Source organism: Choloepus didactylus, chromosome 1 (assembly GCF_015220235.1).
Source record: "Choloepus didactylus isolate mChoDid1 chromosome 1, mChoDid1.pri, whole genome shotgun sequence".
In the NCBI taxonomy this organism is placed as follows: domain Eukaryota; kingdom Metazoa; phylum Chordata; class Mammalia; order Pilosa; family Megalonychidae; genus Choloepus; species Choloepus didactylus.
Genome location: NC_051307.1, coordinates 149,130,922 through 149,203,010, shown reverse-complemented (window position 1 = coordinate 149,203,010; position 72,089 = coordinate 149,130,922). Strand labels below are relative to the sequence as shown.

General features: G+C 36.9%; 1 protein-coding gene across 1 annotated transcript; it reads right to left on the bottom strand.

Moving 5' to 3' along the window:
• Positions 1 to 19,427: 19,427 nt before the first annotated feature.
• LOC119526102 (phospholipid scramblase 1-like) lies at positions 19,428 to 55,179 on the bottom strand. The gene is made up of 6 exons (XM_037824967.1): positions 55,084 to 55,179; positions 53,352 to 53,394; positions 50,533 to 50,753; positions 30,025 to 30,186; positions 26,554 to 26,715; positions 19,428 to 19,519 (listed from the first exon to the last, which is right to left on the bottom strand). Exons 1-6 carry the CDS (start codon positions 55,177 to 55,179, stop codon positions 19,490 to 19,492), a joined length of 714 nt encoding a protein of 237 aa, XP_037680895.1. The 3' UTR covers positions 19,428 to 19,489.
• Positions 55,180 to 72,089: the final 16,910 nt, after the last annotated feature.

The window sequence follows — 72,089 nt, the reverse complement described above, 5'->3', positions numbered from 1 at the left end:
TTTTTGTTGTTCTAAAGGATACTGCAGCCAAATTGTATTGGTTCTACTTCCCCTTTTAATTGAAGTTTAAACATCTGAGGGGGATAGGTTTGGAGGAAATTCAGTTTTGCAGCTACTGAAAAGTGACTGTATATTACCTATGATTATTTAAGAAATTTGAGAGGCTTGTGGTTTGTTAGGGAACTTTGTTCATCAGAGGCTTACGGAGATCACCCGTGGAGAGACCCCACAGTTCCCTGCTCCTTTACAGGCTTACAGAAGCCAACCAAAACGTTGCTCAATTGAGACTAATGGCCCAGACCCATACGACCCATCACAACAACAAAGCAGGCATCACCAGTTTGCCACTGGGGTTCAGGAAATGCATGCAGTCTTTCACTCAAGGCATCCCCTGGGTTACTCTGACTGCTGCAATGGGGAAAGATGCTCATGGAATGTCAGAGAATTTTTAATGAGCGCTCAGGTTTTCCTAGGCTTACAAAGCCGGGCGCCACATTAAAGCAGGCTGAGTCGCCACACGTGGGTGGGCAGGGGTGTCCACAGGACACCGACCAAAACTCCCAAGGGGGAATCTGGGCAGAAAGATATCACTTACTTACCTAGGGCTGAATTAGTTGTAGATATTTGAGAGCCGTGAGGGTAAGCTGGCATTGGATGAAGGTGGTCTGAGTTGATGGACTCAAGCCGCTGAATGCATGGAAACCTGAATGGCTGTAGTTCAGGGAACAGAGTCGACTGGAAGGCTGCCCCATTGCCCCAAGGGGCCGGGAAGCTGAAACCTCAGTAGGTCCTCTGTCCCGGGTCTTCAGCACCAAATGTTAGGTCGGAGTCGTTCAGGAATCCACACAATGCAGCAAGTCATGCTTTAAGTAGAGAGTTTAAGGTTTATTAGAGGAAGAAAGCAGGTGGGAGCCAGCAAAAAGAAAGAAAGAAAAATGGCTCCAGCTCTCTATCTGAGAGCAGCATTTTTTAAAGGAAAAACCCACGTTGGGATGGAAGGGTGTTGGGCGAGGGGAAGAGTGCCTGCAGAGTGTGTTCTGTGTCTCGACTGGGTGAGTGTCTATTAATTTCTGGGCTGATTGGTTGCTAGGGTTCTGAGCATTATTCTTCTTTGAAATGTAGCTGTGTTATCTATCTAGGGAGAGCAGGCCTTTCTGGTTCTTCATCTTATGGACATATCTGACCTTGCCTTTCCCGCCTTTGAGGTGCCACTGTGGCTGGAGCAGCCTTGAACAACCTTCATTCTTTAGTTTATGAGGCACCTATTTTCTGTGAAATAAGCAGCAGGGCCCCTGGATCAGACATTCCTTCTATATGTTAGACTCTTTTTTCTGGGGTCGGACAGTAGTCTCAGTGTTTTTGCCTATACAATGGAGAAACATTATCTTCCTTATCCATAACATACTACTGTAAGATTCCAATAAGATCATGCTTGTGAAAATTTTATTAATGCTGCATATTCTAAAATCCAGTGTTATACTTTTCATGAGTAAAACTTCAGGAGTACTAGTGAGTTTTCAATGAATGCAATATGAATGAAGCTTTGGATCCAAAAGTCAGGGAGTATTGGATACAGAAGAAGAAACACCAATGGGACTTTTTGGGTCTTTCTAATTAGAAGGCTAATGTTAACCCTGAGCAAGCAAACCTGGCTAAGTGTTGCAGCCCAAGAGGGCCATGCCAGTCCAAAGGCCAAAGAGGACAATGAGCATTTTCTGATACATGAACTTTTATTCAGGGCTTACTTACAGGGTGAGAAGTCGTGGAGAGATCATGATGGCTCTCTCAGGCCAGGCAGGCATTGCATTTGCAAGGAAGACGACCAAGTGATGCAAAAAGAGCAGAAAGCCTTTTATAAGGGTTTATGACAAAGGCCTTCCTAAGGGTGGGGGGAGCACAGATGCAGGAATAAGACATTCTGACCTGGGGGGTGGTGCAGGAAGGACTAGAATAACAGTTGAACAATTACATTTTGCTCTTTTTGTGAGACTAAGAGCCTCTCACTTCCTACCTGTTTGCATACAGTTACATTTTAAGGTCAATTTACCCTTTTTCTCTTTACCGGCTTAGAAAGACAATAGGTTAAACATCTAGCTGCCTAGGTCACGCAGACTGCTGTGCACCAAAGATCTGCAGGCCTGTTTTGCTCAGGCCACTAAGTTTATATTGTTTTATCTTTTGTATCAGCTGACAAATAGTTCTTCTTCAGTGAGAAATGTTTCAAAAGCAGCATATTCTGTGATTTCAGCCACCCCAGGTGTGCTCAGGCTTTAGCTTAAGGACATTAGTTGACTAATCCAAATGCTGTCATCACTTCTGTCTGAAATCAAAGGCAAGCCTTCGCAACTACATTTAATGAAAATCAGGAGGGAATACCTGGATAATGGAAATTTTCTGTCTGTGTTTCTAACCACATGCAGAGTTCCTAAAGTAAGATATACAACAACTGTGACATATTAGGGGATCTGTAAATGATTAAATAATCAGTTAGGTTCTGGTTGTGTCTAGAATTTCACAGTGATTTAATTTTTGCTCCAAATGTACCTATAATTCTAAGAACTAGTTATGCAAGTCATATGCTTATATTTCAGGAATTAAAATTTAAGTATTACATTTGGAAAGAGTTGATCATGAACATTTTCTGATTTGATAATTAACACTTAATTAAATATTAAATGCTGAAAAGAGGTTTTAATCTAAAATAGAAGTGCAATAGCTCTGCTGTTTCATGACATACGTATATATAGACACTTGTAAACAGAATTCTTAAGAAAGTCATTATCAGCTCTGGCCATTTCTAACATACAGAGTTCTCAAAAACATGTGAAAATATACACACATGCATGTGGAACACATGAGAAAGTACAATTCATTCTTAATTTGAGGACTTTATTTATTAAATATGAAACATAAAAGGTGATCTGGGGATGTGTGGAAGTTGGGGATGGCATCCTAGTCTGGTGACTTTGCCACAGCCATCCAGCATCCTGACACTCTGCCAACCTCTGGGTCCTGGGCATGTGGAGGTTTCCTTTGTGGATCGAGAATGTCCATCAGGCCCCAACTCTCTTCCTTACATCTCCCCTCTCTTTTGTCCTGGAAGCCACTCTGTCCTTTCCTCTCCTGTTAGTTCTCAGAGTCATCTTATGCTTAGGTAATCTTCAGGCCTTGAGCATGCAGCGAGAGCTGTGGTTATTCTTTCACACATTTACACTGCAAGGAGGAAGGAAGGAGACACTTTGAGTTCTGAGATAAAAACAAATCGTAGTGGGTGTTCAAGGTGGAGACTCCAAGTGATAGGTTTTTTTTTTCCTCCATTCAGGTTACCTTGCTTGTTTTAACATACAAAAGAAAAGACTGGCATTTTGTAATTGGAAGGCTAATCTATTTTCAACTTTATTATGATATTAGAATGTATTTTACAAATAACAAAAAACAAAACAGCTCTCTTCTCTAAACTTAGACTATTCAATTTTATGCTGTGTATTTTTTTTTAATTTTGTAATAATAACAGATCAAAAGTTTCAAGAATAGTATGTGGAATTTCACCTACATTCTACCAAATTTTTTGTTTTCACATTTGCTTTATCATTCTCTCTTTATATACACATATACATATCATTATTTTTCTGAAGTATTTAAGAGTAAGTTTCAAGCATGCTGCTGCTTTACTCCTAAATACTTCAGGGTGTATTAACCCGAAACAAGAACATGCTCTTATGTTATCACAAAACATAATCAAAATAAGGAAACTAACATTGGTACAATATTATACATTATCAATTGCCTTTTTTTTGGTTTGTTGACTTATAATTTACATTTTTCAATTATCCCACATGCTATTGGGCAATCTAATTTTGTCCTTTTTTACTCAAAAGTAAATATGGAGTATCTTTTCAATTTAATTAACCTAGATGTATGTTTCTGTCTTTATTCTCACATAATATTATGCTATGTGAATGCACCACAACTTAATTGACTAATATAATCTCCAAGTTTTCATCGAAAAAAAAAAACTTGCCAGGAGTAGGCAAGCAAAATGGTGAAATAAAATTAAAAGTATAGGTTGTGGCAATAGAGCCATTGAAACAGACCTGCTATTTCATATTTCATAGGTTGGTAAACATCCTTGAGCTCCCATAGTAGCCTTGACCTCTCCTGCGATAGAGCTCATTATGCTATATTGTTATTGCACATTTATGCATCTGCAAATCCCACTGGACTATGAAAATAGTACAGGCAGAACCATGTTTCCTTTGTTAACTGTTGCATTGTAAATTCTCAGTTTACCTGTTGAATGAACAAGTGAATAAATACAATGTGTATAGAAGTTGATCTAGCTGCTTCTTTACTGAGAAACTCGAGCGAGCCTCCCCAACTTCCTGTCCCATCTACTCACACTCTTATCTGCATTTAAACCTGTCCTTATCTTTCTTCTACTTGTCAAGGAGGAGATGTCCTCTTCATTTCCCTGGCTACTCATTCCATTCATTACATGTAGTATTTCTCTCTTGTATCTTCAACTTCTTTCTTTTTTCTGTTTACTTCCCCCATAGCCAAAACTTAAGCTTCTCTCTCCCACTGAAAAAAAAGTCATATATTTCTTCTTCCTCCTACAGTCACCATCCAATCTCTTTTCTCCTCTTCTCAACTGAGCTTCCTAAAAGCATAATTGGTTATTATATATTTCCACTCTCTTATTTCCCATGCATTTCTCGATCTACATACAATCCGACTCTCATTCTTAATACTCCATAGAAGTGGTTCTGGCTTAATTCACAAATGACCTCTGTATTTCCAAATTCAGTGGAAACAATTCAGTCTTTATTTATTGGCCCTTCATGACTCTCTGCTCCGTGATATCACACTCTGTTTTTTCTCACACTTTTGAAATAATGTGTGTGCCTCTTTCAGAACTTATCTTTTCCACATAACACAAGCTTTAAAAAAAAAATTGGCTACAAGGATCTTAAAGTAAATGGGGCAAAATAAGTGCCCAAGAAAAGCCAAGGAAAGTGTTAGAAATATAATTTCAAAAGTACCTTACAGTAATAGGACCATTAAGTGTTTTTACTATAACTAGCACAAAAAATGATTTTCCAAACCAGCACCATTAATCTTTCAAAGTCTTATTTCTTTTTCAGCATCCCAGTGCTCTATACTTACAAATATATGACAATTGTTAAAAGTTTTGCTAACATATGTTCTACTTTTCTCTTCTTCTTGCTACTGTGATGGTTTTAAATTTTAGGAACATAGGACTATTAAAAATGTTTGTCTGTATAGGTCCTAGAAATAAACAATGCAAAATAATTGAGTATTTTAAAAATGTCTGATTATTTCCAGTGCATATTTATGATTCAGTTGTTAATGTTTGTATATATTTTCCAGATTAAGTGGAGGTTACCTGTGGGTCTAGTGCCTTCTGAGTTAATACTACAGAGAAACTATTGCTCATTCATTGTATCCAGTCAAATGGCTTCCTTCAACTTCCCCAGCCTATTGATTCTTGTTTTTTCATAATGAAGATACTTTCAATACATTTTCCAGATTGTGAAAATGTTACATGAATATTAGGAAAATTCAAGCAACAAAGAAGAGAGGGAATTGATCTAGTCCTTTTTTCTGCCAGGTGAAAGCACACACGTACAAACACCGGCATGCATTGCAGAACAACAAGAGAAAGTACAATTCATTCTTAATTTCAAAATCATAAATTTCTTAAATACAAAGCATACAAGGCTGATCTGAGGATGTATGAAAGTTGGGTGTTGCATCCTGGTTGGGTTGACTCCATCTGAATTTATTCAGTAGCATGACACACAGTGCCAAGCTCTGGTCCCTGGACAAACGGATGTTTCCTTTGTGGATTGCAAATGTCCACCTGGCACTATCACCTGGTTATTGGTTTAAATATGTTTCTTTTCTGCCTGGCTCCTTAAATGGATTACTGCCTTGTTTATCTTTTTAATTTTTGGCCTCCCAAAATTTAACCAACATTTTGATAAAGTGTTTGTGGAAATGAAATGGAATGAAATGCCAAAGATCCCCCTTTACTCAATGACTTAGGCAGTTATATAGTTCCATCAAAATGATGGGTTTTTCAGGTGAGTTATATGCCAGTTATACCACACTAAAACTTAATATATCCCCAGAATGGATGTGCAAGTGCTTCATTACCTAATAGTTTCATTGCCTAATTAGTCTCTGCCTCTGGGTTTTATTTTCCCAATGTGATTTAGTTAATGTCTTAGCTAAAGAGAAAGTAAGCCACTGATCAAATTAATGTCTTAGCATAAAGTAAAGTGAACCAACATTGGCATAGGTCTTTTTCAGTAGCATTTAGCAGAAGTCACTGCTAATTATCTAGCCAACTACAGACATACTTTTCAGGCAGTAGGATATGATGTTCTTTTTGCCTTTTGTCTTTTTTCTGGAACATGGCACATACATAATAAATAAGAGCATCTCTGGAAGACACATGTGATTGAAGCCATCCTTCTTATAGAACAGAAATATTTTTCCATATTAAGAAATATTATCTATCTATAGCTAATTTTTAAGAATGACTGGATCAGTTCTAGCACATTAAGATCCTGTGAATGCTAAAAAAATTTGAAGAGGAGTTACTAATACCAACCTTACTCAAAATCTTTCAGAATATAAAGCATGATAGAACAACTCTCAACTTGTTCTATGAAGACAGACAGTGGTGGTCTGGAGCCAACTTACATAGATAGGTTCATAAGAGCCACCTGTGAGCATTGCTCCCCAATCCTACATTCAGCGAAATCACATCAGTAGCTTGAAATCAGCAATGATTGGAGTGTGTACACCCTAGTAATCACAAAACATGGCAAACAGAAGCTTTCTATTTTCCTGGAAAGCAAGTGGCTTAACATTTACCAGCACACCACTGAGTTGTATTAACCCTGTTTCTATAACTTGACAAAGATATTACAAGAAGAGAAAATCAGACCCAAATCACTCATGAACATAGATGCAAAAATCTTTAAGAAAGTATTAACTAATTTAACCCAGCAAAACAAAAACACATCATGATCAATGGGATATGGAAATACAATTGATACTTTTGGAATGCCATTTTGGTTAAATAATTCAAAGCAAATCAATCTAATTGACCAGTTTATCAGACTAAAGGAGAAGAACTATGCAATCTTTTCAACAGTCATAAAAATTACTTAATTAAATTTAACATGGTAAAAATTGCAGCAATTTAGGGATGAAATTGAATTTATTCAATCTGATTAAGAATGTCTACCAAAAATCCAGAGCTAACATCATACATGTGGTTAAAATATCCAACAATTTTCCCTTAAAGTTGGGAACAAAGCAAAGATATTCTATTCACCATTGTACTGGAAATTCTACCCGATTCAATAAAGCAAGAAGAAGAAATAAAATTCATAAAGATTGGAAAGGATGAAGTATAATTATTTTTATTTGCAAACGACACAATTATTTGTGCGACAAATCCAAAAGAATCTACAAAGATACTACTATAACTAATAAGTGAATTTCACAGGGTCAATAATCAAAAATAAGCTATAATTCTATATACAAAAAATGAACTTTTGGAAATATTATTTTAAAAATACCATGGATAACAGCATCATAACATCAAATATCTTAGAATAAAAATAATGAAAAATAGATAAGATCTTTATACTGTAACTATTAAATCTTAATGACAGAAGTTGAAGACTACCTAAGTAAAGGAGAAACATAAAATGTTCACCCATTGGATGTTTCAATACTAAGATGTTAATCTGTACAAATTGTCCTACAGATTCAATGAAAGTATCCCAAAGCTTAACAGGTTATACTGTTCTATTTTGTTTTGTAGAAAATGGGTGGAGGCGATGTTTTGTTTGCCTCTTCTCCACCCCATTGGTGAGGGAGGGAGTTCAGACCTAGGGTTCTGAGGATGGCTGAATACTCACTACCCAATATTGGACAGATGAGATCAACTGTAGTTTATTAATCACATATTCTCACAGTCTGGGAGAAGAGAATACTGCATGCTGCGAAGGCCACACAGAGGTTGCACTCAAGAGGAGAGTGAACCAGCAGGGGCTGTGGGAGGCAGGTACTCTAGTCAGTAACAGGATGGTAAGGTGACCCCTGGTTCCCACTGGAGGATGTGATTAGCTTGTTTCAGTAATTCAGTGGTCCTGGCAGGGAAGTGTAACTTACTAGGTTGAGAACCATGCGGGTGTGCAGCTGGTCTGATTGATAGGAGAGCTAGCTGGGTAAAGAGTCTTTCCTGTTGGGTGGGAGGCATATCTGGGAGTGAAGAGAAAGACTTCAGGGCTCTGTGAGGTTCCAAGATGTCAAGTCAGCACATGATATTTTTGGTCTTACAATACAATTGACAATTTGATGCCTTGACATCAAGCATCTACTTTAGAGATGACTGATATTTTGAGAGGCCAATAGAGAAGACTCTTGAGACATTGTAATAAGCATTTAAAATATGAGTAAATTAGGAAGGCCAAAGTTATGAGTAATAAAATTTGGAAGCCCAAATGAAGCCAATGTCCCCAGTAGTTAGAATAGACAGGAAAAGAATCTTATATCTCTGGTACCATAGGCATTTGAAATATTTGTGTAACATTATATGTTACTCATACATTGGCTTTCATTGCTCTGAGGAATTTTTGGACTTGTCTGGTATTCATGATCTGTATGTAACAGGTGACTCTTGGTATGGAGTATACCATCTGCCCCACAGCCAATCAGTAAATAGTCAATGGTGGGGGGTTGTCAAAAACATGAACTTTAGAGGTGTCCCTCTCTATAGCCAATAAAGGCAATTGAAGGATCTGTGTGGCACTGGTGTAGAGCGTGCATATCCCCAGGGGGCATGGATTTTGATTAATCAATACCTGTGGCAAAAGTGACACATAGCAGTTGTATGGGGGCGTCTACTTGCCACTTTGATACTCAAAAAAAACAGAGTTCTTTGAGTTGCCCATTAGGCCTCTCAGTTAAACTGGCTGCCTGGGGCCTATAGGGCAAAAGGAAGTTCTGTTGAATGCCTTTTCCAAGAGTCCAGCATTGTATATTTAGAGAAGTGAAACAAGTGCCTTTGTCACTTTCAGGAATGTCTGGAACTCTGAAGGGGATATGGCATGTCTTGGTGAGGCCTAGTGTTGTGTACTTAGTCTATGAAGAGATGTCTGTTACCTTGATTTATTTTCTGAGTTATCTATGAGGCAAGAGATTCCTAGAGTTCTTTACCTGAACAAGGAGCAACTCTTAGGCAATGGCTCCAGAATTTGTAAAAATATGAACATGGGGCCATTTGTTGGCAAAGGTATCCAGTGTGAGATGACTGCCTGTAGCATGGTCAGTTGTGTTGACACTTGGGTCCCCATCTGTTATCATGAACATCCCAGTTAAGGGATGAAAGAGCAGCAACATTCCACTGAACTCCATCAGGTGTGTGATGGTGGGATCTGTCAGGAAGGTGTACAAACTCCCATTGCTGTTTGCTTAGTTAATCTCAAGAGGATCACTAGGTAGCCAAAGTGTCTGGGAGAGGGGCAACCTCCTCCGTGACTGTGGCCATTTGGTAAGCAACAGAAAATAGGGGAGGCCACCCTTCCTGCAGGTGGGATATGCCAGAAGGCCCAGGTTTGGCTCCAATCTGTGTCAAGGAGGCCCTTGGTAGCTATGCCAGGCTTGGGGGTTTCTGCTTCTATGACCCAACACATCATGGGCAGCTGGGTATGGAGAGTCACAGGCACATAGAGTTCAGGGTCTGTGAAGACCTCTATTTCTGGAAGACCCTAGTATATGGCCAGCAATTACTATTCTAATGGTGTACAGGGCAGAGCCATGAAGGGCCAGTTTCTTGCATCAGAAGTCCATGAGGTATGAGAGGAGTTTGCTAAAGCCTCTATCTTGAAGGACTCTCTGAGAGCACACAAGGGCATGCCTGTCATATTGCAATTTTGGCAGATTCTGGAAACTTTTGTTTGAGGGGGCCCCATTTAAGGTGGCATGATTTGCAAGTAACAGCCTAAGAGCAATCTGTAAATGAGGAACATGTTGCCTTCAGAACCTAAATAAGCCTAAATGATGTTTTAGGATGCTGAGAGGTTCAATGGCTATTTATCAACAGCGGCAGAAATGGAGCAGCCCTTGGTTTACTCCAAATTTTCAGGTATTTAACCACAGAGGTAGAGCTTTGCACACTGTGTAAGGCAATGACCCATTCCCCTTTATAAGCTCTTTTGTGAGTATTTATATATCCTTAATGAGTGTGCCAAATGAATCCCCTTGGAGGAGGAGGTCATCAATATAAAATCATACCTATGTTCCTAGAGAAAGTGGATGCAGTTAAGATTTTGCATGGTGGCAAGGCTGCTGATGTGCTCCCTGTGGAGGTGTATTGTGTCCCTTCGGAGGTGAAGGTAAACTGCAATTGAGAACCTTGCAATAGATACTGAATGAACATATTAGCCAAATTTATAATAGCAAATATTTGGTACTTGCAGATTAGTGGAGTCAGTAATTTAATAATACTGGATATTAGGTATGGAGGTCTTAATGGATGGGACCCACAGTATTAAGATTGCAGTAATCCACCATGAGGCACCATTCATTCTTTCCAGGTATCAGAAGCAGGCAAAATTAGTCCACAAATGGATAAGTAGTGGGGGATTACTCATCCTTTCATTCATTAGGATTTATACAATAAATTGTAATCCTTGGAGTCCCTGTTTTAATTTATATTGGGCCACATTGAATATTTTAACTGGGATAGGGGGGTCCTATTTTGTGAAATTAATTAGTAAGTGCAAAAACTTAATTTCATTTTAATCCATTACTAATAAGGTCAGTGTCCAGGCCTCCTGTAATGGGTTGAATTGTGTCCACTACAAAGACTGTTCTAGGCCTACCCCCAGTCTTTGGATTTGAGCCCCATTGTAATAGGGTCTTTGAAGATGTTATTAGTTAAGGTGAGGACAAACTGAATCAGTGTGGGCCTAATTCAATAAGAATAGAATATTTATAAGGAAAAGAAATCTAGACAGAGACACAGATGTCTGAGTAGGAGACAGGAGACAGATCACCATGTGATAGAGGCAGAGATTGAGTAATGGATTCCTGGCAAGCCACCACCAGAACACTACGGACTTCGGAAAAAAGCATGACCTGCTGCTGATACCTTGAATTTTACTTCTGCCCTCCAAAACTATGAGACAGTAAATTCCTGTTTTTAAGCAAACTAGTCTGTGGTATTTGCTATAGCAGACTTGGCAAACTGAGACATCCATTATTAGATATTTTAGGGCAATAGTTGGGAAATTTAGAGAAGGCAATAGTTCCTATTTTTAAGATAAGGGTATGTATATGCCCTCTATTTTATATTTAGTTACTCCCCTAACATTATAGCAAGTATGTTTACATTTAGTGAGATCCCCAAGTGTAACTGTAATTTGAACCCCAATATTGATTAAATCCATGGAAATTTGCTAATTGTTGCATTTCAGTAGATGGTGAAGCTAACTCAGAACCTATATTGTAGAGGCAAAAAACCCAGTCAGTGCTCTTTTATCTTTATTGCTGTATAAATAATTTTAGTAAAGTTTGGATTTGTGATTAAATTAAATTGAAGACCACAAACACATATGCCTGGGTCCAGAATTCCTTCCTTCCTTCCTTCCTTCCTTCCTTCCTTCCTTCCTTCCTTCCTTTCTTCCTTCTTTCCTTTCTTCCTTCCTTCCCTCCACTGCACCTTCCTCAGCTTTTTTTTGGTCTCTGAATATACTTCTGGGGGGTTCTGTCTACCCAGATCAGCTCATATTTATAAATTTATTTCCTAGAGAGTTTCAAATCAGGGTTATTGGGCTTCCCTTGTGTTAGTGGTTATGTCACAGTGTTTATGATACTTTGATTAAATTGGATTTGAATTCATCCCTTTGCTATGCCCCAAGGGTGCCATAAGTGTTCTCCCTATAATATTGAGGATTAGGTTCTTTGTTACAATAACATTGGAGGTAGCAGAGTAGTACAAGGAAAGAGTGGGCCCACAATCCCAAGTTCAGTGGAACAAAACCATCCTCTGCTGTTGCTGTCTTTCTCTGCCACATAAACTTCCCTTCCTTCTTTTTTTTCTTTTTTTGTTTGTTTGTTTGTTTTCTTTGGGTTTTTTTGTTTATTTGTTTGTTTGGGTTTCTAGCTGCATGGTGGTGTTTTTCATTTTCTGTCCTCATCCAATCACTCATAGTGAAGACCTTCTGGGTGGTTAAGAGGAAAGTTGAGGGGAGGGGCACCGTGGCCTGCCTCTTTAGGTGGTCATCCTCTTCCTCCAGGGAAATGCCAATCTCCCAGGATTAGAGTACACATTCTTTAAGATCATTTTATCTGTATTCCAGGTGGGGGCCATCCAGCCCCATGATTGCAAGATTAGGTCTTTGGTGTGATGCTGAGTAGCAATGCTAAGCAAAGACCAGGCACATTGGCTAGGAGTTTTGCATGGGGATAGCTGTTGAGTACCAAATGCTTCTTTCTCTTTTCTTTCTCATCAAGTCCAGGGTCATAGGCTACTGATGGGCACCTTGATACCTTTCAGAGTCAGGGAAGTGGGTAAAGTAGCAGCAAGGGGAGCAGCAACATAGAAGATGGGCAAGGATGCTACTCTCAACTGAACAACAACCACTCAGACAAAGGCAATCAAGAAGCCATTCTTAATTCTTCTGACTTGGGACTCTGCCTCCCTACAAACCCTTAGGAAGATGACCCTGGGCCCATCCTAGTGGTGGGAAGTGGGGACATCTTCTAAAATGATGGCCAGGGAATCTCCCAAAGCCATTAATCTCCAGTCAACAGGCCTCGAGACACAGTATTGGAATTATTTGTCCTTTCCCAGATCTCTAACTCAACCACCAAGCAACAGTGCCGACGGACTTAAGTTGCCAACTAGTTAAGGCCACTGCTGTTCTTGCCATCCCCCCTCCAACTCTATTGGCAATGTCAACATTATGTCCCTCTTGTCACCAAGGAAGAGCGTTCCTGCCTTTTCTCTAGGAATTTCAATTGCTGTTCCCTGCCCTTAGGCTAGGTTGGTAGCAATCCTAAAGACCTCCTGCTATGCACAAGGACTATACCTGATGGCTAACTCATTGGAGTAGTATTATAGTCAGTTAACATATTTTTCACATAGGATGAGGAATGCCACTTTAGGGTTGCGGAAGAGCATGGCAGCATTTCAAGAGAGACAACAGACACATGGCCACAAGCTAAACTCAAGCTGGCCAGCAACCAAGTCATTAATTTGACTGACTGAATAATGCTGCAGGCTGGCAGGGAGGTGAAACCTATTGGCTGAGAACTAGTGGGGTGCAGTTGGTCTGACTGATAGGGGAACCAGATGGGTTGGGAAGCTTTCCCTGTGGGTGTGGGCATATCTGTTGAGAGAAGGGGAACTCAGGTTCAAGGCCTTTGGGCCCTGTGGGGTTCATAGATGGCAAGGCAGCACATGAATTGTAGGTATTACAACAGAAGGGAGATAGCCAGAGACTGCTAATTTGCAATAGGCCTTTTAGCAGTGTTTGCTCTTTTAGGCTATTCACATGATATACTTTGAGTAAATAGTGGGCTCTAAGTTAAAAAGTCTCCTTGTCCCTTCAATATCCTCTGCCATGTGACAAACTAAATGTAAAGGAGAGAAAGAAGACAATTGATTGGGCAAGTGCTTTGGGAGGCTGGAAGCCTTCCACTACACCAGTGGTTTGATTGCCTTTTGATGAGAGGAAAAATAGGAACCTTTTTCCTTTGTCACAAGGAGTAAAAAGTATGAGTGTGAATTCAAGTTTGTAAGTCAATTGGCAGGAAATTGAGGAAGGTCTGCTCTGATGATATTATGCATTTTAGGCCGGGACTGTTAGTCTAGAATGGTCACATGGATCTGATGGATATATAGTCAATAAGCAATCATCTATAACAATTATTCATGAAGTGGTAAAATTAAGTTCTGGACAGCCATATCCATGAGTTATATTGATGCACAAAGGCAGGGTATATTAGCCCAAGAAGTGTGTGCACTTGTAATCACATAGATTCTAGGCATTTGTTTTATCACATAAAAATCAAGTAAGCAGTGCTGCATTACCAGTCTTCCTTATAAGGAGTAGGAGTTATCTTTGGTCAGTCAACCCAATGAGACATGTTGGGTTATAAACATATGGAATTCAAACCAAACCAAACCAAGCCCCAAACTCTTCTAGTTATCCAGCACTTGGATACTGATGATTGTCCAAAATTATCCTGCAGGCTTTGCATGTGGGCTAAATAGGCTAAAGTTTAAGAAAGGCCAGAAATTAATAATCAAGAATCCTGGAGTTTCCAAATGGGCAATTTCATCACTAATTTCACTGGGGAAAAGATTCCTATAGAATGGTTGTGGAATATTTCAGAGAACACAGACTTTAAGGGCAGAAAGGACCAGCAAAGTTGATATCTCCATGTGCCCATCCAAAGCCAATAAATATCTGAATTAATGGTAAAGTTGGGGAAATTCCCAGTAGTGGTTCCTGTGAGCTGATGTGATTGCTACGGTCACATTGAATCTATGAAACATTCTTTAGTGTATTGTTCTAGTTTGCTAATGCTGCAGAATGCAAAACACCAGAGATGGACTGGCTTTTATAAAAAGGGGGTTTATTTCACTACACAGTTACAGTCTTAAGGCCACAAAACGTCCAAGGTAACACATCAGCAATCGGGTACCTTCACTGGAGGATGGCCAATGGCGTCCGGAAAACCTGTGTTAACTGGGAAGGCACGTGGCTGGCATCTGCTCCAAAGTTCTGGTTTCAAAATGGCTTTCTCCCAGGACGTTCCTCTCTAGCAAGCTTGCTCTTCTTCAAAACGTCACTCACAGCTGCACTCCGTTCAGTCTCTTTGAGTCAGCATGTTTTATATGGCTCCACTGATCAAGGCCCACCCTGAATGGGTGGGGTCACACCTCCATGGGAGTATCCCACCAAAGTCACCACCCACAGCTGGGTGGGGCACATTCCAAGCAAATCTAACCAGCACCAAAATGTCTGTCCCACAAGACCACAAAGATAATGGCATTTGGGGGACACAATACATTCAAACTGGCACATGTATCCTTGAAGATCCCCAACAGCACTGCATGAAGATGGGTTATTTGGATGATTCCAGTGGTCCTCTAAATCATTTAATAAGCATTCATGCTTTGCTTCACTAGTCCTTTCAGAAGTTCATGGAAGTCTGATTGAAATTGTAATTTGTTCCAGTGCTATGTTCTCAAAATGTGGTTCCCAACAGCAGTAGCAGCATTACCTGGGAATCTGTCCAAAATGCAAATTATTGCATCCCACCCAAGACCCGAAGACCTACTGAATGAGATATTCTGGAGCTCGGGTAGAGCAATCTGTTTTAAAAATCCCTCCAGGTGATTTTGATACATGCTAAAGTTTAAGAATGGCCAGAAATTAATAATCAAGAACCCTGGAGTTTCCAAAAACATCTGTCCATTTATCAGTGAATTATTTTGTTGGGCAACTTGGAAAATAGTTTATAGCATAATCTAATTTTCTAGGGTAGAAATAGGGATTCACAACTATATATTTTCTTTGTGAGATTAAATGGTAATATTTCTATACACAATAACATTTTGTTTTGTGGTGCATTTAAAAGGTCCTCCTGGATTAAGTCTGGAAGGCAACTGAAAATCTTATTTGCTCTCTATCAAGGTTATGCATTAGCTGATAATTTTGGAAGCATATGTGAATCCCTGTTCATGCTCAATAACTGAACAAAGAAAACAAATTAAGTCGCCAAAGTTAATGCTGCTTCTTGGCAGTTTCACTTTCAGAAAATAAAACAAGACAAACAACAAGAAACAGAAGAGTTCACTTAGCTTGGTTACCTTCAATAATGTATAGAAATCAAGTCCTCTTAATAACAAAACCACAACAATAACAATGATAGCCCCAAATATTTGCTTTCTCAAAAGCTCCTTAGCAGAGTATTAGTAGAAACCACTACTCTCCCAGGCACTCCCCTCTTGTCACCAAATTATATCAGAGAGTATTTTAGAGGTGCCAGTCTGCCCAAGTTAGTCCTACACTGCATGCTCTCCCTGCTTGTGCCCTTTCTCCCACTTACCCATGCCCAGTATCTATCAAGTCACCTGCAGAAATCTCATGTCCTGTTGTATGTATGTCAGCCATACCAATAACATTGACTCTAGGTGCTTTCAAAGCTTTCAGTTCTCAGGGTCCTAGAAAAGCATGATGTCACTTGCAGAGATGAGGCTAAACTTTGTTCTCAAGACAGTTTTGCTTGTTCATGGGTTCTCAATCAGTTTTATTAGCTTCTGATCCTCAATACCCAAACCACAAAGGAACAGACTGGAAAGAGACACACTAACGTCTACTTCACCCTCATCGTCTTCCTCCTGTAACTGTTTTATTGCATGAGATGTACTTGTAAGTTATAAACTAAAGGCAACTTCATTTTTTCCACCATATCCTGTATAAATGTTTAAAACCTTATTTTGGAATGTGAGGGTACTTGAAATCTTAATGTTTGTGCTCAGCCTTTGGAAGCTTGGCTGAAATGAAGGCAGAAGTCATCTAATTTTAGCATTCTGTTAAAACTCCTACCAAAACTCATGTACCCTTTAATATATATGTTATAGTGATATGTATATGAAAGGAAATAAACAAACAAAATACTAGTGTATGGACAAGTTTCAACTTTTCATATGCTAATCTTTCATTGCAAATGTCAGAACCACCAGCACTAAATTGAACGTAGCTGTATTAATTCTGACTAACATATATACTGAGCATTCAGCGTATACCATGCACTGTGCTAAACTAATTAGCTGATTTTATTTTTCAAACAATGCTTTAAGTAGACACTGTTATGGTATACAATTTGAGTACCTTGCTCCAGCGGTGCCTAACCCTGATTCAGTTAACCCTGGATGGAGAGGGAAAAGGTCCTATTTCTTCTAGGGATTGTAAGCAGAGAAGTTTTGTAGAAGGAATTGTGGATGCAATAGATAATCTGGCCATGAAATTGCTTTACAAAATTCAGGAGCAAGCTATCATGCTATTTATTTTTTTTCTTCAAATGAATTTGGCTCCATATCCCTTTTCACCAATATGGTAAGATATTCAGTCTCATGTAATTTTTGTTTTGAGCGGACAATGTTGTCCTTCCACTAAAAGGTTATAAAAGACCTCTATATAAGTACAGAAAATGGGGGAGAAATTCATAAGCCAAGACCTGTGATCCTCTGAAAGGCAGGAGACCAAGTTCTCCTGGCCAAGCCAGACAGTGTTAATTATTTATGTGAATCTCCCAGGCCCACAGTACTGGGAATGCAGCATCTTCAGGCCTACACATGGGTCTGTTACCTCTGGATCATTGAAGGGTAGAGGGGCAATATCTGCCTCAAGTCTACCCTCTCTCTTATTAGAGGAGTCACTTCTGAACCCCTTCAAACTTTTGCGCCCATCGTACTTCTATAATGATCTAGGCCATACACACTCTAAGCATTATATTTTGTAAACAAAAGCCTATTTTCTTCTGGGAACAGAAACCCCTACCACTGGGACAGGATTTATCCAGAGCATGAAAGGGTAATTTTTGTATGACTAGGGCTGCTCTATCTAGACACTTCAAGAAGAAGGATGAGTAGACTTTGTTTAGAAATAGGCTTCATTTTATTATATTTCACTGAGTCTTTACCTCTTTTGCTCCCCTTACAACAGTGTCTGGTTAGGATATTCTGTTTAGGTTAGGATGATCTGTTCCTTGGATATTGCCTGTCCCTGGAACCAACCAGATGTTTCTTATTTAGTTACATAAAAATGAGAAATAATGTAAAAAGAAAATCACAAACTAAAAGCTATTTCACAGATAATACAAATAAAGAAAAATCACTAGTTAAGTAATGTAGTAGATTGTGAGAAAATGGCTACAGTATTTTACAGCTCCTCCCATCAACAGGTGAGGTCTCTTTAAATGCCCCTTGAATGTGGGCTTATCCATGTTACTTGATTTGGCCAAAGGGACATTAAGAAACTTTATGCAAACAGAGGTTTGAAAAGCTTCTGCATAGACACTTGTTTGCTGACTGCTTTTGGACCAGGTGAAGCTAGGCTGGCTTTGAGAATGTCTAGAAAGGAAACTTGTCTTGAAAAGAATACTGGACATGGAGTTTGTCCAATAGAGTGAATTAAATAGAATGAATGAAATGTAATCCCACATAGACTTTAAGGAAGTTATATCTGCATGGACTAAAAAGGAACTGAGATGGTTCAAAATGAAAAGAGATTTTGTTACCAACTTTTTACAGGCAGGAAGAAGGCTGGGAAAGCTACTTAGCTAAAAATACTGCCATTTCATTTAGAAAAGGAAAGGTGTCTCAAACTGCAGAGCCCAAATCCCAGAAGGCAGAGATAAGAGCTATGGAGAACTATGGATTAGAAAGCCACTTTTAGAGAGTAGGATATTCTCTTCTCCCAGAGTAAAGGAACTGGAAACATATGCCCATTCGAATTCTAGAATTGCTGTTGATTGGTGTGTGCTATGTGGTTTCAATTTGTAACTGCTTTCAATGAGACCATTGACGGTGGTTGCTTTGTCCTTGGCTTACTATTGAATGTTTAGTGTGTCTTCTGAGTTTTCAAGTCTGTGAGTCAAGAGGAGCCACATTGACAGAGCCTCATTTGCATTCACTAAGGATGCAGATCACATGACACTGCATTGAATCTAATGCCATAACTGAAAGAGACTTTCGAGAGCCCTAGGAGGGTTGGGAATATTTTGCACATGGCAAGAATATAAATAATTGTGGCCAGGGGGTGGACAGTGATAAATTTGAGGGAAATAAAGCCATAATATTTTACAGCTTCTCACATCCAGAAATGGGATCTATTTTTCCATGCCTTGAATCTGGGCTTGGCTATATGACTTGCTTTGGCTAATGGGACATTAGCAAATGTGATGCAAGCTGTGGCTTGCAAAGAGTTTGCACACTGGCCTTGCTTTCTTGCTGCTTTTGAAACATAGCCACCATGTGTCAAATCTTTGACTATGCTCTTAGATGATAAAAGAGACATGGGAAGTTTCCCCTTTGCCCAGTCAACACTCACATTTGTGAATGAGACCATGTGGGATGAGATATCCCCAGCAGATCTCCTAAATGAGTGCACAGGCATGTGTGAGCCTGGGCTTGACAGGAGGAATGCACAGGAGAATCCTGAGCTAAATAAAATAGTTATTTTCAACCATTCAATTTTGATGGGGTTTGTTGCTGCAAAATAACCCACAATTAATTTATACAAATAATTTCAGTGAAATAAAACTTTATTTAGATATTCTCAGTGAGAGTTATTAAATTTTGCTGAGTGACTGGCAAAATTTAATGCCCAGTAATCTCTGGAATACTCTTTCAGGCTGATTCTTATGACCAAAGTTCAAAATACATGTAGTCCTAGAATGAAATTTAAAAACAATACAGTTAGATTGGTTTAATAGTAGAACCAGGTACAGACTTTAGACATGGGAGCATTTTTGTCCCCCTGTGTTGTAATAGCATGATTATAAAACATATTGAAACACAGAATTCTAAGGATCAGACCTGTAAGGAACCAACTGCTAAGGGCATGAGAATGATTGGCTATTTTTAAATATATCAAAATAATTCATTTGGGTATAAAGGCCCTGCAATAGCAATTAATTTTAGCTTATTTTATAAATGTATTTCATTAGTATGAACTCATTATTTAGTTTCTCTCTCTCTCTCTCTCTCTCTCTTTCTGTATGTGTGTGCATGTGTGTGTGTGTATATATATAAACTGGAGGAAAAGAAGAGAAAGTGTCATTATATTATAAATTCTATCAAATCCCAGAAAAACTACTATTAATGTCTTGGTTCAAATTCCTCCTAGACACATATAACTGGTATCATAATATGCTGTTATTCTGTTTTCACTGCATAATATATCCCAAGTATTCATATCATTAAAGTCCTTTAAAAACACTTATTTTGAGTCTTTTAATTAATTTGTTTTAATATCTGTTTGATATTCCATTTTAGAGGTGTTCTGTAATGTGTTTAATAAATCTGGTGTTTTTAACAACTAAGTTTTAAATTTTTTTGCTGTTTATTGAGTAAAATTTGCCACATAGAGTACACATTACTATTTACCAGAGAATACATAATTATTTGTCTACATCTCTATTTCTTGAAAGAGACAAATACATGAAAGAATTTGAATCTTAAGGTTTTTGATGGATATTTTTAATTCATTTCAGAAATGTTGTACATGTAGTTCATGAGTCCCTGACCCCTAAATCTTAACCAGTATTGAGGATTTATCAAAAATTTATTATATGATAAATGTAAAAGAGTATTTTATCTTTTTTTTTTTTCTTTTGTGCTTCCCTTCACAAGCTTTTGAAAATATTTTCTTATGTTCATTGGTCATCTATATCTTCTCTTTAATGGTTCTTTGAAATATATTTTTATATTTTTTGTCCATTTACCTTGGGAATTTGATGTTTTCTTCTCATTTAAATAAAGTTTTATTAAGACAAGGATATTAATCCTTTATTATACTTGCAGCATATAGTTTCCTTGCTTTATTATTTCCTTTTTAACATTTAACATTATTATTTGCTTTGAGGTATAAAAGGATAAGATTTTCTAATTTAGCAGTTTTTTACTTTGTGATTTTTATTTTTATTTTTATCTTTTTGCTTTGAAAAACCTTTCCCATTTAGAGATGAGATGTGGGTGTTGTTTGTTCATTTATTTATTTGATCAACAGTTCAGTATCTCCTCTCTTATACCTCCTTTGGATTTATTCTAGTCTTGTATTAATTTTTTAGATGTAGAGGCACAGAATTCATTAATTTTCAAACTATATTTTCTTCAATACAGTATTTACAGTTAACTATAATTTCTCTTTATTGCACACAAAAATTTTGAAATATAATATTTTAATTATTATGCCTTTTATTAAATTTTCAGTATGCTTTATTTTTCTAGTGTGTGTTATTTACAAGTTTCCAAATGTTGAAGGCATTAAAGAATATTTACATTTAGTAATTTCTAATGTGATTGCGCTTTGCTTGGAGAACAAGGTCTGAAGGATACCAATTTCCTGAAATTTGTCTATCAAGTTTTGTAAATACAATATTTAATTGAAAACCATGTGTATTCTCTAATTGGTACAAAGTTCTACATTCAATCAATCTTGTTAATTTTTGTGATGGTTAGGTTCATGTGTCAACTTGGCCAGGTGATAGTACCAGCTGTTTGGTCAAGCAAGCACTGGCCTAACAATTGCTGTGAGGATGTTTGTGGCTGGTTAACAAACCAACAGGCTGGTTTATTAAATTATCAGTCAATTGGCTGCAGCTGTGACTGATGACTCACCGAAGGGTGTGTCTTCTGTAATGAGAGTATGCAATTGGCTGGATTTAATCCAATTAATCAGTTGGAGACTCATAAGCGAGACAGTTAGAGGACCTTCACTTCTTCTTCGGCTGCCCAGCGAAGCGTTCCCTGAGGAGTTCGTCAAAGTTGCTGGTTTGTTTCCTGAGGAGTTCATCGAACACGTTGGTTGAATATCCCAGTTCATTTCCTGAGGAGTTTGTCGAAGTTGCCCATTCATTTCCTGAGGAGTTCATCGGACATCTTCCTTGGTGTTGACAGTTTGCTGACTGCCCTACAGAATTTGGACTCGTGCATACCCACAGTTGCGTGAGTCACTTTTATAAATTTTGTAGTCATAGATACCTCTCATTGATTCTGTTTCCTTAGAGAACCTTAACTAATACAATTTCGTTATGTTGTTGTACTAATTTTGAGCAACTTTACTAACATTCTGTCTCCTATACTTAGTAAAAATTGAGAGGTGTGAGTAAATTTTGTACTATTATGGTGAATTTGTCAATTTCTAATATTTTTCACTAATTTTTGATGTTGGTGTAAGGATTATACAAGTCTAATATATCTTCTTTTGAATATAAAATTTTATAATCATGCAATTATTTTCTCTGTCTCTGTGCTTAATAATGTTTTTTGTCTGAAACCTGAATTTGGTGGAATTAATTGTTTCCCTCTCTTTTTGGGGGGTTAGTTTTTGTGTGTTGTATAGGCACAAGTATTTCTTTCCTCCACATTTTTGTCCTTAGTATTTTATGTTTGTCCACATAAAGAACCTACAGATACATTACAAATCCAATTTAACAATTTCTACCTTTAACGGGTGAGCTTTGCTGATTCACATTTACTGTGAATATTTCAAAGTTTTGTAAAGAATATATGTAATTGAAATCTTTGATATAGCTATATAGGCAGCTGTTTTCTACCATTTTAATTTTAATTTTTATTTGTCTCACTTTCTCTATGTTTTTTTTCTCCTTTCTTTTTCTTTTTTTAAATGATTTTTTGTTTGCTTCTTTGCTTGCTTGCTTGTATTTTAATACCATACTTTCTTCTACTAGTTTAAAATTTGTACAGTTTGATTTTGTTGCTTCAATATTATCCATTAAATTTTAGCATGCATATTTACATTAACTCACTTGCTGAATAATACAAAGACCTTAGAATATATAAATGCTAATAATTCTCTCACATCTTAGGTACTGTTGTTGGCTAGTATTTTAGGTTTGTTTCTTTTTAATCTCACAAATTCAACATTTGCTATTAATTTACTTGCAAATGCATGTTTAAATTTACAAATATATTTAGGACTTTATTTGCTCACCTGAGATGATCCACCTGGGATAATTTTCCTTTCTCTTGAAGCATATTCATTAGAAATAGTCTGTATGCTTTAAAACTCTGGGTTTTCTGGTAAATGTCTTTATTTTACTTTCAACCTTGAAAGAATTTTGAAGAATGTAGAATTTTAGAGTTAGGGGTATTTATTTTCTTCAGTACTTTGAAGCTATTATCCCACTGGCTTCTGGCTTCCACTGTTTCTCTTGAGAATCCATTGTTAGTCTAATTATCAGCTTGTCCATGATTTGTCCTTTCTTTATTGTTATTTAGTTTTCTTTGCTGATATGTTGTTTCAGTCGGATGTACATTAATTTTTTTTTAATTACTTTGGTATATGTTGTCCTTTTGGAATCATTGGATTCATGTTTCTCTATTCTGAAAATTTCTTAGCAAATATCTGTTCTCTATTCTGAATATTCTTTCTGGAACACTTGACTACTTTTTAATATTTCCTATTTCTTTGTCTCTGTGTATTACATTCTGAATAAATTTCTCAGCTGTATCTCCCATGTTACTAATTTTCTCCTTTCTTATGTGTGGTCTATTATTTAACTGATTTACTGATTTTTAAATGTCAACAATAACAGTTTTTTTTTTTTTTAATTTAAAAAACACCCACTTTTTCCTTTTGTAGATATACTTGGTCATTATTAATAGAATCCTTTATTTACTCATTTGGAAATTCATTCTTTTTTTAATTAGAGAATTTGTAGTCTTACAGAAAAGTCATGCATAAAATACATAAAATAGAGAGGTCCCATATTTCCCCCTAGTATTAACACCTTGAATGAGTATGGGACATTTGTTACAATTCATGAAAGAACATTTTTATAATTGTATTATTAACTGTAGTCCATCATTTGCAATAGGGTTCACTATTTGTGTTGTACAGTCCTATGATATTTAAAAAATTTTTATTCTAGTGTCATATATACAACCTAAAATTTCCCCCTTTTAACCACATGCACATATATAATTCAGTGTTGTTAACTGCATTCACACATTGTACTACCATCACCTTTACCAGAGGTGTACTACTTTTGATAGGTATACTACCATCATCCTTTACCAAAACTTTACAACCAGTCCAAATAGAAACTCTGTACAACACGAGCATTAACTCTTCATTTCCTACCCCAACCCAGACCCTGGTAACCTTTACTCCAAATTCTTACCCTATGAGTTTGCGTATTCTAATTATTTCTTATCAGTGATATCATACAACATTTGTCCTTTAGTGTCTGTCTGATTTCACTCAACATGATGTGGAAGATTCCATCTTTATGTCTCTAAACATGTCATAGTTATTCTACAGTTTGGATCTGAGTTTCCTTATTTCTTTATCTGCAATCTTTAGGTTTGAATATGAAGTTGGTTGTTGATTCCTGTTCTCACTCAAGCTCACTTGCCTGCTTGAGTGCTTATTGGTATTTGATTGTGAATTCATATTTGCTAAGCTTTGATCTTACTTTATGGGAATCTGCTTGGCCTAAGGTGGAGATGATTGCCTCCAGAAATAATTTGCTTCTACGTCTTCTGGGATCAAGAGGACACTGTTCACTGAGATTCCCTTAGTTTTTTCCAGTGTCCCAGGCTTATTTTGAGAGTCTTACATTTTTCTTCCTCACCATCTACTAGTTGTCCAAGGCTTAGTTTTCAAATAATAAAGCTATTCTTGGCATTTTCCCTCAAAGATATGCAGTTCTTGCTACATTCTTTCTCCAACTTTGGTTAGTTTACGTGTTTGACATTGTCTTGTTTTAATTTGGTGGAGGGTATTAAATTTTATCCAGAATTTTGTGGATTTATGGTTAGGTCCTTAAGAGTATCTAACCTGTTTTACTTTTAGAAGTGAAAGTGACTTCTTACGATTTCTTTGATTATTTCTCCCCTTCAATTGCTCTGTTTTCTTCTTTTAGAATTTAAAATAGCTGCTGGAATTTCAGAATGTGGTTTTTAATTCTTTTATATTTTCTCTCATACTTTCCACACCTTTATATTCCTTGAATATAGTCCTTTATGTACTTGAATTCTTAGGGAGCCCCTTAGCTTAATCTTCTAGCTCACTAATTCATTCTTAAGCAAATAAGAAGTTCTTATTTCAATTAGTACATTTTTATTTCTGCATCACTAATTGTTTTTGGAATGTGATAGATTTTGAAACTCTCCAAGGTATTAGCTATAAACATGTTTTTTTCTTTGCTCAATTTTATCTGCTTCCTTAATGTTGTTTTTCCCCTTTTCTTCATTTGATGCATTTGTTTCATGGTGTTGTCTTTCCTCATCTGTTTTGTTATTTCATTATATTTATTTTTGGGACTCTCTATTACTATCTTTTTATTAATTGTACTTCACTACTGTTAAATGTGTGTAAGGGGCATGACATATTAGTATGATTGTTGTGACAGTAGCTCATCTTCTACCTTTAGTATTTTTATTCCTTCCTTGAATAATGCCCTCCTTCTCCATTTTTGGCAACCACAATGTAAGTTAGGGCAGGCCAACTGTTGGTACCAATATATTCAACTGTATAGTGGCTTAAATGCAATACCATTTTACTTCTTAATAATGCAATAGTCTAATGTGGTTATGTATTGATGGCTGAGAACCCTGCTCCATGCAATTGTCAGGCATCAAGATGAAGGAGACTCTAACGTCTTCATGTTGCTTTCAAATCATCTCCGGGCACCAACAACCAGCCAAATGTAAGGGGAAAAAAATCAAGGATCTTGAATGGAAATTTTATATAAGCTGGAACTGAAAGAGATGCACATTTTTCAAATTCACATTTCAGTGGCTAGAACTCAATTATTTTTCCATTCATGAGAAATGAAGACAAGCTGTATAACCAGGAAGAAGAAGAAACAAGGCGGCTGAACAGCTAGCAGTCTCTGCCAACTCACTCTTTGTTTTAGTCTTGGGAAAATACCACTACCATCTGCTCCTTTTAATAAATGAATGAAGGTACAGGTATGAACTAGAGTAGCTGCTTCTAATATAGCTGCCAAATTAAACACTGACAAATTCCTCAAGGCACCTTCCCATTTCTGCGTTGACTCTTGCCTTGGAGTTCTCTAGGACCACAGAAGTCTTCCTCTGATCATGTTTTGACTTGTGTGCTAATTTTTTTTCCCCTCAAGAGATCTACTCCTGTATGTCTCACATGTTTCATAAATTTCTTCAACTTTTAAAAGTTTGATAATGGCACTCTTGCTTCATTTTGGTGTTATGAGAATATTTTTTAATTTTCTGGAATTTCACAATTGGAAACAGGAGGTAATTGCCTGCAGTCATTTTGCCCCTAAGATCCAATTATAAACTAGACTGACTTTTTTTTTCCTTTTCATTTCTTTATATCTACAGTTTCTAAGTTAATGATTCATTACTTTTCAAATGAAATTTAAAAAAAGCACTTAAGAAAATTTTAAAATGTGGGAAATTACAAGAAGTCACATTGAATGAGCCATTTTGTTCCTATCTTCATGACTTAGTATCATTTTTCATCAAGGCAAAATATCTTGGCTTCATTGAGCATGTTTCCAGGACACTCTAGTTTTGCTTCCTTTGTAATATGAATGCTGAATTCATCATGCGATTTAAGGACTGAAGACTAGGCTAAAAAGGCACAATTTTCAAATGATCTGGGCATTTCAAGAACAAATGTTAGCAAAGGTTCAATGGTAACTTCCGAAAATTTTATTTCCCATTAAATAGAGTAAAAATAGACTCACAATGAGGAAACTCGCTGCAAGCATCAATGCTTTCATTTTAACATCAAGATCAAATGGAAACTGGATCCCAAATTTATTAGCATCTGTAAACATGCCTGTCATATATCCAGTCCATTGTTTTGAAATCTTTCCAATAACTTTTTCATCATCCAGAGACAATAACTAAAAGGAAGAAATAATAATCTTAAGGGAAAATCTCTGAAATAAAAAGAAAAATATTCCTATACCAATTTTAGTTAAGTAAGCATGGCCCTTATGAGTTATAATCATACTGATTGTACTCTGCAATAAAAAGAGGATCCAACCTGGACACATAATAGTCTGGAAAACATCTACAGACATTTCTAGCTAAAAGTAGATATTCATCAATTGATTATATGCAACTGATCAGGGGTACAAATACATTTTCAAATGTTTTATATTTATTATTTGTTTAAATTTGATCTGAGAATCAATTTAATTTCCAAATGAAAACCACCAGCTTTTCAACTATTTTACAGTTAGCTGTATTATTATACTTAATGAGATTTTAATTTTCTGGGCTTGCCTACTTTTCCTCATCCCCTTTTCTCTCTGACCCATCCAGACTCCCTAGACAATCACTTCTCACACCAGGAAATAGTCATTCATTCTTTCTTTCATTCACTCATTTGATGTAAAAGATATATAAAAGTAAAATAATAAGGATAGGATAAATCCTATTACTTACCTCATAATGAGCACCATAAAGGAAAAGGTAGGGTGATGTGCTAGAGTACAATAGGTAAGTAATAGGCAGACTAAATATTGGGGGATAGTTTCAGAGATGACCTCTTCAGGAATACACTATTTAAGTGGAGATGTGAAATATCAGAAGGTATTAGTGAAGGGAGGCATAAGGAGAAGAGCATTCCAGAGAGAGTCAACAACATGTGAAAAGGCCATGAGTTGGGAGAGAGCATGGTTGGAGCAAAGTGAGTAAAGGGATTAATGGGAGAAAATGAATAAGGAAAGAGAGGAATGCAGGCCTAAGTCAGGCATGGTTTGGTAAATTTGGTAAGTAGTGTTAAGAAATTTGGGGAAAGAGAAATATGGAATGCTTTTAAGTAAAGGAATGATCATTAGATTCACATTTCTAAGATAATCAGTCTAACTACAATGCAAAAGATAGAAGAAAGAACAAGGATAGAAGTTGAAAGAACAATATGGAAACTGCAGTTGTTTAGACAAGAGATAATGAAAAGTTGGGCTAGGATGGTGCAGTAGAAATGAAAAGGAATTGAATAGATTTGAGAGATATTTGCAAGGGATAATCAGTAAAATAAAGGATGGATTGATAATTGATTCCATGTAGAGTTTGAAGTAAAGGGATTTACCAATATCTTGAATTTCCTTGTGAAAACTACCTGATTAAACTCCTATCTGGGATAAATATTACTGCTTGCCTCATCCATGTCTACCATCTAGCTAGTGAGTTTCTCTGAGAAAACAAATAGGGCAGAATATTTATAACATTATAAAGTTATGATTTTCAACCGGGCCCTCAATGGTGCAGACAATCCATTTAGGTGTGTATGCCTATTACTCTCTCCCATTCTCTACTTTAACTATGTCAAATCTTCTCCACTCTTTAGAATTCTGAAAAGAAAATGCCATACCCCCTTATCTTCAGCAAAGCACTTATGTCTTATATTGCAACTGCAATAGAAGCCATCAAGAATGAACTTACTAAATTCCCAGAAATAAACCCTATAAACTTACTGCCTCCACACTAACATTTCCTACCTCTTTCCTGTTAGGATGAATGCGACATCTCTGTGCCTATTTGAGGCTAATTCCCTAGAAGTGCCTTAGGTTCCATGCCAAGTAAGAGGCATTAAGTATTCAACCTCTTCTGCATCTCCACACTTTCTCTCTCACTTGGCTCCTTTCCTTTAAAAGCAAATCATGCTAAGGACACACCATTCATAAAAATACCTCCCTTTCCACTGAGCTCCCCCATTCAGTCAAGAATGACAATAGGTAAGGCAGCAAGGCAAGGCAAGTTATACAAGTACAGGGACAGAGCCTGTTTTTATTTAAATTTTTGGTATCTGTTCAACATAGTTTTTTTTTTTTTGCCTGAATTTTTCTTTTTAAAAATATTACATTCAAATACTATTTATGTTAAATAATTCCTGTGAGTTTTGGTGCCCCCTTAAATTTTGTACCAGAGTTGAGTGCCTCACTTTGCATCACCCCAGACTTGGCCCTGCATCTAGCTACCACTTTATTTCTCTCCTCTTCCTCATAGCCCAAAGTATCAAAAGGATTGTTTGTATTCATGGCCACAATGACTTTCTCATGGACCTGTGACCTTCCCTCTGAGTTTCTCACTCTTGAAGCTTATTCAAGAATGTCAGCTTTAAAATGAAGAAATAGGAACTTTTTTATACATCTGATAGAAAGTGCTGCAGACACTAAAATAGAGTAGGATTTATTGTGTCATACTGTAAATTACAAAACAATGCACTTTTATAGTAAAAAAGAAAGCATTTTATTGTTTGATGTCAGTAAAATTGAGCCAAGGTGTCTTTGATTTCAAGTTTTATGCAAAGACCACACTATTCCATTGGTTTCCAACTTAGCATAGAGAAGAATAGGGTCCTGTGTCCTCTATTTAATATTTTCTGAACTATACATATTATTAAGTTATAATTAATTTGCTTAGGTATGTTTTAATTAATCAGTATGTTCAGCTGCCATTCAGAATCAGTGTCATGAAACTGAATTGACATATTTCTAGAGAAGAAAATAGTTCTGTAGCATTTTAGACTGTGGCCAAATTTCTAATTAGGCAGTTCATTGTTTGTTTTTAATGTTCTTGATGAAATATTGGGAAGTACTGCTTTTTTTTTAATATCTAACCACCTATGAAATTGATAAGTGTTTAGGAATCTTCAGATTTAAATAAGTACATTGGTTGTTTAGTTTTTTAAAGTACATACAATATATTTAGTGCTTAAACTCCCATATTATTAGCTGAATGCTGTTTATGGTCTGACCAGCAAATTAGTAAGCACTTACAATTTTAAAAATTGTATCATCACAATTTCATAATTTTATAAAATTAAAAGCTACATTAATAAGCATTAATATATTATCTATAACTAACCCCAGATTATTTCATTGTCCCTTATAATAAAATTTAACTTTCCTTTCAATATTCCTTAAAATATTAAATACCAAACTTGTTGTTTGATAACTTCATACTTAAAAGATATCTTAAAAATGTGCATTACAAGAAGCATGACATTGTAGGTCTAATTAAACAAGGACATTTTAAAATAGAAAATCAACTTTAAAAAAATAGGCAAATAGTTTTAGTAACATGATAAACTATTTAAATTTTGTTTGATTTTAATAAGATTAATTCATTTTAGGCATTAGAAATTAGTCAAATTAATGAACTAGTCTGGACATGATAATCTTAAAACATAATGAATTACTCACACTGAAATTTACATTCATGAGGCATCTGGAAACCATACATGGCCCTCTGATTTTCATTACATCTTTCTTATTCTCATTTTTTAGCTTAAACTTTGGGAAAAATGGGTCAAAGCTTTGATAAACATATCCAATTTTTTCACCAGGAGGAGCTTCAACTTTTAGCTGCAAAAGTTTGGAAATACAGTATTGATCAAATGAGATATGTTAGATTCCTAAGTAACACTATGTTTAGTTATATGCTATGCTTTAACTTAACATTTTAAATATTTGAACAGAAATTTTTGTGTTTAAGACATATCTTTTATTGGGGAATAAACATGGAAGGAAATGGCCCAGGATTTAGGTGTTGAAACCCCTGAATTGAGATCTAACTTCCCAGCTTTCTAACTGCTTGAAATGTGAACAAGTCACTAAACTCTCTGAATGACCCTTTCCATTTACCAAAGAGGGATAATAATCAGTTCCTTTTTTAGACTCTTATGAGGATCATTTTTTAAATTGACATGCCCATGCATGATAGTTTGAATGTTTGGAACCCAGAAAATCATGTTCTTAAAATGAATCCATTCCTGTGGCTGTAAACATATTTAAGTAGGACTTTTGATTAGGTTACTTTAGTTAAGACATGGCCCAGGGTGTGTCTTAATACTCTTACTGGAGTATTACTGGAGAGGATGAAATTCAGATGGCAAGAGAGAGAAAGCCACAGAAGCAGGAAGCTTGAAGCAATTAAACCTGGAAGAAAATGGACAGATTGGTGGATGCCACAATGGTCCTTGCCATGTAATAGAGGGGTCCAGGATTGTCAGCATTCAGTCTTCACGAAGAAGTTATTGTCTTGATGATGTCTTGATTTGGGCATTTTCATGGCCTCAGAACAGTAAGTTTGTAAGCTAATAAATTCCTATTGAAAATCCAATGCATTTCATGGTACCTGCGTCAAGCAACCTGGCAAACTAAAATACTACAGGATATGCCTCTAAATTCCAATTAAATTTAAAACTGCTTATTACCCCACATGCCAAGTATTTTCATACCTCTATGTCACCTCAAATATGAACTACTTGAAATTTTTCATCTCCATTGTCAATTAAATCACAGTTCAGCAAAATAGATAGAGCCTAGATGACTAAATTATGGTACATACATGTAATGAATTAAGGCAGCTGTTGAAAATAATGAAGAAGTAGTATACATTCTGATGTAGATAATCTTCAATTATATTTTTATATGTTAAAAGCAAATTGCACAGAGAGGCAGGGCAAGATGGTGGCATAGGGAGGTGTGGAATTTAGTTAGTCCTCTGGAATAACTAGCATATAGCCAGGAATAACTAGTAAATAGTCTGAAACAACTGTTAGGGGACATCTGTGACCAGACACACATTGTACAACAGTCTGAAATGGGTGGAATGGCTGAGACTGCAGCATAAGAACTGTAAGTAAAGCTCCACAAACTGCAGAATGGTATCCCTTCTGAACCGGCATGGCAGGCTGAGCTGAAACACTTCCCTGTGGGAAAAAGAAGCAGTCTATTAGGAGGAAAGGAAGGTAGCTCAACCAAGCTCCAACTGTGGTTTTAGTTTATAAATATGGACTACTGAATACAAGCAGGAAAGGAACATAAGGTTTCTCCTGTCAGAGAGGAGGCAGGGCTAATGGAAAAAAAAAACATAAATAAATAAAAACAGAGGCTTTTGGAGTTGGCTGAGCTCAGAATACTGAAAAAGGGCTGTGAGCCAAGAAAAGGGGCACATAGAACCAGGCACCAACTCTGGTTCTTGACTGGTAACTGGGGGACTGGGAACTGGCTCAGAAAAGCGGGTTTCTTTCTTTTTACCTTTTTTCCTCTCATTCTAAGTAGCTCATTAGAGAAGCCTCAGGCATTTTCAATTGTCATCTCTGACCCAGGCAAGGGTGGAGTTAAGATGGTTAGAGAGACAAAGGAAGAAGTCAAATGTAGGAGATAAATCCCTAAAGGGTTTATCTTCCCTAAGAAAAGGGGTAGGCAGGGCCCAGCTCAAGTGGCTGCCCTCCCTCAGAAAACTCAGACCTAGGACCTGGGGAAAAAAAAAAAAGCAGAAACAGCTTAAGCTTGGCTTCTGACACCCTTGACCCCTGGCAGGGACATGGTATACTGAGAATTAAAGGCAGTGCACCTCTTTACACCAGTGGGGAGCTTCGGGATGACAAGCAGTACTTGCTGGGCAGGATAGGAAAAGCACAGCATCTAAAGGCCTCACAGGAAAGTCTGACAACCTCCTAGGTCTCATCCTCAGGGAAACTTAGTATAATTACACCTCCTTTCTGAGAATTGGGCCTGTCTGGTCTGGGAAAATCTGATTGGGATAATCAATGAAATCAGATGCCTAGACAACAAAAAATTACAAATCACACAAGAAAAAAAACAAAGCCCAGTGAACTTACACTTCAAATGAGATACAGGAGTTGAAACAACTAATTAAAGATCTTCAAACACATGTGCTAAATCAATTCAAAAATCAAATTAACAGGTTGAGGGAAGATATGGAAAAAGAGATGCAGGACATGAAGAAGACACTGACCAAACATAAGGAAGAACTTGAAAGTTTGAAAAAACAACTGGCAGAATTTAGGAGAATGAAAGGCACAATGGAGACATAAAACAACAGATTTGAAGAGGCAGAAGAAAATATTCAGGAACTGGAGGACAGGACATCTAAAATGCTACACAAAAAATAACAGGGAAAAGAATGAAAAATACAAGCAGTTTCTAATGGAATTGAATGACAACATGAAGTGCATGAATATATTAGTCATGGATGTCCCAGAAGGAAAAGAGAAGGGAAAAGGGACAGAAAAAATAATGGAGGAAATAATCACTGAAAATTTCCCATCTCTTATGAAAGACATAAAATTGCAGATCCAAGAAGCAGAGCATACCCTAAACACAATAGATCCAAATGGATCTACTCCAAGACATTTAACACTCAGATTATCAAATGTCAAAGACAAAGAGAAAATTCTGAAAGCAGTAAGAGAAAAGTGATCCATCACATACAAAGGAAGCTCGATAAGACTCTGTGCAGATTTCTCACTGGAAACCATGGAGGCGAGAAGGCAGTGGCATATTTTTTTTTATCATTACAGTTTATGTATTTTAGATCCTGTAGGAAGTAAATAGTGGAGTTATAAATCAACAATACAGTAGTAATGGTCTTTATATTTACCATGTGATCTTTACTGGAAATCTTTATTTCTTCATGTGGCTTCAGTCAATTGTTTAGTGTCCCTTCCTTTCAGCCTACTTAGGACTGACCTACTGGTGATGAAGTCCCTCAGCTTTTGATTGTCTGGGAATGTTTTCATCTCCCCCTCATTTTTATCTTTCAGGTGTTTGTGAATTCTCCAAGTCTCTGATGGTTATTGACTTCTATTTGTATTCCATTGTGGTCAAAGAATGTGCTTTGAACAAATTCATCTTTTTATTTTTTATTTTATTGAGGCTTGTTTTTATGTCCCTGCATACAGTCCATTCTGGAGAAAGATCCGTGATCACTAGTGAAGAACGTGTGTCCCAGTGACCTGGGATGTAATATTCTATATATGTCTGTTAAAAGTCTCTATATCTCTCTTTCATTTCTTTGTTTCTCTGTCAGTAGGGCTTGCTTTAGTATCTGAAGTAGTGCAGGTCTTTTATTAGCAAACTCTCTCAGCATTTGTTTGTCTGTGAAAAATTTAAGCTCTCCCTCAAATTTGAAGGAGAGTTTTGCTGGATAAAGTATTCTTGGTTGGAAATTTTCCTGTCTCAGAATTTTAAATATGTCATACCACTGCCTTCTCACTTCTATGGTGGCTGCTGAGTAGTCATTACTTAGTCTTATGTTGTTTCCTTTGTATATGGTGAATTGCTTTTGCTGCTTTCAGAACTTGCTCCTTCTCTTCAGTATTTGCGAGTCTGATCAGAATATGTCTCAGAGTGGGTTTATTTGGATTTATTCTATTTGGAGTTCACTGGGCATTTATGCTTTGTGTATTTATATTGTGTAGAAGGTTTGGGAAGTTTTCCCCAACAATTTCTTTGAATACTCTTTCTAGACCTTTACCCTTCTCTTCCCCTTCTGGGATGCCAATGAGTCTTAAATTTGGATGTTTTTATTTTATCTATCATATCCCTGAGATCCTTTTTGATTTTTTCAGTTTTTTCCCCATTCTTTCTTTTGTTCTTTCATTTTCTGTTCTGTGCTCCTCGAGGAGGCTGAGTTGTTGTTCAACCTCCTCTAATCTTGTATTATGAGTATCCAGTCTTTTTAATTTGGCCTACAGTTTCTTTAATTTCCATAAGATCTTCTAATTTTTATTTACTCTTACAATATCTTCTTTATGCTTTTCTAGGTTCTTTTTTATGTCTTTTATATTCTGTGCCATTCTCTTCTTCAAGTCTTTTATATCACATGCCATGCTCTCATTGCCTGTCTGTAGTTCTTTGATTAAGTCTGCCAGTAACTGTGTGTCTTCGGATCTTTTGATTTGAGTGTTTGGGTTCAGATTCTCCATGTCGCCTGGTTTTATCATATGCTTTAAGATTTTCTGTTGTTTTTGGCCTCTTGGCATTTGCTTTACTTGATCTTTAATTTGTTAGAATTGCAGCTTGGTGACATACACTTTCTCTAACTAACCAGCAGATGGTGTCTGTGAGTCACTTATTCCCCTCAAGTCAGTTCTCCCCAACTTTGTGGTATGTGGAGATCTGATTCTTTTGGGTTCCAATTGGTGCACTTAATTTGGGTGTGTTGTCGGTGCTGTCTGCCCTCAATGAGGGGCATGTGCCTGAGTGGTTAGGGAGGAAGGGCAGGTTTAATAGTCAAACCTCCCAGGTGTTCCCGGAGATTTAAGGCTGTTCTCTGCTGCTGACACAAAAGTCCTTGGTATTGGCGTAGGTTCCCTGGGATTTCCAAGCAGTTCCCCCCTCCCTGCTGTGCTTTTCCAGGAACTCTGTTGAGGGAGGGAGGGCTGTGCCACGTCACAAGTGAGTGCCGGCCTCCAGGGAAGCCCTGCGCTGCCGGGCTGTGTAGGGGCGTTCCCAGCCCGCTTCAAAGGTGGTTGAATGGGACCCATTAACTTCCCCCTTTCTGCACAGCTCCGCTCTCCCAGCTCTGGGACAATCAGCCATGGGTGTATTAAAGGCCACTGTCCACAGCCGATATTGTGTCGTGTGAGCGGTGCTGCGGGAAAGACTCCCTGTCAGGCTGGGTTTCTCGGCTGGGCTCTGTGCTGTGTGTTCAGCCCTGGGCAGGAGTAGTCCTGCCCGCTGGGGAGACGGTTGCAAGTTGTGCATCTCCCCTTTGTTTCCCTGGACCCGAGACAATCAGCAGTGGGTGTGGGAAGGGGTATCCTCAACCCCAGACACCGAGGCATTAGTCCAGACCGCTCCCGTCTTATCTGCAGCTGTTCCCGGGCTTCTTTTATTTTTTAAAAAACTCCAACCCACTGTTTCCCCCCCAATGCAGCGTGGCCGAGGGATTCAGCCTACTCATTCACTCGTTTCAGAATGCAGACTCCTGGTTTCACCAAATGCACGTTCTCTGTGGCTTTAGCAGAACTTGTCCAGCTGGTGCTACTTTGGAAGTGGTGTTCTGGGTCCTCTCTGGTTTTTTATCTAGTGTTTTCCACGGAGGTGTTTTTTTCTCTGTCTCACCTAGTTGCCATCTTAGGTTCCTCCCTCGGCATGATATATTTAAGATATTGAAAGAGAAAAACTTCCAACCAAGAATTCTTTTTCTGGCAAAACTGTTCTTCAAAAATGAGGGTGAGTTTAAAATATTTTCAGACAGACATTGAGAGAATTTGTGAACAAGATACCTGCTCTACAAAAATAGTAAAGGGAGCACTGCAGGCAGATAAGGAAAGACAGGAGAGAGAGGTATAGAGAAGAGAGTAGAAATGAAGACTATCAGTGAGAGTTAGAAGAGAAAGAGGGGGAAAATGAAATGAAATAAAATAAAATATGACATATAAATTCCAAAAGTCAAAATGGTAGACAATAGACATTATGTTGAGTGAAATTAGCCAGAAACAAGAGGATGGGTACTCTATGGATTCACTAATATGAATTAACATTCATGAGTGAAATTTGAGAGCCAAAGTTGAGAACACAGTTTACCAGGATATAGAAAGAGGTTAGAAATTGGTTATTTGATGCTGAAGGAGAACATAAGGGTTAACAAGATTGATTGTATAGATCCAGAAATGGTTAGCATAATACTGTGTGAAGGTAGCACAATATTGTAAATACTCTGAACAAAGATGAGGGTGAGTATTGTTAAAAGAGGAAAGCTAGGGGCATACATGACACCAGGAGAAAAGATAGAAGACAAAGTAAGGATTGTAAAACTTAGTGAAACCTAGAGTGGCCAATGATGGTGATTAAATACAAATATAAGAATGTTTTTAAAAGAGGGAGAACAAATGAAGGTCAACATTGCAAGGTGTTGAAAATTGGATGATACAAGGGAAAAAATACAATCAATGCAAAAAAGAGTCTATAGTTAATTATAACATTACAAGATGCTTCCATTAATTATAACAAAGGCAGTATACCAAAGCTAAATGTCTATAAGAGGGGTTATAAGGGAGTGATATGGAATTCTTGGTGGTGATGTCATTGTCTGACCTTTCCATTGTATTTTACTTTATTTTTATTTTTCTTCTATTTTTCGTATTTTTATTTTCCATGTTTTTTCTCCTTTTCCATTTTTTTGGCAGAAGAAATGGAAATGTCCTCATATAGGTTGTGGAGGTGAATGTATAACTGTATGAATATACTGGGAATCATTGATTGTTTACTTGGAATAGATTGTATGGTGTGTGAATAAAACTGTTTAAAAAACAAACAGAGGGATATAAGTGCTGGAGAAAATGTGGAGAGAGGGATATGCCTATTCACTGTTGGTAGGGAAGTAGAATGGTGCAGCCCATCTGGAGGGCAGTGCAGTGGTTCCACAGGAAGCTAATGATGGGGTTGCCATATGGTTCTGCAACCCCATTATTAGGTATATACTTGAAAGAACTGAGTGCAGGATCATGAATGGACATTGCACACTGATGCTTATGGTGGCAGTATTCACAATTCACAATGCATGGTGGTGACCTAAGGGTGCATCAACTGATAAATGGAATGGTGAGCTGCATGTACACATTCAATGGAATATCGAGCAGTGGCAAGAAGAAATGAAGTTGTGAGGTATGCAACTAGGTGAATGGAACTTGAGGACAGTATTTTGAGTGAAATAAGCCAGAATCAAAAAGATAAACCTTATAATGCCTCACTAATATGGCCTAACTATAATGTGCAAACTCTGATAATTGAATCTGAGAGCATAGGATATCAGGGGAAGGCTTATGGTAAAGTTTCCCAGATTGTAAGCTCTTACAGCAGTCACATATATTCATGAGTAGTAATGGTTATATCTAATTCCGAGATGATGAGCTGTTTGTGTAAAACTGATCAGTCCCTGGAACTTCAGGTATCTGTGTGACATCTGAGACTGAGAGCCAGAGTTTGGCAGCTTTACCCCATACAACGAATGTTAAAAAGCTGAAAAAGAGATCAAACTTTAATTAGAGTTCTGAACAAATGGACTTGGTTAGGACTAATGTAAACCAAACTAAAGGGAGAAAGATGATATTGACTGTGTTTTAAAACACCAACTTCTATGTGAGACCAAAGGAATTGATGTTCATTTGGTAGAACTATTTTTTCTGTAGCCAGCTATATAATTCAACTTGTATGGTCAGTTTATTCAAACACCATAATTACATGGAATATTGAATAGGGGGTGAGATCTGTTTGGTTTGTATGGGTTAGCATAAAGCCCTGATACATCATGGAGTAATTTGGGCAGAGAATAAAAATGTGTTTTCAAAGCCTCCTTGAGGGACTGGGGAAAAGTTGGAAATGTTAAATTTCCCCACCTGGGGAATTCCTGATATTCTTGTGAGCACTGGGGTCTACCAGTTTGTTAGGCCAAGCCCTCGATCTTGGGGCTTGACTTTATGATGCCTGTTGCTGCAAAGGAGAGGCTAAGCCTACTTATAATTGTACCTAAGAGTCACCCCCAGAGAACCTCTTTCATTGCTCAGATGTGGCTTTTCTCTCTAAACCATCACTGCAGATAAAGTCACTGCCCTCCCCCCTACATGGGACATGACTCCCAGAGGTATAAATCTCCCTGGAAATACGGGACATGACTCCCAGGCATAAGTCTGGATCCAGCATTGTGGGACTGAGAAAGCCTTCTTGACCAAAAGGGAGAAGAGAAATGAAACAAAATAAAGTTTCAGTGGTTGAGAGATTTCAAATGGAGTTGAGAGGTCATTCTGGAGGCTATTCTTATGCATTATAGAGATATCCCTTTGTAGTTTTTAGTGTACTAGAATAGCTAGAAGGAAAAACCTGAAACTGTTGAACCACAATCCAGTATCCTTGATTGCTGAAGATGATTGTATAACTATATAGTTTATATGGTGTGACTGTGGGATTGTGAAAACACTGGCTCACACTCCCTTTATACAGTGTATGGACAGATGAATAGAAAAAGGGGGAAAAAATTGAATGAATAATGGGGGGGAGGAGTATGAGATATTTTGGGTGTTCTTTTTTACTTTTGTTTTTATTTTTATTCTTATTTTCATTTTTATTTCTTGGAGTAATGACAATGTTAAAAAAATTGCTTGTGGTGATGAATGTACAACTATATGATGATATGTAATTGATTGTACACTTTGGATGACTATATGGTATGTGAATATATCTCAATTAAATTGCATTAAAAAAGGAAATTACAGTATATAAGGGTATACTACTAATTGTGTTACAAACACAATCACACATACACAGATATATAGTACATATAGACATACTATAGTATATACTCATAGAATAACTGTGCAAGAATAAAAAAGAAACTCGTAACTGAAGAAGGACACAGAAGGCCTGGGAAACAAGAGTTTGAGAGAGATTGTTTTTCCCTAGATATAATTCTGTTAACTTTGTTTTTTACTATATATAAATATTACCCATTCAGAAAAATAAATGAAGACTGCTGAGTCAAAATGGTGGCTGTGATGGTGTAGTCTGTAAATCTCCTCAAAATTCCCCACAGAAAAGTGCAGAGCAAGTATGCTAGCAAAACAAAACAAAACCACCATCAAATCATTGGTCAAAATAGATAAAAATATATCTTCAAACCTCAAAATACAAACAGTTGTAGGAAACTAGAAAATGAGTGACAGGAAATAGATATTCCTGAGAACCTGGAAATTCAGCTATTACTAACAAGTATTCACTACAAAGAAGAAAGGGCTCTCAGACAGAATAAAAGCTCACAGGACCAGTGAGAAACAGAGCTGAAATTGGGATGAAAATTGCAGACTCTAATTTGCTGGCAGTAAAGAAGGACTCTGGTTAATTTGAATGCTGCTGAAGCTGCCTAGGCATAAGATCTCCGTAAACATGCAAGTCTGGTTTTTAGGAAAATGCTTTACACTGACAAGAAGCTGCAAGAGAACCAAAATTGAGCAAGATGAGAAGACCAGGGGTAAAAGAAAGGGAATTTCAGATAAAGGTGGAAGAGGTAGAAAAGTTAGATATCAAAAAAATTAAAAGACCATATTCCTAATATTTCACAGTAAAACAGAAGAGAAATCCCTACTCTCCACCTTCCCTTGGAAATCCCCTAAAAATATAAGAAAAACCACAAGAAAATATGAGCAATTCAAAATAATTGATGTTGAATCTCTTGCAGTGATATTGTAATAAAAAGAGAATAATGTCTAAATAATGTTCCTGCCCATACACAAGATTGGAGACACTACCTATCATTCAAAACCTTTTCTTTAAATTCATTTTATTGAGTTATATTCACATACCATGCAGTCATACAAAACAAAGCTTACATTCAGTGGTTCACAGTACCACCACATAGTTGTGCATTCATCACCAAAATCAATCCCTGACACCTTCATTAACACACCCACAAAAATAACAAGAATAAAAATTAAAGTGAAAAAGAGCAATTACAGTAAAAAAGAACACTGGGTGCCTTTTTTTGTTTGTTTGTTTGTTTTCCTTCCCCCATTTAACTACTCATCCATCCATAAACTAGACAAAGGGGAGTGTGGTCCATATTTCCCAATCACATTGTCACCCCTCATAAGCTACATTTTTATATAATCGTCTTCAAGATTCATGGGTTCTGGGTTGTAGTTTGATAGTTTCAGGTATTTACTGCTAGCTACTCCAATTCACTAGAACCTGAAAAGGGTTGTCTATATAGTGTGTAAGAGTGCCCACCAGAGTGACCTCTCAGCCCCTTTTGGAATCTCTCTGCCACTGAAGCCTATTTCATTTCCTTTCACATCTCCCTTTTGGTCAAGAAGATGTTCTCCATCCCATGATGCCTGGTCTAGATTCCTCCTTGGGAGTTACATTCCACATTGACAGGGAGATTCACTCCCCTGGGTGTCTGATCCCACATATGGGGGAGGGCAGTGATTTCAACTGCCAAGTTGGCTTAGCTAGAGAGAGAGGACCACATCTGAGCAACAAAGAGGCATTCGGGAGGAGGCTCTTAAGCACAATTATAGGGAGGTCTAGCCTCTCCTTTGCAGCAACAGTCTTCCTAAGGGCAAGTCCTGTGGTAGAGGGCTCAACCCATCAAACCACTAGTCCCCTATGTCTATGAGCACATCAGCAACCATTGAGGTGGGGAAGCCCAATACCCCTGCATTCTCCACCAGCTCCTCAAGGGGGCTCTGCATATTTTTTTCATTGTTTTAATTAAGACTTTTTTTTTTCTTTTTTAATCAACTATATAAAAAAATTTTAAAAAAATACATAAAAAAACATTTCAAACAAACAATAAAAAGGGAGTAAGAAAAAGACAACTAAGCTAAGATAACTACTTTACCTCCAACATGTTCCTACTCTACCCCCAGAAAATAACATAATATAGCAACGTTTCTGTGAACTTGTTCCAATCATACCCATCAGAAATTAACAGACCATAGTCATTCCCGGGCATTCCCAGAACATTAAATTTACCCACGATAGTTTATCTGTTCTCATTGGGTTATCATTCCCCCTTCCTTAATTGCTCTCTATCACTAGTTCCCCAACATTCTGCATTATAAACCATTTGTTTTACATTTTCCAATGCTCACATTAGTGGTAGCATATAATATTTCTCTTTTTGTGCCTGGCTTATTTTGCTCAGCATATGTCTTCAAGGTTCATCCGTGTTGTCATATGTTTCACGACATCGTTCCTTCTTACAGCCTCATAGTATTCCATCATGTGTGTATACCACATTTTATTTATCCACTAATCTGTTGAAGGACATTTGGGTTGTTTCCATCTCTTGGCAATTGTGAATAATGCTGCTATGAACATTAGCGTGCAGATATCTGTTCGTGTCACTGCTTTCCGATCTTCCGGGTATATACCAAGAAGTGCAATCGCTGGATCAAAGGGTAACTCTATATCTAGTTTTCTAAGGAACTGCCAGACTGACTTTCACAGTGGCTGAACCATTATACAGTCCCACCAACAATGGATAAGAGCTCCAATTTCTCCATATCCTCTCCAGCATTTGTAGTTTCCTGTTTGTTTAATGGCAGCCATTCTAATTAGTGTGAGATGGTATCTCATTGTGGTCTTAATTTGCATCTCTTTAATAGCTAGGGAAGCTGAACATTTTTTTCATGTGTTTCTTAGCCATTTCTATTTCCTCTTCAGAGAACTGTCTTTCATGTCTTTTGCCCATTTTATAATTGGGCTGTTTGTACTATCGTCATTTAGTTGTAGGCTTTCTTTATATATGCAAGATATCAGCCTTTTGTCAGATACATGGTTTCCAAAAAATTTTCCCATTGAGTGGGCTGCCTTTTCACCTTTTTGAGAAATTCCTTTGAGGTACAGAAACTTCTAAGCTTGAGGAGTTCCCATTTATCTATTTTTTCTTTTGTTGCTTATGCTTTGGGTGTAAAGTCTAGGAAGTGGCTGCCCAATACAAGGTCTTGAAGATGTTTTCTCACATTATCTTCTAGGAGTTTTATGGTACTGTCTTTTATATTGAGATCTTTGATCCACTTTGAGTTAATCTTTGTGTAGGGTTTGAGGTAGGGGTCCTCTTTCATTCTTTTGGATATGGATATCCAACTCTCCCAGCCCCAATTGTTGAAAAGACTGTTATGTCCCAGTTCAGTGACTTTGGGGGCCTTATCAAAGATCAGTCGGCCATAGATCTGGGGGTCTATCTCCAAATTCTCAATTCAATTCCATTGATTTATATGCCTATCTTTGTGCCAGTACCATGCTGTTTTGACAACTGTGGCTTTATAATAAGCTTCAAAATCAGGGAGTGTAAATCTTCCCACTTCGTTTTTCTTTTTTAGAGTATCTTTAGCAATTCAAGTCATCTTCCCTTTCCAAATAAGTTTGATTACTAGCTTTTCCAAGTCTGCAAAGTAGGTTGATTGGGATTGCATTGAATCTGTAGATGAATTTGGGTAGAATTGACATCTTAATGACATCTAGCCTTCCTAACCATGAACATGGAATATTTTTCCATCTTTTAAGGTCCCCTTCTATTTCTTTTAATAGAGTTATGTAGTTTTCTTTGTATAGGTCTTTTACATCTTTGGTTAAGTTTATTCCTAGGTACTTGATTTTTTTAGTTGCTATTGAAAATGGTATCTTTTTCTTGAGTGTCTCTTCAGTTTGTTCATTTCTAGCATATAGAAACATTACTGACTTATGTGCATTAATCTTGTATCCTGCTACTTTGCTAAATTTGTTTATTAGCTCTAGTAGCTGTATTGTCGATTTCTCAGGATTTTCCAGATATAAGATCATATCATCTGCAAACAATGACAGTTTTACTTCTTCCTTTCCAATTTGGATGCCTTTTATTTCTTTGTCTTGCCAGATTGCCCTCACTAGCACTTCCAGCACAATGTTGAATAACAGTGGTGATAGCAGTCATCCTTGTCTTGTTCCAGATCTTAGAGGGGAGGCTTTCAGTCTCTGACCATTGAGTACTATGCTGGCTGTGGGTTTTTCATATATGCTCTTTATCATATTGAGGAAATTTCCTTCAATTCCTACCTTTTGAAGTGTTTTTATCAAAAAGGGATGTTGGATTTTGTCAAATGCTTTTTCGGCATCTATTGAGATGATCATTTGATTTTTCTCTTTTGGGTTGTTAGTGTGTTGTAATACATTGATTGATTTTCTTATGTTGAACCATCCTTGCATGCCTGGAATGAACCCCACTTGGTCCTGGTGTGTTTTTTTAATGTGTCTTTGAATTCAATTTACAAGTATTTTGTTGAGAAATTTTGCATCTATATTCATTAGGGAGATAGGCCTGTAGTTTTCCTCTTTTGTAGCATCTTTGCCTGGTTTTGGTATTAGATTGATGTTAGCTTCATAAAATGAGTTTGGCAGTGTTCCATTTTCTTCGATGTTTTGAAAGAGTTTGAGTAAGATTGGTGTCAGTTTTTTTTGGAAAGTTTGGTAGAATTCCCCTGTGAAGCCATCTGGCCCTGGGCATTTATTTGTGGGAAGCTTTTTGATGACTGATTGGATCTCTTTGCTTGTGATTGGTTGGTTGAGGTCTTCTGTTTCTTTTCCGTCAGTCTAGGTTGTTCACATGTTTCCAGGAAATTGTCCATTTCCTCTACATTATCCAGTTTGTTGCCATACAGTTGTTCATAGTATCCTCTTATAATTTTTTAAATTTCTTTAGGATCTGCAGTAATGTCACCTTTCTCATTCATTATGTTTTTTACATGGGTCTTCTCTCTTTTTGATCTTATCAGTCTAGCTAGGGGATTCTCAATCTTGTTGATCTTCTCAAAGAACCAACTTTTGGTGTTATTTATCCTCTCTATTGTTTTTTTTGTTGTTGTTGTTGTTGTTGTCCATGTCATTTATTTCTGCTTTAATCCTTGTTATTTCTTTTCTTCTACATGGTTTAGGATTGGTTTGCTGTCCATTTTCTAGCTTCTTCAGTTGATTCATTAGTTCTTTGATTTTGGCTCTTTCTTCCTTTTTAATTTATGCATTTAGTGTTATAATTTCCCCCTCAGTACTGCTTTTGTTGTATCCCATAGGTTTTGGTATGTTGTGTTTTCAATTTCATTTGTCTCTATATATTTAGCAATTTTTCTTGCTATTTCTTCTTTAACCCACTGATTGTTTAGGAGCATGTTGTTTTACCTCCAGGTGTTTGTGAATTTTCTAAGTTTCTGATGGCTATTGACTTCTAATTATATTCCATTGTGGTCAAAGAATGTGCTTTGAATAATTTCAATTTTTAAAAAATTTACTGAGGCTTGTTTTATATCCCAGCACATGATCTATTCTGTAGAAAGTTCTGTGAGCACTAGAGAAGAATGTGTATCCTGGTGATTTGGGATGTAATGTTCTATATATGTCTGTTAAATCCAATTCATTTATCAGATTGTTTAGGTTTCAGTTTCCTTATTGGTCTTCTGTCTGGTTGATCTATCTATAGGAGAGAGTGATGTGTTGAAGTCTCCCACAATTATTGTGGAAACATCAGTTGCTTCCTTTAGTTTTGCCAGTGTTTGTCTCATGTATTTTGCGGCACCTTGATTGGGTGCATAAACATTTATGATTGTTATTTCTTCCTGTTGAATTGCCCCTTTTATTAGTATGTAGTGGCCTTCTTTGTCTCTCCTAACATCCTTTCATTAAAGTCTATTTTATCTGAGATTAATATTGCTACTCCTGCTTTCTTTTAGCTGTAGCATGCATGAAATATTTTTTCCATCCTTTCACTTTCAGTTTCTTTATGTCCCTGTGTCTAAGATGAGTCTCTTGTATGCAACATATTGATGGTTCATTTTTTTGATCCATTCTGCCAATCTATATCTTTTAATTGGGGAGTTTAATCCATTTACACTCAATGTTATTACTGTGAAGGCATTTCTTGATTCAGCCATCTTATCCTTTGGTTTATGTTTGTCAGATGTATTTTTTCCCTCTCTTAATGTCCTTTAATGTACCCATACTGAATCTCTTTAGTACTGAACCTTTCTCCAAGTCACTCTCTCCTTTCTTTGTTTCTCTGTCTGTAGGGCTCCCTTTAGTATCTCCAGTAGGGCAGGTCTCTTGTTAGCAAATTCTCTCAGCATTTGTTTGTCTGTGAAAAATTTAAGCTCTCTCTCAAATTTGAAGGAGAGCTTTGCTGGATAAAGAATTCTTGGTTGGCAATTTTTCTATCTCAGAATTTTAAATGTCATTCCACTGCCTTCTCGCCTCCATGGTGGCTGCTGAGTAGTCACTACTTAGTCTTATGCTGTTTCCTTTGTATGTGGTGAATTGCTTTTCTCTTGCTGCTTTCAGAACTTGCTCCTTCTCTTCAGTATTTGTGAGTCTGATCAGAATATGTCTTGGAGTGGCTTTATCTGGATTTATTCTATTTGGAGTTCGCTGGGCATTTATGATTTGTGTATTTGTGGTGTTTAGAAGATTTTGGAAGTTTTCCCCAACAATTTCTTTGAATACTCTTCCTAGACCTTTACTCTTCTCTTCCCCTTCTGGAACACCAATGAGTCTTATATTTGTATGCTTTATATTATCTATCATATCCCTGAGGTCCATTTCAATTTTTTTGATTTTTTCCCCATTCTTTCTTTTGTTCTTTCATTTTCCATTCTGTCATCCTCCAGGTCACTGATTTGTTGTTCAGCTTCCTCTAGGCTTGTACTGAGTATCCAGAAACTTTTTAATTTGGTCAACAGTTTCTTTTATTTCCATAAGATCATCTTATTTTTTTATTTACTCTTGCAATTTCTTCTTTATGCTATTCTAGGGTCTTCTTAATGTCCTTTATATCCTGTGCCATGGTCTTGTTGTTCAGCTTTAGTTCTTTGATTAGTTGCTCCAAGTACCGTGTCTCCTCTGATCTTTAGATTTGGGTACTTGGGCTTGGGTTATCTACATCATCTGGTTTTTTCAAATGCTTTAAAATTTTCTGTTGTTTTTGACCTCTTGGCATTTGCTTGACTTGATTCGGTTCTTTCAGGATTTGTAGACCAATTAAAACCCTTATCTCTAATTTGTCAGATGTACAGCTTCGTGGAGTACACTTTCTCTGACTAACCAGCAGGTGGTATCAGTGAGCTACCTATTCCCCTCAAGCCAGTTCTCCCCCACTTTGTCTTTGTGGTTAGGGTATGAGTCTTGTGGGGTCCATTTGGTGCACCAAGCTTTCATGTGTAGTTGGTGTTTCCCGCCCTGTATATGGGGCATGTGTCTGAGTGGTTAGGGAGGGAGGGCGGCTTTAATAATCAAATCTCCAGGTGTTCCTGGAGATTTAAAGCTGTTGTAATAGTTTAATCTTTCAGTTCAGTCTTGCCACAGTTTGTCTCTGCCACTGACCCACAAGTCCTTGGTATTGGCGTATGGTCCCTGGGACTTGCAAGTGGATCCGTTTTCCAAGCCATGCACCCTAGGTCCTCTGTGGAAGGATGACTGTGCTATGTCACAGGTGAGTGCCATCCCCCCAGGGTGGTTCTGGGCTGCAGAGCTGTGTAGGGGTGTTCCCAGTCTGCTGAAAGCATGGCCGATTAGGGTGTGCTAATTTTCCCCTTTTCACACAGCTCCACCTTCCCAACTCTGGGACAATTAGCTGAGGGTGTGGGAAAGGCTAATGTCCACACCCAATTTTGTGGTGTGTGCATGTGTTGTTGGAAATACTTTCCATCACATTGGGTTGTTTGGGGCAGCTCTGGGCTGTGGACCTGGTGCTGGGCAGGAGCATTCCCTGCCCACCAGGAAGGTGGCTGTATGGGGATGCCCCCGTTTTCTTGGGAAGTTGTGGTGTTTAGTGAATTTTCTCAGTCACTGGACTTATTGCCTGGTGTCTCAGAGCTCTCTTAGCTCTGCTCTTGTCTGGGCTCAAATTGCAAGTCTTTGAGGCTTTCTGTAATGGGCTTCTTTGAGTAATTGTTTTAGAAAAAGACAAAAAGATTAAAAAAGAAGGAGGGACCCTTCTTGAAATCCACTCTTCAGACAAAGAAACTTTGCCTGAGCCCTGCCCTTTTCTGTTCTATGTTCACCAGAACTCCAAAAAGTTTCTGCTTTTATTTTTGGGTTTTCCTTGTTGTTTTTGCTATCCCTATCTCCTCTCTCCACTGGGCTGACTGCTCCTGGGTTCTCTGGTGTCTGGTCTCAGTCTGTTTATATTTGGAGTTTGGATCAGTAGAATGAATTGCAGATAAGAACCAGAACTGCAGTTCTCCCTCCTTGTTCCCAGCTTGGATGGCCCCTTCTCCCACAGGACTGAGCCTGGCAGGGAGGAGCATGGGTCCCCTGGCTGCAAAAACTTACAGATTTTGCTGAATTTAGCTGTTCCTTAATTAGATTATTGTTCCCCCTCCACTAACTGCTATATATATCTACGTCCCCTATATGCTACAATATGAGTTCACATTAGTGGTAACATACAATGTCTTTCCTTTTGTATCTGACTTATTTCACTCAACATTATGTCCTCAAGGTTCATCCATGTTGTCATATACTTCATGACCTCGTTCCTTCTCACTGCTGCATAGTATTCCATTGTATGTATGTACCACATTTTATTTACCCATTCATCTGATGTAGGATATTTAGATTGTTTCCATCTCTTGGCAATTGTGAACAATGCCACTGTGAATGCCAGTGTGCAAATATCTGTTCGTGTCACTGCTTTCAGGTCCTTTGGGTAAATACCGAGAAGTGAAATTGCTGGATAGAGTAACTCATACCTAGATTTCTAAGGAACCACCAAACTGTCTTCCAGAATGACTGAACCATTATACAGTCCCACCAGCCATGAATAAGAGCTCCAATTTCTCCACATCCTCTCCAGCATTTGTAATTTCCTCTTTGTTTAATGGCAGCCATTCTTATTGGTGTGAGATGATACCTCATTGTGGTCTTGATTTGCATCTCCCTAATAGTGAAGATGAACATTATTTTCATGTGTTTTTCTTTATATCTTCATAGGTATTCTCCTATCATAGATTCATAATTCTCTATAGTTAAATTCCCCTATTTAGAATACTGTGAGGTCTCTGTCTCCTCCACTGGACAAAGACTGGTACCATAACACATAGATGAAGTAAAATCTTTGAAGATAAATTAGAAAATATTTTAAGTGAATTAAAATTATAACAGAAACTACCAAATTTGCAGCTAAAGCAATGTTTAGAGAAAGTTATAGAAAGCTATATAAATAGCCTTAAATGTTTATATTAGAAATGAAGAAAAATTTAAAACCCATGATAAAAGTTTCACTCTTAAGAAGCTAGGAAAAGTAGTAAAAGAAAATAAATAATAAAGATTAGAGTAAAAAAATCAATGGAATAGGAAATAGACAAAAAATAAGGAAAATAAATGAAAACAAAAATGACTCATTGAAATGACCACTAAAATTCATTAAATTAATCATGGACAAAAATAAAATATAAATTACTAATACCAGGAATGAAAAAGGGACTATCACTATATAATCTACAAGCATTAAAGGATAATAAGGTAATATGTTTACAACTTTATTCCAATAAATTCAACAACTTAAGTGAAATTGATAAATTCCTTGAAAGTTTCAAATTATAAAAAATAGAAGACCTGAATATTCCTATATATATTAAGGAACTTTTGATTTTGAAACAAAAATCATTTATATACACAACTCCAGAGTGAAATAGCTTCACTGATGAATATAATGAAAGGAATTTATAATCCTAATCCTACGCAATCTCTTTCAGAAAAGAAAAGAAGAAACACTTCCCAAATCTTCTTTTTATGACACCAGTATTATCCTAATTCCAAAGTCACACAAATAACAGATCATTGACTAGGAGAGTCACTATTAGCCAGATATTAATTCTTCCCAAATTAATTCATAGATTGAATACCTTTGCAAACAATATCTAAGTGGGATTTTTGAAAAAATATAAAATATTTTTCTAAAGTTTATTTACATGAAAATGCAAAGGACCTAGAAGAACCAAAACAATTTTTAAAAAGAAAACAAAATTGGAAGACTTATACTATCTGATGTTAAGATTTACTGTAAACAATTTAGTATTGTCGTGAGGATTGATACATAAATCAATGGAACAATGGAAGAGAATGGACTCCAGAAATAGACACACATATATTAGGAACTGTTTTCAAAAAAAAAGGTACCAGCAGTTCAAAGGAAAAAGATAGTCTTTCCCAAAAAATGCTGTTCAAATAACTGGATGTCAAACTGCAAAAGATGAACATCAAACCTTCCTCACATATACACAAAATATAATTCAAATTGGAACATAGGCCTAAATATAGAACTCTGGAGAAAACATGAGAGATTTTTGTTACTTTGTAGTAGGCAAAAAGTTCCTAGGTAGGACACACACACAAAATGAACCATAAAATAATATATATGATAAATTAGATTTCCCCAAATTTGAAATCTTTTGCCTTTCCAAGAACACACTGTAAAGGAAATGAAAAGGCAAGCCATAACTCCAGTGACAATATTAGTAATATTTATATATATCTGACAAAGGACTTATATTCATAATATATGAAGAATTCTTATAGCTCAATAATAAGAGGATAAAGAGTTTGATATTTAAAAATGGTCAAAATTTTTGAACACTTTAAAAAAGAAGACATTCAAATTGCCAGTAAGCACGTGGAAGGAAATGAAAATAAAAATATCACATAAATATGTGTGTGTGTGTGTAGCCACTACATGTCCCGTATAATGACTAAAATTTAAGAAGATCAACAGTATCAACTATGGGCTAGAACATAGGACAAATGGAACTCATGCATTGCTGGTGGAAATGTAAAATAGTACAACCACTTTAGAAAACTGTCTGTTTCTTATAAAGTCAACATACACTTATCAACCAAATGACCCACTAATTATATTCCTAGACATTTACACAAAACAAATGAAATGTCTGCACAGAAACCTGTACATGAAATATCATAGTATCTTTATTTGTATAGCACACAATTGGGAAAAATACCAACAAATGTTCAGTTTACATCTATTGAAGAGAATAAAACATGCCTCTGATAAGAAGCTATTAGTGCCCTACAGTATAAAAGCCTCCCAGGAAACGTGAAACAGAGAAACTCATTTGTGGCTAGTCTAGTTCACAAATAAAAACGGGACAGAGGTGAAGCCTTGGATGGATGCTTAGTTATTTTAGAGTAAAAAACCTCTAAAGATCTTGTGATCTCCATTGCCTGAAAAAAATTTATAGTGTTGTGCATGATTTTCAGCCTGCAGGTTTGTGATAACAAAATTGAATTCTGTCTCTGACATATTTCATTCCAGAGAGTTTTTCATAGCTAAGCTCAATGTTTCAATTTTAACAGTGCTGAGGTTTTCTTGAAGGAACTCAAATACTTTCTAAATCACATGATATAAGTAACATCACTGACCTTTTGTAAGCAGCAGTTACTCCAGCAACAGCTACATCTTAGAGATCTATGCAGAGCAATTACATCTCGGCCAATATTATCATAAATTGTCATAGTGAAAGGTCTCCAAGGTCCACAAAATTGTCGGAGAAACCAATGACTTTTCTCTTCTGCAAAATAAATTCTCTGTCCTTGATTGTTCATGATTTCATATTTGTTACTAGTTTCAAGACAAGTGAGCACTAAAGAATGAAGCAATGCATTGAATTATTAGTAATACTGATGGAAGACTTGTACAAATTGTATAGCAAAGCACCTTCAGACATGCAACTTATATTGGGTAGCAAACTACCATTTTTCACTGGTATTTAGTTTCCCCATATAGCTATTCTCTGGTTCATATTAGTGCTAAAATTCTATATGTGGCTTTTTTGTAACATTTTAAAATTTCAGACAAATTTATCTGTTACTGTTAAGTTTTGAGTTATTTTAAATTGTATTTCTTTTCATATTTTTCTGCCTACAGAATATAAAAAAGAATATAATAGTTCTCCACATCAAGAAAGAATAATTTACTTTTGCTAAATTGGGAGAGAAACCCTCTCATATATTGTCCAGATAACATAATAATAAAATTCATCTCTTTTTTAAGCAAATGGAAATATTATTTTTTGTTAAAATAATTTTATACCTGTGATCCTACAAATGAAATACTAAAAATTAAAAAAGCTTTATGCACCAAAATATTCATTAATGCACCTTTTGAAATTTTTTTAAAAAGGAAACAAAGTAAATCCCCATCAATAAGAGGCAATATGTAGTATACCCTCTTGAGAATTTTTAGAATTTTCATTGAGAATGAAGCAATGCATTGAATTATTAGTAATACTGATGGAAGACTTGTACATGCCTCTGATAAGACTTAAAATGTTGTTTTTAAGATAAATGCTGTTTTTAAGATAAAACAAAAGTAACAGAAACAACATTAAATGAATAAGTATAAAGTTATGTGTAAATGATCAAAAGCAGATTTTTAAAAAATATGAATAATTTTTAAAAGACTAGAAAAAATGTGTCAGTAGTTGCGCATGGTTGATTTTTACTACCACCTTTCTAAATTTTTCAAATGTTTGATGAATATGTATTGCTCTGTTATTAAGATATGTACAACATTTTTTTTAAATGTTAAACTTTGAAATAGTTAATCACAGACTTTTCTCATTTTTTATGGTAATGGGCATATGAATATAATTTGGCTTTTATATTTTACCAACATATTTGATAAAATTATTTTTATTTGACATTGAGAGCTAAATAATGGTTTTAAACTTATGAAAATAACATTTTCTTACTGTCTTTTAAAATTAATTTCCCTTTATGAATATGAATTGCACATGCATGGTAAAAATTTTCTAAAATTCAAAAGAGGATTCAAAATTAAAAATAATTCTTCCTTCCAGTTCTATCCTATTCCCCTTCCTTCTTCAATTTTATATGCACCTTTCCAGAGATATCCCATATGAATATCATATGAAAAAACTATGTATATTTTAAATGCAAACACACAAAATACTATATATCTTATTCTGCAATTGCTTTTTATACTTAACAACACTTTGGATACATTATTAACAATTTTGTAGAGTTTCTTTTTAATAACTGCATGGTCAAGTCATAAGATGGTATCATCATTTAGAGCAGTAGTTCTCAAGTTTTAGCCAGCACCAGAATCATCTGAAGGGTTTGATAAAGCACAGATTATTGAACCTCATCCCTGGATTTTCTGATTCAGTGGGGTCTTTGGTGGAGCCTGAGAATTAGCATTTCTAACATGTTTCCAGGTGATACTATTGCATTGTCACACTTTGAGAACCACTGGTTTAGAGAACCAATTCATTATTCATGGATGTTTAGGTATTTTCCCTTAATATTTTTCTATTTTTTGTGACTTAAATTACAAGTAGCAGGGGCTGTATCTGTTCTTCAAATTACCATAACTGGTATTTACCTCTTTTATTACTTTTATGACTTCACACTGTACATTTTAGTTAAGTATATTCATCCCTCATGCTTCAGGGCAAGCCTGAGTGTGACTTTTCTTTGATTCTCTCAAAATGCCTAGTATGCCTTGTATATTGTAGGCAGTCAATGGTGTTTCTAGAATAAGTCATCTTTCCTAAAATAAAATATTTTAGTGTAATATGGAAAGAAAGAAAATGTTCTTTTATTACGTATCTAAATTAGAATTACATAAAAGAATAAATGCCTATTTTAGTGTCAGATCTTTTAATCGGTATAAAAAAGGTCAATAATGATAATACCATTTTAACTATATATCAATTTTATTTACATGTATTAGAGCTTCATCTACATGAAAGAAATACCTGTATTAAGTTGAATATAACTGAGAAGACATAGAACATTGCATTCTAAAGCACATATTAGATTAATTTCTCAGACTTGGAATCAGAAGCTTACCCAAATTCTGTTTCTACTAGCAGAACTCCTGAAGAATCTGGAATCATTGCTTCTCTGGAATACCTGTATCTACGGAATTCTGGATGGGAAAATCCCTTTGGGAATTTGCTTAGTAAGATTCAAAGTGCAAACCAGAATCTTCAGGAGTGAACTTGGAGTTAGTATCTTTTACCTTTCCCATGAGAAAACTCTCCTGAATGTACTTTCTCACCACCTAAAATTCTTCTATATATTCTCTTCATTTTGCCAGTGCTTAATTTCCCAGAGACATAAGAAGTACTTTAATTTATAATGGTTTATCTAGCTAAAGAAAAACAAATTACATCTACAAGAATAAATAAATCAGTGCATTTGGTACATACCTTCCAGAAGTTCAACATGTTGACACACTAGTAACTGATTAACCTATTAAGGTAGAAAATAAATGATGGTATGAAGTTATCAAGCTAAATTTAAAGCACATATCAACACATATACAAGTTAATACTTACATTTCAAATATTTAAAGTAGTGAATTTATTCTCAACCCCTCCAATCTTTTCTGTCACATCTCATATATTACAGTAATTTAAAACTAAAATTTAATGTTTTTTTTTTACCAGAAGAAATGGCACATACAAAAATGTTATGCATCTATAAAGTGATCTTTTTTATCTATTATCAATGTGCTCAATATTTTGGCTAACAGAGCTTTACATATTTTTACTAGAAACATTTTTCAAATTCAGAGAGAAACTTCTATCTTGAAGTAAATCTAGTCGTGAAAAATTTCTTTAAAATATTTTAGTATAGTCTTTATCCTAGTTTTAAGATTTTTCATTAGATTTATATCATAGTTTGTGTAAAATAAATAGTCAAACATTAGAAATGTAACCAATCTTTTCAAGAAGGAACATATTTCATCTTTAAAATATTACAAGGCAAAATAAGAAATGGCAATGATTATACTTGCCAAAGTTAATTATTCAGCAAGAACACCACGGGAAATTAAATCAGAATTGATAGCATGAAGGCAGTGGTTTATGTGTCAATGTGGGGAGGCTCTGGTGTCCAGTTATTTAGTAAAACAGTAGTATAGATGCTGCTGTAAAGATTGCTCTCAGTAATGTGGGTGGGCCTCACAGTTTTTGTCTTAAGGCCTCACAACTATAATATGAGCTCCTGTCTGAGTTTTCAGCTTCTCTTCTGCCCTATGGATTTCAGATTTATCAGCCCCCACACATGCATGTGAGTCAATTCCTTAAAACAAATCACATGTGTGTGTGGGTGTATGTGTCTTATTGGTTCTATTTCTCTGAAGAACCCTGACTGATACAGATTTTGGTACTGAGATAGTTCTAGAAGAACAGAATCTTAAGAATGACTTTTCTGAACTGGTTCTGGGGTTTCTGGAATTGGTTTCCTAATCTGATTATGTTTAAAGGAACTAATGACTATTTCCAGTGCAAAAGAAGGCATTGACAGTCCATGGCATGAAGTGGCAATAGAGATATGCAGAAGTTTGCCATTGAATATTTCTAATCAATTCTTAAGAGTCAAGATTCTGAGTGACAATGTATTTGATACTTTAGAACATGTTTTGTCAAACTAATGAGTATAAGGAGATTGGCTGGTGACTGCTAACTGCACTAGAGAAAATAGAGAAAGAAAAAGAGGAGCTCAGGGTTTCAAATTTCCAGCCCAAGTGCCACAAAATTGACTGAAAGTTTACATGTATGCTGGAAAGACCTTATCTCTTAGCGTCACAGAGCTGAAATTTCTCAAAACCAGACCCAGGGTCTTGACCTACAAGTGGCTGAATTACAATGTAAATTTAATTCCAACCTCCCAGGGCTGAAATATGGATTAAAGGAGTCCCACAATAAATGAAGTTGAAATGCCAAAACTGCCTTGATATACTGTAGAGGGAATGTATCCAAAAGCTTAAGAAGATTGGAATGTTTGAGTGGATTTATTATGTAAAACCTACTCTCCCACCAAGGATAGTTTAGAGGACATGAATTCACCATACCTATGAGAAATAAATCTGTGAGTGTAGTCCCACCATCCTTGAAGCACTCTATGGTTCACTCTTCTCTGAAGGTCAGAAATTACACTGGGAACTGTTGCTACTGAACTGGGATACTCAAATGCAATGAGGATAACTGGATTCTGGGGAGCCAAGTGGTGGCACTTAATGGTCAAAGACATGGTAGGTGTGGTTGATATTGGAGAGCAGAGTTAAAGCAGTAATCAGAATATTCAGTGACCTATATCTTGTCTACTTGATCATGGTGTTCCTTATAGGAACAATCATCTGGGTGTTCCTGTAAGGGACCTAGATGTATGCATCTAGGTTTACTAAGTTCTTATTTGATCTGCATAAGCAGAGGAGTTCTAGGTCAAGTGAACAGAAGTTTAACTTGAATCACTAAAACAGAGTCATGGTCTCTCAGTTCCTTGATCTGAGTAAGTTAACAGACCCAGACCCCTTGAAGGAAAGGGAGACTGGATCTCTGAAAATGTCTCTGAACTGACACTAATTCCAGAAGATACAAAATGTCACTGTGGTCTACCAGTCAGAATAGAGACTTATGGAGGTTAGGTGATAAGCAGAGTTTTCACTCAGGTCCATCTCACAGTGGGTCCAGTGGATCCAAGAATGCATCATGTGGTCATTTTTCCCAGTTCTGGAATGTATACTTGGAAAAGACATACTCAGCAACTGGCAGAATCTCCACATTGTTTCCCTGACCTAGAAAGTGAGGACTAATATGGTAGGAAAGACCACTTGAAAGCTATTAGAACTACCTCTACCCAGGAAAATAGTAAACCAATTGCATTCATTTAGGAATTTCAGAGATTAGTGCCAGCCACCTCAAGAACTTGAAGCATGCAGGGGTAGTGATTCTCACCACACTCCATTCAACTCGCCTATTTGACCTGTGCACAAATAGATGGATGTTGAATAATGGCAGTCAATTATGGTGGTGACTCCAATTGCAGCTGCTGTTCCAGATGTGGTTTTATTACTTCAGCAAATTAGCACAACCCTGGTATCTGGTATGCATCTATTAATTTGGCAAATGTTTTTTCTCAATAACTGTTAGTAAAGACAACCAGAAGCAATTTGATTTCAGCTAGTAAGGTCAGCAATACCCCTTAACTGTCCTGTCTCAGGAGTATATCAATTCTCCAGCCCTATGTCATAATCTAGTTCACAGAGAACAGGATTGCCTTCCACAAGACATCACAGTGGCCCATTACATTGATGACATTATGTTGATTGGACCTAGTGAGCAAAAAATAGCAACAACACTAAGCTTACTGGTAAAATACAGGTGTGTCAGACAGTGTGAATTACATTCAAAGAAAACTCAACTTCCTTCCACCTCAGTGAAATTTCTAGTGGTCTAGTATTGTAGAGCATGTCAAAATATCTCTCCTGATTTGAAGAATAAATTGTTTCATCTGACTTCCCCTATGACCCAAAAGAGGCATATACCTAGTGGACCTCTTTGGAGTTTGGAGGCAACATGTTACTCATTTGGGTGTATAATTCTGGCCATTTACTGAGTGATCTAGAAGCTGCTAGTTTTGAGTGGGACCAAGAACAAGAGAAGGCTTTGTAACAGGTCCAGGATGCAGTGCAACTTCTCTGTCACTGGGCTGTAAGATCCAGCAGATCCAATGAGCCTTAAGTGTCAGTGGTTGATACAGAGGTCATTTTGTGCCCTTGGCAGGCTCATATAGGTGGATCAAAGCACAGACTCAGGATATTGGAGCAAAGCCCTGCATCCTCTGCAGGAAACTACTCTCCTTTTGAGAAATTGCTATTGGCTTGCTACTGGGCCTTAGTAAAGACTGAATGCTTAACCATGGGGCAGCATTATCATGTGACTTGGAACATTAAGCCATAAAGTATGTTATACACAGCAGCATTAAATGAAACACCCATTAAGTGGAAGTGGTATAAATAACATCAGTCTTGAGAAATCCCTGAAGGCACATGCAAGTTACACAAGATAGTGGCCCAAATGTCCATGGCCTCTGCTCCTTACATTGGCATCTCTTTTCCAGTCTTCACCTATGGTCTTGTGGGAAGTTCCTACAATTACTTGAGTGAGGAAGAGAAAACTCAGGCCCGATTTACAGATGGTTCTGTGTGATATGGAAGCAGCACTTGAAAGTGCACACCTTCAGAACTAGAGCCCTTTCTGGGACATCCTTGAAGGATAGTAGTGAAAGGAAATCCTCCCAGTGTACAGAACTTCAAGCAGTGTACCTAGTTGTACACTTTGCTTGGAAGGAGAAGTGGTCAGAGGTGCATTTATATACAGATTCACGGGCTGTGGCCAATTATTTGATGGGATGGTTAGGGACTTGGAGGGAACATGATTGGAAAATTGATGACAAGGAGTCCTGGGGAATGATATGTGGATAGGTTTCTCTGAATGGGTAAAAAACATGGAAGATATTTGTGTCTTATTAGAATGTTCACACAAGGGGTTACCTAAGTAGAGGAGGAGTTCAACAATCTAATTGATAGGATGACCAGTTATGTGCATATCGAATTAGTCTCTTTTCCCAGCTACTTTTGTAATAGCCCAATGGGCTCAGGAACAGAGTGGATATTGTGGCATTGTGCCAGTTTGAATGTATTGTGTCCCCCAAACGCCATTATCTTTGATATAGTCTTGTGGGGCAGACGTTTTGGTGCTGATTAGATTTGCTTGGAATGTGCCCCACCCAGCTGTGGGTGATGACTCTGATGAGATATTCCCATGGAGGCATGGCCCCACCCATTCAGGGTGGGCCTTGATCAGTGGAGCCATATAAATGAGCTGACTCAAAGAGAAGGAACACAGTGCAGCTGTGAGTGACGTTTTGAAGAGGAGCAAGCTTGCTAGAGAGGAACGTCCTGGGAGAAAGCCATTTTGAAACCAGAACTTTGGAGCAGACGCCAGCCACGTGCCTTCCCAGCTAACAGAGGTTTTCCGGATGCCATTGGCCATCCTCCAGTGAAGGTACCCGATTACTGATGATGTGTTACCTTGGACACTTTATGGCCTTAAGACTGTAACTGTGTAGCCAAATAAACCCCCTTTTTATAAAAGCCAATCCATCTCTGGTGTTTTGCATTCTGCAGCATTAGCAAACCAGAACAGGCATATTAGGTTATATGTGGGTTTAGCAATATATACTTTCACTAACCAGTGCCTTTCTGGCTATAGTCACTGCTGAGTGCTCAAAATTCCAACAGGAGAAGCACACTGAGTCCCTGCTATGTCACTAAAACTAGTGGTAATCAGCCAACCTCCTGGTGTCAGGTTGATTAACTTGGACAGCATCCATCAAGGAAGGAGCAGCAATTTGCTTTTACTGAAACAGACACTTACTCTGCGTATGATTTGCTTTCACTGAATGCAATGGTTCTGCCAAAACCACCATCAGTAAATTTACAGAATGCATCATCCACCATCATGGCATTGTGCACAGCATTGCTTCTGATCCAGAAACTCCCTTCATGGCAAATGAAGTACAGCAGTGAGACCATGCTCATGGAATTCACTGATTTAACAATGTTCCCCATCATTCTGAAGCAATTGGTTTGACAGAATGTTAGAATGGCCTTTTGAAGACTCAGTTACAACCAGCTAGGTGACAATAAGGGCTGGAGCAGTGTTCTTCAGGAAGCTGCATATGTTCTAAACCAGCATCCAATATATAATCCTGGTTTTTGCAAAGCATGGATTCATGGGCCTAGAATCAAGGGGTGGAAAAGGGACAAGCACCACTCGCTACTATCCCTAATAATCTGCTAGCACAATTTTTGCTTCCTGTTCTCATGACCTTATGCTCTGCTGACCTAGATGTCTTAGTTCCAAAGAGAGGAATGCTTCTACCAGGAGACACGACAATGATTCCTTTGAACTGGAATTTCACCAGGCCACTCTGGCTCTCATTCCACTGAAGCAATAGGAAGAGAAGGTAGCTACTGTATTGGGTGGATAACTGATCCTGATTACCATGGGAAAATTGAACTGCTGCTATATAATGGAGGTAAGCCTGGTATATCTTGAATATAGGAGAGCACTTCAGGCACCCCCTAGTACTACCATGCCCTATAATTGAAGGTAGTGGAAAACAATAGCAACCCATTTCAGGCAAGACTACCAAGGGGTCAGACCCCTCAGGGATGAAGGTTTGGGTTATTCCACCAAGAAAAGAAGAAAGACCAGCTGAGGCGGTTGCTGAGGGTAAAAGGAATATGCAAGCTATGACCATGTGATTAGTTGCAGAAATGAGGACTGTAATTGTTGACTATTTCATCTTTATTTTGTTATCAATGTATATATAAATATTAAGCAAATATCTTTGGTTTTTCCCATATCTTTTCCTCTTATTATATAAGATGGCTTAACTTCACATCATTGTTTTAATTTACAAGAGAAAAAGAAGAGTGAACATCACCCAAGGGCTTTGCCGCCTCTTTTGAGGAAAGAGTACATTTCCTATTCTATGCAGCATAGTTGTATCATGTTAGTGGAACTATGAGTTTGTTATTGTCTTTATTGGAAGGCTAAGTATGATTTAAGGAGATATTTATAAATTTTCAAGGGGGTGGAATGTGAGGTTAATTTTATGTGTAAACTTGCTTTGGTTATGGTGCTTGGTTGTTTAGTCAAACAGTAGTTTAGATGTTACTGTGAAAGTAGTTTGTAGATGTTATTAGCATCTACAATCAGCTGATTTAAATAAAAAGAGATAATGTATGTGCATCTCATAAAATCAGTGGAAGGCCTTAAGAGCAAAAGATGAGGTTTCCAAGAGAAAAAAAATTCATACAATCTGGTAGAGAACAAGAGAAATTTTCCTAATATCAGTGTTCGAATTTCATGTTTGCATACCAGGCTTAATACTTAAGTACTAGAGGAAATGTGGATTCCTGAAGTCAATTTTAAGTTAGTTTCAAAATCTAATTTGGTCTTTTAAAAAGTTTCCATTTATTTTATTTTATTTATTTTTTTTTTTTTCATTTTTATTGATTGTTCAGATACCATACAATTATCCAAAGATCCAAAGTGTACAATCACTTGCCCCTGGGTACCCTCATACAGCTGTGCATCCATCACACTTCATTTTTGTTCAATTTTTAGAAACTTTTCATTACCCCAGACAAGAAATAAAGTGAAAGATGAAAAAAGAAAAAAAGAAAAGGAAACTCTAATCCTCCCCTATCCCTAACCAACCCCCCTCAATTGTTGACTCGTAGTATTGATATAGTACATTTGTTACTGTTTATGAAAAAATGTTGAAATACTACTAACTGTAGTATATAGTTTGTAATAGGTATATAGTTCTTCCGTATATGCCCCTCTATTATTAACTTCTAATTGTATGTCATACATTTGTTCTGGTTCATGGAAGTGATTTCTAGTATTTGTACAGTTGATCATGGACATTGCCCACCATAGGATTCAGTTTTATACATTCCCATCTTTTGACCTCCAACTTTCCTTCTGGCGACATATATGACTCTGAGCTACCTGTTTCCACCTCATTCACATGCCATTCAGCACTGTTAGTTATTCTCACATCTTGCTACCACACCTCTGTTTATTTCCAATACATTTATTTTTAAATAGGCTTTCCAGGAATATATTTGTTAAATAACAAATGTAGCATATTTAAAATGTACATTTACTGCCTCAATTGAAAATGAATATTTAAATTCAATAAAATGTAAAAATACTAATATTAGTGTTATAGTATTTTACTCTATAGTCAGAATTTTTCTTATGGCACAATTTATATCCTAAAACTATCTACATTCATATTACTATGGATCAAATATGTTAAGAAACACATTACCATACCTGAGTCAAATATTCCAGTCCAGGGGGACAGTTAGGTATTGGCTCTAGTGCTGGCATCCATTGTATCGTAGGCTGTAGATCATAAAAATCCATAATCTGGATTATATAATGTTCTAGAGTGTGAAAATTGAACAGATTTAGCCTATCTCTAAACTCTAAAATTAAAGAAACATATTAACATGATAGAGACAGGCATCAACTTCAAATTCAAGTTTAGTTTTTCTTTTGTCAATGGTGTTGACATCGTCCATGCTTTATTTTTTAAATGTTTGTTATTTTATTTACATAGTCTGTCTCTCAACTAAAACCAAAAAGGTACCTTGGGAATAAAAGAAGTTCCAGTTAATACCAGCATGGTTAACTGTAAGTTGTGAAGAGGTTTCTGACATATATATATATATTCCCATATGACCTTATTCTATTAATTCTGTAATTTGGTTAAGCTTTCTGCAATAAACATTGTGTATAACAAGGGTCCTCTTTCCTGCAATTTCCAGTTACATCATCCTCATCTCCTTCTGACGCCTCATCAACAGTACTTTAAACATACATATTTCTACCAACAATCTGTTTGGTGGTTTAAATGTTCTCTATGATGAAATAAGGTTTTCTCTACCATGCCCATACCATGCTATTTCCTCCTGAGCCTTCATCAGCAGTGCTCTAATATCCATATTGCTACTAATAGCCTGGTGAAGGCAATCTAAAAGTTTTCTATTAAGCTCATGAAGATTCTTTCAGTCTCCACCAATTACTCAGTTGAAAAGCTACTTCACGTTTTTAGGTATTTTTTATAGTAGCGCCTGATTTCTATATAGTGTCCTATTGCTTCTGTAATGAACTTGTTTGCTTAACGTAACCCAAATTTATTATCGTACATGTTTAGAGGTCAGAAGTCTAAAAAGGGTCAACAGGAATGAGTTCCTTCTAGAGTCTTGGGGGTGGGGGGATGGGGTTCCTTGCCTTTTCCAGCTTCTAAAGGCTACCTGCATGCTTTGCTTATAGACCCCTTCCTCCATTTTCAAAGCCAGTAGCACAGCATCTTCTTTCCTCTCTTACCTCCTGCCTCTCTCTTATAAGGATCCTTCTCATTACATTGTGTCCAATGGCAATCTAGGATAATCTCCCCATTTCAAGATCCTTGAATTAATCACATCTGCAAAGTTCCTTTTGCCACATCTAAGGTAGCATATTTCCAGCTTTGGGGGATTAGTACATGGATTTCTTTGAGGGTTCATTATTCAGTCTACCACCTTTCCACTACTGTAATTATGTGGCTATTGATTTTTAAAACTACTGAGCTTTTCTCATTTTTCTTGAATAAATGCTCCTCAGACTTTTGTGACTCTGGTTAATTTTCAGAGTTCTAAAAAAGTTGATTTCAACAATTTTTGCAAGTGTTCTTGTTGCTTTTATGGAAGACTGGATTTTTGGAAGTCATTACTCTGAACTTTTTTGTGTGAAATAATGAACACATTTATGGAGATAATTATTTGGAATTAATAACAAGTATATAACACTTGCATGCATTGGTTAATACACAAATATTTTTATGTAAAAATGATATATATACTTTAATAATTCTAATTAATTTCATATATGTCAATTATACCATTTGTTAATAAGTATAGTTATGTTAGTTTTTAAACACACATATTACCAAAGAAAAAGAAAATAATCATGCTGGTATAAATTGGTGGTCTTCTATTTTTTTTCCCAAAGAGTCTCAACTTTGGTTGACCTATTAGTGATTATCTCTAGATTGATAAAGTAATCTATTGCTGCCAGTGTATTGAAAATACAAACACTGTTTTTTAACACTGCCAAAATCGAATGCTTCCTGTATCACTGGTCTTCAAAGAACAGTAATAACCACACAATTACATAAATTAAAAAGTTCTCCTGAATGCTTAGAAAGAATATTCATCCCATATCATGCCTCAATCAAATATACAGGTTTCTCAATTCTGGAAGAAAATTCTGACTTGAGTCCTTGAGATCACATACTTACAAAATATCTCTAGAGGAACATAGTTCAGTGTGGGAACTTACAGATCATTCTTAGTTCAACTCTCATCCCAGTTTTACAGAGCAAATATGTAAGGCCAGAAATGGTGTGCTGGTCACATAGATTCATAAATAGAAAGAGATGCCAGGTATCCATAAATGAGTGATAGCATTTCAGATGAACTATGAAATGGGGGTGAGAAGTAAGAATAGAGAGTGTCTCAGGTGAGGAAAGAAGGGTCTTATGCAGGGTCAGATATAATTTATACATATTGTTAATTATAAATCAGAAGTAAAATGGGGTTGGAGGTTTTGCTCCTACTCAGCTATACTGTTTGTTTCTCTGTTCACTAGACAGGGGAACAAATATCTGCTTTCTTTGGATACTGAACACCGAGTGGGAAGTTGAGAGATGGGTCCTGATCTTAGGATTCTGGGCATCATCTCCAAAAAGGCAGCAAGATTTTCTCTTATATTAAAGGTAGCAGTACTGACACTGGCAGCAATGAGGCACTGGCAGTTATGGCTCCTTTTGCCTGAAGACTACAGTGACCTACCATCATTTGTAAAGACGGGCCATGGATCAGACTATAGGTATAAACTAAGGGCAGAAGTCAGTTATGGAGATCAACAGATGAAACATATTATTAGTTTCTGGAAATTACATATGCAAAAACTACCTGGGCTGTGAGTTTAAAGAGGCTTTGTCCTCTGTCTGGCCCACAATCCACAGCTTCTCAGAGTTGCTATTAGGAAGAGTCTAAGAAGGGGAGATTTCAGTAGCCATGACAATACACATTCCATTCAGAACATTGAAGCTAATTAGTTCTATGAATACTTATATGGGCACTGGGATATAAAGCTGACATTTCTCCTGCAGTTTGGAATGGCAGCAGAGGCACAAAGCAGAGTGCCAAGCAAAATACACTCTAAATTTGAATTAACTAAGTTAATGCCACCTCCCCGTGGGCTAACTGAGCATTAAAGGCTCTGACATCCCATGATCTAAGGAGTTTGTGTTCTGCTGACAATTCATGAAAGAGTCCATCTGATCCTCAGTGATTATGGCTCACTCTGGTATCTGTTGAGTCACTCCTTCCATCTGGCTGTCAATCAATGGTCTATTTAGATCACCATAGAGATGTCAGTATTCCCCACTGCATAGCACTGGTGCCTATCGCTGTTCTTTCACTAAACTTTTAATGCCAGTTTGGAGTACCCCAAAATTATCACTGCTGATTCCATACCTCACCTGGTAATTGGAAACTTTGGCAAGATATTTAATATTCTCCGGCTAGATTCACCATCCAGTCAATTTTTCTCTGAAGTCTTGTTGTCTTCCTGGCTCTTTTCTTGCAACCACACAAGTGGTTCTTCTGACTTTTGAGTTTCAGAATACTGTCTGGTGGCTTTGCCATTTTTCTGTTCTTGCCCTAAGGTTCCTCTCTCTAGATCTCATCAACATCTACATATCCAGTCTCCTTTCAACCAAGAGAATTGTTATCTACTCTGGCAAGGACTCAAAAATATTTTCTTTTCTCATATTTAGATCTCCTAAAACGTTTGTTTATGTGTCATGAGCACATTAAATCCCTACCACTACCACCAGTATTCTAAATCAAGGGTTTTCATTCTCAAAACCCAGGGAGGCCATCCCTCCATAGAATCAGTGAATATCAGTAGCCATCCTCCCATAGAATCAGTGAACACTGCAAGGATTAGTTGACTAAAACAGGGTGTGGGGGTAAAGAGCGAAGTAAAAGAAAAATAACTCAATCAGTATTTCAAATATACTATTCAACCATATGCTAAACAATTAATTTCTATAATTTTATCAGGATGGCTCAGTTAGTATCAAATCTTATAAAATATATTAGTGTTCTAGTTTGCTAATGCTACAGAATGCAAAACACCAGAGATGGACTGGCTTTTATAAAAAGGGGGTTTATTTGGCTATACAGTTACAGTCTTAAGGCCATAAAGTGTCCAAGGTAACACATCAGTAATCAGGTACCTTCACTGGAGGATGGCAAATGGCATCTGGAAAACCTCTGTTAGCTGGGAAGGCACGTGGCTGGCATCTGCTCCAAAGTTCTGGTTTCAAAATGGCTTTCTCCCAGGACATTCCTCTCTAGCAAGCTTGCTCTTCTTCAAGACGTCACTCACAGCTGCACTCCCTCTAGTCTCTTTGAGTCAGCATGTTTTATATGGCTCCACTGATCAAGGCCCACCCTGAATGGGTGGGGTCACACCTCCATAGGAGTATCCCACCGAAGTCACCACCCACAGCTGGGTGGGGCACATTCCAAGCAAATCTAACCAGCACCAAAACATCTGTCCCACAAGACCACAAAGATAATGGCATTTGGGGGACACAGTAGATTCAAACCGGCACAATTAGTATCCTTCAATATAATTAAAGATCTTCATTAGAATTGCACGTCTTTGTATGCCAGAATTACTGTAAAGTTTTATTGCCAAAAGACATATATTTTACATTCGCTGTTCTAATGATGGCTTTCATTTCCTGTAGCTCTACTTTCTAGTTCTTACTTCTCATGCCTAGGTGTGAGAATGTTACCAGGCTTATGGATGCCTCCATGATTATGGAAAAAAGAGCCATCTAACATACTAGCACTGAAACCATGAGACCATGATACTATATGATTACCACTTTGGTGAAACTTAATTTGAGGAATATGTTAAACTTGAATAATCAAATGGAATTTGCAGATAATAACTATTAAAGCAAATATATTGACTTTTCCCAACATTCAATTATAAAAATATATATACATGCAGAAACATGGAAAAATGTTACCATGAACATCCATATACCCACCACCTAAATGTCACAATTAACATTTTATTATACTTGCCTTATCATATATCTATTCATCCATCTCTCTATCAATACATCTTAAATTTTGATGCTGTTCACAGAAAATTGAAAACCTCAGTTCATGTCCCATACATACTATTCAGTAGAGCCCAATGTTTATTCAGGTTCCTTTTCTGGGGAGAGGTAAATTTTACATACAGTGGAATATACATATTTTAAGTGTACCCTGCAATGAATTCCTAAAAATGCATTCACCTGTGCAATCCAAACCACTATCAAGATATTGAATAGTAGCCACAGCTGAGAATGCTCACTTGTGCTCTTTTGTAGTTAATGCCACACTGCACACCCTACAGGGGCAAACACTGTGCTAAGTTTTCTCCACCATAGGTTATTTTTGCCAAGTTTTACATTCTATAAATGAAATTATACAGTATGCAGTTTATATATAAGGCTTCTTTAAATCAGCATACTCTTTTTTTAGATTCATCCCAGTTGTTGCATGTTATCAGTAGTTCATTCCTGTTTATTGCTGTGAAGTTTTCCATTGTAGGAACTAATACAATTAGTTTATTCATTGTACTAATGATAGAATTCCAGGCTGTTTCCAGACCTTGGCTATTATGAATAATGCTGCTATAAACATTCTTGCAGGCTTTTTTGTGTGCATTTGTTTTCAGTTCTCTTGGATAAATACCTACTAGTGGAATTACTGGATCATAGGTAAACATATATTTTGTTTTATAAAAAAAATTCTGTTACAAGCTCTGTAGCTTCAAGAAAGTAAACCATTTGGCCCAAAGACAGTTGAAATTTCAAAAGTCATATGGTTTTCCACTACCTATTTAAGCCTTAAATTAGAAACAAGAAATCATAATCTTTATTGATTAAATATGTATATGTGTATTTATATACACATATATATATGTGTGTGTGTGTGTATATATATATATATACAGAGAGAGAGAGAGAGAGAGAGCTTCTAAATTATCTTCAACCATCAAAGCTTCAGCATCTTTAAAAGAGACTCTGAGTCTGGACTAAAGAGAAAGTAATGGGGATGAAAACTGGAACTAAAGGAGAAAAATAGCAAAAGAAGATGAAGAGAGCTAGGTAATAATTAGGAGGCCTTGAAGAATAGCAAAGAGCTCAGTGAAAAGCTTGCATGAGGCAGATGCAAGAGGGATAAATGAAAAAAAGTATTCAACAGGGAGAGGGGACAAAAGTGGCAACAAAATTCACAAGTTAAAATTCAGTTATTTATGGAAGAGCTATTCAGAAAATTGGAAAGCAAGCTCAAAAGTTTGTAATTTAACTTTATTGATTGTATTACTTTTCTATTGCTACTTAAAAAATTGCCACAAACTTAATGGATTAAAACAACACTTTATTATTTAACAGTTTTCCTTGGGTCAGGAGTTTCAGCACAACCTAACTGGCTTCTTTGTTCAGGGTCTCATGAGGCTACAATCAAGGAGTTGGCTGGCCACATTCTCATTCTCATTCTTGACTGAGGAAGAAGCTGCTTCCAAACTTATTCAGCTTGTCAGAATTCATTTCCTTGTAGCTGTATGACTGAGGTATCATTTTTTGCTAGTTGTCAGCTTGGAACTGCTCTCAGCTCCTAGATGCAGATCGTACTCCATTGCCGTATGGTCCTCTCCACGGGCCTTCTCTCAGGTAAACAACTAACTTCTTCAAGGCAGCAAGAGAGAAAAGTCTTTCACCAGTCTTCCAAAAGGGAGTCTTACATAAAGAAACTTAATCAAGGAAAATGCATCTTATCCCTTTGCCATATAACATAACCTAATCAAGTGAGAGACCATAACATTTGCCATATTCTATTGGCTAGAAGCAACTCACAGGTCATGCCCACTCCTAGGTTATATAATAAACTTGTAATAAAGTTGATGCACTTTCAATATGCTAGAAATATTTTAGTAAAATTGTATAATTGTACTAGTAAATTATAAGGAAAAATATATTTGAAAAAAAATAAAGACACATCATGGCTCATAAAATGGCTTAAAAGGATTCTATGTTATCCTCTGTTTATTTGTTCCCTTTTGTGCACCTTGTGTGAGGGAAAGTTATTGCAAATCCCCCTTCTCCGACATATATGAAAGAGAAAAAGACTAAGTGGAAAGTAAATTTGAGCATCATATTTAATACCAGGCTTTGGGTAATCCAAAAGGTAGGACTGTGGTAACTCAAAACAGAGTGATAATATTAAAAGTGGAAGAGAGATGGAGAAACTTCTTACCTGGAAACAGAATGGTAAGAATGCTATGGGTGAGCTGCCCTCATGCATGAGTCCCTCAGCTACGGATAACACAACTGTCCTGGAAATTAGTAAGCCCCACTGAACCAAAGGAAGGGACTTGGACATCCTGTGAATTGAGGTGGACATGAAAGATAACCTCATCCCCATCCATATAATCAATGAATACCATGGATGGAGGCATTACCTGTAAAGAAAGACAAAAGTTTATAAAGCTTCTCACAGAATCAGAGGTTCAGGAGAGAGACACAAGTGCCCCTGGGTGTGGAAGAGAGAAAGAACATAGGATAAAAGCTGACACTTAGTGAATGATGAAGCTGGGCTAGTCTAAAAAGACCTAAGTCCCTTAGGTAAGTAACTTCTCCCTGGGGAAGAAGAGAGAAGCTAAACAGCTCACAGGTAAATGGCAATCTCAGAAGACCCTCAGGCTGATGAGCAGGTTGAAACCAGGAAGGAACAAGTTAGTCCCAGAACTATTGCTTCTTGGCCCCCAAGTGACCTGGGTCACATTTTGCAGAAGACCGACATAAGCAAGAGATAAAAAGAAATACAGAGACATATCTCTCACTTAAATCTAGTATGGCCAGATTGCATGAAACAGACACACTGCTTCACAAGCCTCTTCACGCAGAACTGCCTTTTTAAGTTCCTTTCAGTCATTGAAACTAATAAGCTATGTTTTCTAGTTTTACCAGAGCCATAAGGTTATATAGAAACCTCACAAACCAGATTTGTTAAAGGGCAACATTTATACCATAAGCTTAATCACTAATTAATTTACACTAGAGCCTCAGTTTTCTTATCCATGAATGATACTTTAAGGATTATTCTAATTATAAAATTCTATGTGCATACTCTCAAATACTCATTTTTGAACTCTAAAGGGAGTTCAAGTGTTCTTTGTATATAGAAATTAAACTTAATTAAAATGATGAGCTCTAAATTTAGGAAAAAACTTTATGAAAACTAAAATAGGCAGTCAAAACTGGGGATTGTGTGAGTTAAATAAATACACATATATAGTTGTTATTTGAATGGTATATCAAAACTAAAATTATTTCACAAATATACACTGCTAGTGCAGGAGAGAAATTATTTCTCCATTGTGGAAAATTCTAGATTAGATATAGACTATACCTAGAATGAGTAAAGCATTACTTTCCCATTATTATTCTAAGAAATTTGGTCTCCCACTTAGAAGATTTCCTGTATCATTTGAAATCCTTAAATAATGCTTACAGTGTAATGTCATATATATAAGAATTGCACTAGTAATAAAAATAACAATAATAATGGTAAAATATGCTTATTTAATCTTCACAATAACACTAAAAGCAGGGAATTATTGCCATCATTTTAGTGATGAGGAAACCGAAGCTTAGATAGGCTTTCTTAAGCCTTTTGCCCAAATTCAATCAAGAGATAGCTCAGGAGTCTGAAATAAAACCCTGATCATATTTGAATTTCTTACATCTCATGACATCATTGAATTTAATTATATATCACCTACTCTTAATTCCCTAAGCATGGATGGAAATTGAATTCTCCAAGAGACTTATATTAGAAGAATGGTTTGGCTAATTCTTTTACAAATACCTACTCCCATAAAGCTTAGAGTCACTGAGGTGAACCTGGCACTTATTCCTTCAAATAAAAAAGCTGGATCAGTTCCAGACTCATATGTGCAGGTTTGTGACCTGTAAAATAAAACACGACAGTGGAGAAGCCAGGAAGGAAACAAAACCAAATGAGAAGCTCTAGACTATTTTTTTGTCCTGGGATACAATATACATTAACAAAGAGCAATTAAAATCAATTATTTCTCTTGTGGATGTAATTGCTTAAATAATACACACCTACACTTCCAGTAAGATTAGAAAATATAATAATTGGTGCAGCCTGAGAGGAAGGAAAAAGGGTCTATCCAGAGCCCTGGAGCGAGAGCGAGTGCCTCAGCAACATCCGCGAGTTCCTGCGAGGCTGCAGGGCCTCTCTGCACCTGGAGTTTGCAGTATTTAGTTCTGGCAGCCTTAAGAAAAATACAGTGAAGAAGGTGGCAAGATGGCATATTGGTGAGCTGTATGTTTTAGTTACTCCTCCAGGAAAGTAGGTAGAAGGCCAGGAACTGCATGGACTGGACACCACAGAGCAATTTGACTTTGGGCATACTTCATACAACACTCATGAACACGTCGAACTGCTGAGATCAGCGAAATCTCAGACTGGGAGCCTCCCTACACAGCCCAGCAGCCCAGAACTGCCCTGGGGGGACAGCACTCACCTGTGACATAACACAATCAACCCTCAACAGAGGACCTGGGGGTACATGGACTGGAAGAGGGACCCAATCGCAAGTCTCAGGAGCCATACGCCAATACCAAGGACTTGTGGGTCAGTGGCAGAGACAAACTGTGGCAGGACGGAACTGAAGGATTAGACTATTGCAACAGCTTTAAAACTCCAGGATCAAGAGGGAGATTTGATTGTTAGAGCCACCCCCCCTCCCTGACCATCCAGAAACATGCCCCATATACAGGGCGGGCAACACCAACTACGCACGCAAGCTTGGTACACCAATTGGACCCCACAAGACTCACTCCCCCACTCACTGCAAAGGCAAAGCAGGGAGAACTGGCTTGTGGAGAACAGGTGGCTCGTGGATGCCACCTGCTGGTTAGTTAGAGAAAGTGTACTCCACGAAGCTGTAGATCTGATAAATTAGAGATAAGGCCTTCAATTGGTCTACAAATCCTAAAAGAACCCTACCAAGTTAAGCAAATGCCAAGAGGCCAAAAACAGTAGAAAATTTTAAAGCATGTGAAAAAACCAGACGATATGGATAACCCAAGCCCAAGCACCCAATTCAAAAGATCAGAAGAGACACAGCACCTAGAGCAACTACTCAAAGAACTAAATGAACAATGAGACCATAGTACGGGATACAAAGGATATCAAGAAGACCCTAGAAGAGCATAAAGAAGACATTGCAAGACTAAATAAAAAAAATAGATGATCTTATGGAAATTAAAGACACTGTTGACCAAATTAAAAAGATTCTGGATACTCATAGTACAAGACTAGAGGAAGTTGAACAACAAATCAGTGACCCGGAAGATGACAGAATGGAAAATGAAAGCACAAAAGACAGAATGGGTAAAAAAATTAAAAAAAATCAAAACAGACCTCAGGGATATGATAGATAATATAAAACATCCAAATATAAGACTCATTGGTGTTCCAGAAGGGGAAGAAAAGGGTAAAGGTCTAGGAAGAGCATTCAAAGAAATTGTTGGGGAAAACTTCCCAAATCTTCTAAACACCATAAATACACAAATCATAAATGCCCAGCAAACTCCAAATAGAATAAATCCAAATAAACCCACTCCAAGACATATTCTGATCGCACTGTCAAACACTGAAGAGAAGGAGCAAGTTCTGAAAGCAGCAAGAGAAAAGCAATTCACCACATACAAAGGAAACAGCATAAGACTAAGTAGTGACTACTCAGTAGCCACCATGGAGGCGAGAAGGCAGTGGAATGACATATTTAAAATTCTGAGATAGAAAAATTGCCAACCAAGAATTCTTTATCCAGCAAAGCTCTCCTTCAAATTTGAGGGAGAGCTTAAATTTTTCACAGACAAACAAATGCTGAGAGAATTTGCTAACAAGAGACCTGCCCTACTGGAGATACTAAAGGAAGCCCTACAGACAGAGAAACAAAGAAAGGACAGAGAGACTTGGAGAAAGGTTCAGTACTAAAGAGATTCGGTATGGGTACATTAAAGGATATTAATAGAGAGAGGGGAAAAATTTATCTGACAAACATAAACCAAAGGATAAGATGGCTGATTCAAGAAATGCCTTCACGGTTGTAACATTGAATGTAAATGGATTAAACTCCCCAATTAAAAGATATAGATTCACAGAATGGATTAAAAAAAATGAACCATCAATATGTTGCATACAAGAGATTCATCTTAGACACAGGGACACAAAGAAACTGAAAGTGAAAGGATGGAAAAAAATATTTCATGCCAGCTACAGCTAAAAGAAGGCAGGAGTAGCAATATTAATCTCAGATAAAATAGACTTTAAATGCAGGGATGTT

What these genes read in the sequence shown, in the direction of transcription:
- LOC119526102 (XM_037824967.1), bottom strand. Translation starts at nt 55,179, where the DNA reads ATGTCTTTGACCATTAAGTGCCACCACTTGGCTCCCCAGAATCCAGTT. An exon ending in GTAACTGCTGCTTACAAAAG is followed by an intron (nt 30,187 to 50,532) that starts GTCAGTGATGTT and finishes AAACTTTTGCAG; the next exon opens with CTAAAAGTTGAAGCTCCTCC. An exon ending in TTGCAGCGAGTTTCCTCATT is followed by an intron (nt 19,520 to 26,553) that starts GTGAGTCTATTT and finishes ATTTCATTCTAG; the next exon opens with GACTACATGTATTTTGAACT.